Source organism: Chenopodium quinoa, unplaced genomic scaffold, assembly GCF_001683475.1.
Source record: "Chenopodium quinoa cultivar QQ74 unplaced genomic scaffold, ASM168347v1, whole genome shotgun sequence".
In the NCBI taxonomy this organism is placed as follows: Eukaryota; Viridiplantae; Streptophyta; class Magnoliopsida; order Caryophyllales; family Amaranthaceae; genus Chenopodium; species Chenopodium quinoa.
Genome location: NW_018743783.1, coordinates 2,735,409 through 2,807,497, shown reverse-complemented (window position 1 = coordinate 2,807,497; position 72,089 = coordinate 2,735,409). Strand labels below are relative to the sequence as shown.

At 38.2% G+C, this 72,089-nt stretch overlaps 2 protein-coding genes, 1 long non-coding RNA gene and 1 pseudogene across 3 annotated transcripts; 1 reads left to right on the top strand and 3 right to left on the bottom strand.

Moving 5' to 3' along the window:
- Positions 1–38,440: 38,440 nt before the first annotated feature.
- Positions 38,441–38,750, bottom strand: LOC110684780. Its single transcript, XR_002503818.1, has 2 exons — positions 38,675–38,750; positions 38,441–38,555 (listed from the first exon to the last, which is right to left on the bottom strand). It is a non-coding gene; the product is annotated as an uncharacterized LOC110684780 (long non-coding RNA).
- Positions 38,751–43,286: 4,536 nt separating this feature from the next.
- Positions 43,287–45,474, top strand: LOC110684750 (annotated as a pseudogene).
- A 1,545-nt stretch (positions 45,475–47,019) lies between these two features.
- On the bottom strand, positions 47,020–55,127 carry LOC110684843. Its single transcript, XM_021861273.1, has 3 exons — positions 54,982–55,127; positions 48,227–48,539; positions 47,020–47,964 (listed from the first exon to the last, which is right to left on the bottom strand). Exons 2-3 carry the CDS (start codon positions 48,266–48,268, stop codon positions 47,470–47,472), a joined length of 537 nt encoding a protein of 178 aa, XP_021716965.1. The 5' UTR covers positions 48,269–48,539; positions 54,982–55,127; the 3' UTR covers positions 47,020–47,469.
- Positions 55,128–55,723: 596 nt separating this feature from the next.
- Positions 55,724–64,915, bottom strand: LOC110684842 (protein NETWORKED 1A-like). The gene is made up of 4 exons (XM_021861272.1): positions 64,651–64,915; positions 63,892–64,158; positions 58,400–62,601; positions 55,724–57,159 (listed from the first exon to the last, which is right to left on the bottom strand). The coding sequence occupies exons 2-4, from the start codon at positions 63,992–63,994 to the stop codon at positions 56,056–56,058; spliced, it is 5,409 nt and encodes a 1,802-aa protein (XP_021716964.1). The 5' UTR covers positions 63,995–64,158; positions 64,651–64,915; the 3' UTR covers positions 55,724–56,055.
- Between the last annotated feature and the right edge of the window lie 7,174 nt (positions 64,916–72,089).

Genomic DNA, 72,089 nt, shown 5'->3' with positions numbered 1-72,089 from the left:
TTCTTTGACAGTGCGGGGTGACTTCATGTCAATTACCGCTAGTACCTTTTCCGGATTGGCCTCTATCCCCCTTTGATCAATAAAAAAATCCGAGAAACTTTCCAGACTTAACACCAAGACATATTTCTTGGGATTAAGCATGACCTTGTGCCATCTGAGGGTGATGAATGTTTCTTGGAGGTCAGCAAGGTGATCCGTCTATTGCTTGGATTTGACTATCATGTCATCAATGTACGCCTCTACATTCCTCCCAATTTGATTAATGAAGACTGTATTAATCATTCGTTGGAAAGTAGCAGGCGCATTTCTTCAAGCCAAACGGCATAACAGTGTAGCAGAATAACCCTTGATCAGTGACGAATGTTGTCTTTTCCTGATCTTTTTTCCACAAAGGTATCTGATGAAAGTCTGAGTAGGTGTCCATGAAGCTCTTCAAGGCATGGCCGGCTGTAGAGTCGACCAGACTGTCAATCTTTGGAAGTGGATACCTATCCTTCGGACATGCTTTGTTCAAGTCTGTGTAGTTAACACACTGCGCCAGGTACCATTCAGCTTTTACCAAGAACAGCATTTGCTACCTAATCCGGGTAGTAACTTTACCGAATGAACCCAGCATCCAGCAGCTTCTTTACCTTGGCGGCTGCCGCTTGAGATCTCTCCTCGCCGTTTTTTCTTTTCTTTTGTCTTACAGGCTTCTTTTTTGGATCCACGACAAGTTTGTGGACAGCAAGATCCGGGCTGATGCCAGGCATCTCTTCCACTTCAAAGGCAAAAATATCTCTGAATTCTTTCAGCAGTTGGTGCAAGTTTGCACCCAACTTTGCAAATGCAACCGTCCCCACCTTAATAGTTCGCTCCAGACGTGTATCGTCTAGAGCGATGTCAATATGTTCACTAGCCGGCTGGGGACGGAGATCATCTGACCGTTCCCCGATCAATGATTGCTATTGCTTCACTTTTTTTTACGGCCACCAATTGGTCCGCCTTCCTCTTTTTGCCGGCTGCTTTTGGAGTAGGCGTGGCATCCTTGAATTCATCAAGGTCAATGGGGTCTTCACCTTGGCCGGATGCGGCCACCGTAGGCTTGACGTCTGAGAGATAACACTCCTGTGCCGTCTTTTGATCTCCATTTATTGAACCCATCGATCTGTCATCCCTCTCAAATTTCAACAGCATGAGGGACGGGATGATGACAGCCTTGGATTCATTGAGGTTTGGACGACCCAAAAGCAGATTGTAGGCGATCAACTCCTCTACAACCAAGAATTTGACAACCATATGGCGTCCTTCCCCCTTCTCTTCTAGCCGGATGGGTAGGTTAATCCTCCCGACCGGATGCACTACTCCTCCCCCAAAACCAACTAAGGGGTGAGTGATTTTTGTGCATGCTGCTAGGCTTGTACTTGAGCTTTTCCAGGAACTTGTAGCTGATAAGGTCAGACGAGCTCCCGGTGTCAATAAGGATCCGGCCCACTCGTTGATTGGCGACCTTACATTCAATGATTATGGGTCATCATGTGGCCATCTGACCTTGCCCCTGTCCTTCTCAGAGATGATGACCCTCATCAACTGAGTTGACATCCAGCCGCCTGATATAGTCCTTGGTGCCCCGGATGGTTGGACCCCCTCTAGAAAAATCGCCTACTATAGTATAGATCTGTTTTTCATCAGTGTCTGAACTAATAGCAAGTTGGTCTGCCTTTTTGGACAGCTGTCCACTATTGGTTTTAAGGGTCACCTTGGACTTCATAATATAGGACTTCAGCACTCTTTGTCAGCCAGACGGTCCAACAACCGTTTGAGGCTATAACAGTCATTGGTGTCATGGTCTATGTCCTTATGGAAATGACAGTATTTGTTTTTGTTCCGACTTTTAACGGAACCTTTCATTGCAGCCGATTTCTCTATTGTCACCCGGTCTCTAGTCTCCATGAGGATGGAGTAGCAGTCCTTGTTAAACTCGTACTTGGGGACGTACGGATTTAACTCTTTTTTCTTCTTCTAAGATGGATGATCAGAGTTATCCGCCACCAAGACTTCTTTTCTTTTCTTGCCCTCTTCTTTTTTAGCCGGCTGAGCAGTCCGACTCTCTTTTTGTCGGACTTTTTAGGGTCTGATGGCTTCTTAATGGCACAAAGCTCGGTCGCCTGTATATAGGCTTCTGCCTCCATCAGAGCCTCTTAGAGGGTAACAGCCCTCTTCCTGATGAGGTCGAACTTAAAGGTCGACCCGTCCTTCAGACCTTTGAAGAATTCTGTGTAGGCCACTTTGTCAGACAGCCCTTGAATCTGAATTCTCATCAGATTAAACCGCCTGACGTAGGACCTTAGCCCTTCTCTATCTCCCTGTTGTATTGCTCCCAAGTCGAGACTTGTTTTCTTGGCAAGGATGTTCATAGAGAAGTTGGAAGCAAACAAATACGCAAGCGTCTTGAAGCTATTGATGCAACCGGTTAGCAGGTTGCCAAACCATCGTTGCGCTATGCCCTTCAATGTTGCCGGAAAGCATCGGCACCAAGTGGCGTCATCCAACCCCTGTAAATACATGAGGTTGGTGTACGCCATTAGGTGGTCTTCTGGGTTGGTGGTACCATCATAGGTACCTACCAACACATTCTTAACCTTGGCCGGCTGTGCCGCCTCAGTTATCTCTTTAGGGAACGCAGAAGGTTGTTCCCCAAGTTTTAGCAGACGAAGCTGCCAGTCCATTGGCTGGACATTTTGTGCTGCCTGACCCCCAAAAAGGGCCGGCTGCATGTATGGTTGTTGAGGCGCATACGGAGCCACATGGATAATCTGAGGGCCGGTACGGGCAGACATGCCGCCTGATTGACCCTCTCGGTTAGAATGTGAATACCCCATTAAGGTATTCAGAAAGCTGTCTGAGTAAGTCGACGTTGAAGCCAATTCAGACAACTGCTGACTTCTCTTCTACTGGATTAACATCCGGGCATCCGAGTAAGTCTTTTTTAATCCATCCGGCTGAATTTGCCAGATGGCCTTCCTTTTTCCTGCTTCAGGGAATCGAAATTTTGAAAGATCCACCATGGGCCAGTCCACCCTCTTTGGTTTAGGGTGAAGAGTAGGCACGCGGTCTTTAACCGGCTTCTTCCCTGAGGGAGAAGGCTTCTTGGCCGACTGACCCCTGTTGAAGCCAATCGTTTTCTTGTTTATCAGGTCCTTGATTTCCCCTTTGAAACTCGTCATGAATTTCATGAGTTCGTCTCTAGTAATGGGGGCAGCACCCTCCTCCGCCTTGGATTGTCCATCCGGCTTGCCGGTTGGGTTGCTTGGACCAGCTTTGTCATCACCCCGTTCCCTTCTTTCCTTGGGACGGGTGCGCCTTGTTCTGAGTGACCCGTCTGGGGCCATATAGGTGTCGACCTCAAAGTCGTCACCGTTATCTTGGTCCGTGTGGACCTCATTCGACCGTTTCTCATTAATAGGCGGTACAGACTCATGGGAAGCAATTTTGGAAGTACTCTCTCCACAAACGGCGCCAAATATTTTGGGGTTTTCGGAGTCCCTCGGGATAGTTACAATTCCAAGAATGGATGTCGAACGTCTGTATCTGCAAAACAACGGAGACTCCAGTTGGTGGAGTTTCGCCTCCGACGATCAAGTTAGTATGTGTACAGACGGAGTTAAGGTTGCGGAAAAGTAAAGAGTCTTCTCGGATTCCAAGAGAGAATATCTGCAATTAATATTGCTCTTGTTGGTGAATATTTTTAAATGAATGCATTTAATGGGAGTATCTCCCTATTTATAGGTTTTGGAAATCAGCCCCTAGTTTCTAGGTTATGGACCCTAACGATTGGTGGGTTGATTCATGGATTGGGCCAGGAAGGCCATTTTCTTCTTTATGACTTGGGATGCCACGTGTCAGCAGAGGATTGGTTCATTTCAAACCTCTCTTAGGGTAACACGTGTCACCATCTAATTGAGCCACGTGGGCCTGGATATTTTTACCCAAAACACCTAGGATCTTACTACTAACAATATTTTGATGATGTTCTTGTGATGATGTTTGTTGTATTAATCATATGTTGCTTGATTTATTGTTATTGCTTGATCGCGCCCTTTCTTACAGGTTTAAAGGGAATTTGTACTTGAAATAACGCCTAATAAGATAATTAATAATTTGATTTACGCTAATATGACTTTAATTCAAGTGATCACCAATAATAGATTTGATTGTGCATTAATAATCAACCAACGTAGTTAAACAGGTTTAGGATTAACTTGATGTATGTAAGTTGATCAGAAAGTGCGCATGAATACCAATAAAAATCAAGTAGAGGCCTATTTAGGGCGGGTGTGGCTTCACTTAGGTCAAATTCGTACCATCATCCCCGAACATCCATTCATGGTTCCGGACCACTATGGAGTTAGCGATCTTCGTTATAATGAATGAGGTGTAACCTTCACACCCGTGAACGGTTTATAAGTTCCTAAAACTTGTTGGCGACTCTTTTTCTCTAGCTTCTTTTTCTTGGAACGTCGCGATGTCCAAAAGCATAAAACACAGTAGGGCGAGAGTTGAAAAATTCCCTACAGTGATTGTCTTGTCGGTTGGGAGAAGAGAGGATATAGAACTTATTTCTCCAGTTAGCCCACTTGGAGCTCTTGTCAAGCGTTATCAGGTAATCCTGATGAGTCGTCAAGGTGTACCACGCTTTCAAGTCGCCTAGGGCGCAGCTCAGATAAAGCATCTTGGCAAAAGCCTCCCAGTCAGGTTTTATGTCCTGCATTGCAGGCAGCAACGTACCCTAGGATGTTCACCCAAGAGTTGGAGATTAGTTGTCATACACCCAGGTTGTACCCCCTCGGAATGGCCTTCACGGCATCATGGATAGGAAAACATAAGCCGACGTTTATCACCGCCTCATAGCAGCCAAAATACCCATCAGCATTCAGCTGCTTGTCATCCTAGACAACAGTGCCATCCTCAAGTGGCACGGGATGTCATACCCCTTGCCTAGGGGATGTTTCAGTCAGTAAGCGAACAAATTTTCTTCCATTGTTGCTCTACTCTTAGCAGACACATAGATCTTATACGGGTTCGTCTATGCTGGATAGGAGGTCATCTCATCCTCCTCTTCACTCTCGGCAACCGCCTGAGGCGAGCTGCTGGCCTCAGACGAGCCAGATCATGAACAGGATTCGTCTAAGATCGAGTCACCCGGTGTGCTCGGTTGACTCGAAGGATGGTCAATGTGGACCAATCAGGTTGTGACACGTGTCACCTCAAGAGTTATCTCAATGGGACCAATCAGGGGCTGACATGTGGAACCTCTTATCATTAGGGAAATGGCGGCCTTCAAGGGTCGAAATCCCGAGGCGTTGTAACAACAGCGCATTCCAATTACCTAGGTTAAATAACCTAAGATAAGAGCACGCACTCCCATACCCTATAAATAGGGACATATATTGCCTTGGGAAAGGGATCTACAATCTTTACTTTCACATTACACTATTCACTCTCCACAGTGAAATTTCCCAGATCTCGGGATCCGAGAAGATTTTCTTAATTTACTTGCCGCATTTATTACACTCCAACCGGTACTCCAAACAAACGGAGCTCCCATTTATTGCAGGTATGTACAGGCGTACGAGGATCCAGTCTTGGTGACGTAACTCTCCCGCAAAACACATCAAAAGACCCCGAAATAAGACCCATAATTTCAAATACATATTACAGTTTGGACTTTTTTAGGATTAAAATAATAAGAATAGTGCAAGCTAAGGTGATATTAATTTATTAATATTTGGCAATGGCGGACACTCAAGTCAGAGGTTGTTTGACCACTGATCAGGCCCTGCAAGATTTTGTTGTGATCATACAAAGCCTAATAGCTAACTTTTTGTTCTTCACCTGTGATTGTTGCAGGCAGTGGCTACTCTGGATGTATACATTACTCTTAACTAAGACTTTTCTATATATTTTCGTTTTCAATTTATGGTGGACTTTAAATGAAATAAGAATTGTATTCTTTAACAAGGACATGACATTTTCATTAAAAAAAAGTTGCAAAATGTTATTAATAATAGACTATTGTCTAAAAGCGAATTTTAGTTATTTGGCTTCGGATAAAGTATAACAAGATTGCTATTGGAGCACTTGCATCATCAACTCCGATGTTCTACTATGGTAACAATTCTCCAGTTGACGGGTTTTGCTCGATTGCTAGCAAAACTTTTGATATAATTAAATATGTCATTTACCAATTAAAAAAAATTCAAAATTTCACATTATTTATTAGAGATCATGAATAAGGTTAACGTAATATTCACATTAAATTACCCAATTGTCTTTGAATAATTTTGAACAACTATTTTAGTAATTTTTAGGTTAGTTGTAAATATCATTATTACTTGTGAACCATGAATAATATTTAAAACTTGTACTAAAAGTTGAAATTGATTAAGCTAATGTATGAATGTATAATATTTCGAAACATCAATTTTTACTCTTTGTCTAAATTGTATATACATAAAAATGTGATTACTCAAACCTTTGCAATTCTCTCTTTTTTTTAATTCTTTTTTAGATTTGTGAAATCATCCGATGAGGTGAAAAAATTGCTAGCTTAGATGTACAGATGTACTATTTTCTAGTCATTAACGTTGAACCCGATAGTTTCAACCTCAAGATAGCTTGTGATCAAATAGTTCAGTGGAAAGATTATGAAATTATTTTAGGGATTCTCTTTGGCATTTGAAACAGTTTTGTTCACAAAACATTGATTTAATAGTGTTTTGTTAGAAGTGGTTTAATACCCCGTATTTTTATACGTATTTTAATTTAAATCATTATTTTATGAAGCATTTAAATAATTTAAAATGAATTATTTATGGTATTTTATTAATTTAAAAATAATTATTTTAATTAAAAGTCCATTTTTATTTATTTAATTATTTTGAAAATGTTTTATTTTATTATTTAGAAACCTTGGGGCATTCTATTTTATAAAAGGAAATTTAAAGTCAATGGTATTTAAAGAAAGCCAAAGGACTAGTTTGAACAGGAGAAGGGATCATTAAGGGTAGAAAGGGAATTTAAGCTTAGGAGGGTCTCAGAGAGGGGGGTATAAATACCCATCTTATGAGCAAAGTTAGATCTTGCCCAAGGTGGAGAATACCCAAAGGTAAACTCTTTCTCTCCTCTTATTTTCTCTCTCCTTTAATTTTCCCCCTCCCCTTTTTTCTTACACACATCACCACACACACACCCCACCACCATCACCGGCCGACCGCCACCAGCACAGGCCGGCGGCAGCTGCAGCCGCGGGGAGGTGGCGCCGACAAGTCTCCCCTCCCCCTTGTTGTGCATGTGTTTTCAAAAAAAAAAAAAAAAAACTCTTCTTTTGTTTTAAAATTATTCTAGCCTTGATCCAATTATTATTTTAGGGTTGTGTGATGATTTTATGATGTTTGATTATAATTATTATGTATATAATTTTCAGATTTGGTTTTTGAATTAAAAAGCCCCAAATTGAAAACCCTATGTTTCTAAATTACTGTATATTAATGAAAATTGTTTGTAGGTGATTGAAACTATTAAATTAGATGTTTCTAAATATAATTACAGCAATTTACTTGTTTTTATAAATCTGGAATTTTTATATAAAGGTTATAATTATGTTTCTTGAAGGGATTTTTAATTACCTAATTGGGAATAGAAGTAAGGGTGTTAAATTAATTTTCAGCTTGTGTTATAGGGTTTATGAGTGATTTAAAGAGTGTATATATTGCTGAAAATTTACATTGAATAGGTATTAATATCTCTTTGTAATTTTGGGTTGTAGGAGAGTTCCAAGTGAGTGATTTTGTGTAGTCATGGCGATTTTGAGATCATATTTAAGGTACGTTTGCGTACTCGGTAATTGTTTAAGTGTATAGGAGCATACTAGACTTTGAATAATTAATTCCACAGTAGTATCATGTTAGGTGTGAATTGGAATTGGTGATTGGATTAATATTGGTGATTGATTTATGATGTATGAATTATTTATGATGGATTAATTATTGGAATTAATTATATTGGCATGTTGAATATGAACTACACTTTTATTATTGGCATGATTGAGCGCATGTATTAAACCAAATGTTTAATTTGGTTTGGAATATAAAAAGGAAATTTTATTGTAGTTCATATAATTTTTATTGATGCTTTAAGCATGAAGATTGAACTACCAAGTGTCTTAGTACACAGGAACGAAATATTGTGTGGTGCCTATGTGCACTTAAGGTGTTCTAAACACCGAGGGATAGGATTTGCGATGCTCTATGCACTTAAGGTGTTATTTAGCACCGATGTAGTTTAAACAGGATTCAACATTAAATTATGTGGTCACTAATTATTCAAGAATTAAACTGGTATGTTTGATTGCTTGAATGATTTTTTATGATTGATTGTGTTATGGTTTAAGAGTCGTCATTAAGTTTAAAAATATGTAAACAACGTAAAGTAAAAGAGATTACGCACCAAAACTCTTGGAACGTATATACCATGAGTATGAACATATGGGGGGAATTATGGGGTTTTATAGTTAACCATGACTTCTACTGGGAGTACAGGACACTAAATTTTCCTTTTATTTATTTTATGCGCAGGACCTCCAGTTACTTCATGTGGCATTTGCCTACCTGGTTAGCTCCCAATGTAGTTTACCTCAATTTATTTGGGGCAGGGATTTGGTGGGAAACCCGTTCGATGCGTAATCAAATTAAATAAGCAATTTATTTATCCATTTCTTTGTTGGGTGTGTTGTGTGCTTGAAAACAGGTGCAGCAAGGTAAGTTGTGTGTTGATAAGATTAAGCATGTTAGTGTATACAGTTTACGCTTATGTACTCAACATTGCTGATTGTGTGTTGTACGTTTGTTTGACGTTGTCTTTATCTTGGCCCTACAACGAGCCATTTCTAATGGCGAGGAGTGGGGACAAAGTAAAGAGGAGATTTTTAGGTGTGGAAGCATATTCGTGATGAGCATGAGTGAAGAGCAAATCATATTTAGTTTTCATAAGAATATGATGTGGTTTATTGCTTTAATTATTATATATTTTGCTTGTGAGACTAACGCAAAGGTTTTCAAATGTTTAATCTCATTTTTATTAAGGGCCTACAAAGGTTCCAAGTTGTAGGTTAACTTTGTTTGACTCTGTTCGACTTTATTTTGATTTGGTTTGACTTTTTAAGTTGACTTGTTTTGAACGGTTTTAAAATTAGTCTTCCGCTTTGTGTTTTTGATAATTGTCTTAGCCGTTTTCACAGTGGCGATAATGTCTTAGAATTTCCTATTTTCGTATTTTGAAAGAGCAAAACAAGTATTTTAAAGCAAAGAAATTTTTAGGGTGTTACATGTGGAGTCTCTATATGGACATGACAGGTAAAATATCTTTATAAACTTGCACATTTTCAATATTAAATTAAATGTGAATTTCTAATTTATTTCTATAATTTTTTGTCAGCAATACACTTAATTGATATTACCTGTTGGTTGTGCAAATCAAACAATGTTTCTACCTTAACCCCTCCTTCAAACCCAATCCAACGAATCATGTTGATTGAGGTTTGGAAAAATGTCACGTCCACAAACACCCATATCCTTTTATGGGGTCGTGTGAGTAACAATTACAAATTTGACTTTTTATTAATAATGAGATATTTAATTACACTTTTATTTTAATTATATAATATTTTTTTTTCTTAAAATAACTAAAATAACATTGAATCACTCAAGAGATTTGGAAAAATCTAATCCTTTTTAATGGGCTAAGAGACCCATTTTCCAGTGGAGGGTAAGTACATCAATAAATGTTGTACTTATTTTTCAGTTAGAGGGTGAAATTCATTGCACTTATTTTCTTGGTTATTTTATTTTTAAGATTTGTAATTGGTTAGATTACTTATATAAATGCTTTAATTAATGCAAGATATTAAAGGATTTGTCTAATACCCTTCTTGCGGTTACAACCACCCAAGGTATGTGCCTTTTTTGTACGGTTTTATTTTACACAACACTATAATTAAGATTTTTTATTAATATAGTCTATTTGATTTCGAATGATGATAGGTCCTGTTTAGGGTAAAATTACCATAGCCACGTGGCCCAATGGGCTGGCGACAATTGGCACCTCGCCATTGGTCAACAGGGCTCCAATCCTCTGTTGACACGTGTCCCTGGTACCCTCCATGGGGAACTTGTCTGCCCTACTATAAATAGTGGGGCAAACCCCATTAATGGGGTACTCATAAATACAAACACATTTACCGAGCAATATTAATTGCGGAATTCTCCCAATCAGCGAGAAGTATTTTACCTATTCCGTACTCTTTCCCTCTTGTACGTATACTAACTTGATCGTCGGAGGCGAATCTCCTACCAACCGGAGTCTTCGTGATCTTGCAGGTACAGGCATCCGGCAGCTCAATCTTGGAATTGTAAATCTCCCGCAGGACACATCAAAAAACCCCGAAACATTTGGCGCCGTCTGTGGGGAGGGTACTTCTAAGATGACTTTTGATACTGTACCAACGAATCTGGACAAACGGCCCCTGGCCAAACCGGAGGTCCAGACGGACCACGAAAGTGGTGATGATTATGAAATCAACACCTATGTGGCCCAGACGGGTCCTTTAGGACAAAACACACCCGTTCCAAAGAAGTGAAGGAACGAGAGAGCCAAGCCGCTCCCAACAACACAACCGTTACGCCGGTTAGGGAAGCCCAGGCAGCAGCAGGATCTGCTCCCGTCACGAGAAACGAACTCATGACTTTCATGAATAGTTTCAAAGGCGAAATAAAGAACCTCATCCGGTCAGCTACCCCCCAAAAGGGTCAGCCGGCCAAGAAGCCTTCTTCATCTGGGAAGAAGGCTGTGAAAGATCGCGTGCCCACTCCCCATCCTAAACCCAAGGCGGGGGAGGGGTCCCAGATCGACTTAAATAGGCTTCATTTTCCTCAAATAGAGCCCAGAAAAGCCATCCGGCACTGAAGGTTCAATGGGCACTCAAGAGGGGGGGGGGTGAATTGAGTGTTAAGTAATCGTTAGCGATTTTTTGCTTCTTTTCGGATTATGTGTAAGGAACCAGTTGTGCTGGTTCCCTTATGCAGCGGAATAAAACAAAGCAATAAAGAACACAACAAATTTAACGAGGTTCAGCCAACTCAGGCCTACGTCCTCCTATCCTAAGTCCTTTATTAATCTACTCCGAAAAACAAAGACAAAGAACACTCTACTGTTTCCCTACTCCGGGAACCAGTCTACCCCACACTCTACTCCGAGTGTGCTCTCGACTTACACTCGTAAGCCCAATGTGTTTGAACTCACAAACACTCACCCAGCCTTTAACCCCTTTGTTAAAGACTCAATACAAGAATCAAGAACTCTCCTTTGATCTCACTTCTACGAAGCTAATTAAGAGAAAATGTTTTTGTACTAGAATGCTCTTGTATATGACTTGATGAATGGGATTAGTGCTTAAGTATATGCTCTCAAATAATTGCTCTTTTTAATTTCTGGAGAGGCACACGAAATATGTGAAATAAGATGAGTTTATATAAGCTTAGATTCCTAAAACCTAGTTTCCTTAAATCACACAATCTTAGAGAATAAGATATATTGTAATTTTAGGAAAGTATTTATCTTATTTGATTTAATCACAAAGATAGAATCAATTAAGATAAATACTCCTAGTTTTTAGGTAACCAAGAATATTTCATCTTATTTCCAGCTGCACAAAATATTTTCAAAATAATCTTTTCGAAAAAATCTTTTTGTAAAATCTTTTTTCCAAAACGGCAGCTCGAATATTTCGTACAGTGAACCTGGTTCCCCGACCTGGTTCCCTGAATTGAAACATGTTATGAAACCTGTTCCAACTTTGTACCAGATTTCATATCATACTTCAATATACTTTTAAGCACTTATATAACCCAAACATGCAAGCATACTACGGAGCATATTACATGAAAACCTAGATAACATATTAAAGCATAAATCGTCTTTTCTTCATGTAATCTTCAAGACTTGAATCTTCCTTGAATACTTCTATTATGAGCAAACAATCTTTCTTCGAAATATCTTCGAAAGGCTTCTATGCTCCAAGTCTTGGAATCAACTCAACTACTGCACATGTAACATGGTTAATGCACAATAAAGAGTATGTGACTGCTTTTCCGCATAGCAGTCAAGGAAACGGTTCATACTGGTTCCCCACCAGTACATAGCACATTTATCATCTAACTGTTTCCTGTATATAGATAAGTTAGTTCAATAGATAACTCATATAATCAATAACTTATCTAGGAAAACAGTGTTCTATTTTAGTTGGTTCCCCCAACTGTATTGAACACTTTCAAAGACCTGTTTCCCTTAGCTGTTTGTCATCATTCAAAACTATCAATCAAAACCTAAGGGACTCAACAAATTCCCCCTTTTTGATGATGACAAACTCTTGAAGTTCTTGAACCTGTGGACATGCTCAAAAAGAAAACCGTCAAAAACTTCAAGGACTCAAAACTCTTTGGAACAAGTCAGTTAGGCTAACTGGTCCCCTAAACAGAAAATAGAAAATACGAAATAAAAAGACTCAAACTGACTCAATCTAAACTAGCTAAACCTCAAACTGACTCAATCTAAACTAGCTAAACCTTAGGCTTCAACTTCAAACTACTTCCCCTTTTGGCATCATTAAAAAGTATCCACAAGTAAAAGCAATGTGCACAAGTTAATGTGCTTATCCATACAATGGCATCAACCACCATTCAAGCATTATGCTGCAAAAAGAGATTAGTCAAACAGTTCATACCATAACAGAGTTAGTAGTTCATACAAGCCAACAAAGTTCAACCAAAGAAGCCCAAATCCATCCAAAAAGAAAGTTCATGGAATGGAGAGAAGTAGACAGACCAACAAAATCAGTTATTGTAGAATAAACATGAAGGTGAGGAAACAAGAACAGAAACAGCATCACTCCTCATCATCATTCTCGTTCCCTTCCTCCTCCTCGAACTTTGCAACATCTTCTGTATTATCATCTGATTCCTCTTCATCCTTGTCACCATGCTCTGCTTAAACCAAAATCATTATATTACTAAGCATATTCTTGTGATTCCCCAATCTGTTTCAAAACCACTTCCTGACCTGCTGGTTCCTCTATTTATTTTTTTTTTTTTTTTTTTTTTTTTTTTTTTTATAAATCACGAGAGATCCGCACTTATTCATAAAGTTCTCCTTGTTGCATAACGAGTACAAGACTAGCATCACATCAATCAAGCAAAGACCTCCACCCTTTTGTGGTGTGAAAGGTTCTTGCTGGTACCCTTTTTCTCTTGGTTTCCGGAAGAGAATTAATGGACTGTTCCTCCTACACCTTCTCAGTGAACTTCTTTAATGAAGATTGAGTTACTCTACTTCGTACCATGGTCTTAACAATGAGTGACTCCTCATTGTAACCAACAATCTCTATTTCATCCTCTTCACTCTGACTTTTCCGAATTTCCTCCAACTTCGGGCTTAAGGACATTTGAGCTTCCTTCTGATGTTCCCCCTGAGACTGAGCTGGTTCCTTGAGTGAACAGTAACCGAATGAACAATGATGAATTTAAAGCATACGAGAGAGAGAAAGAGAATTTCGAGTGATGATGATTGATGATCTGCACAAAGGGTTAGTGTATATTTTTAACAATGAAGCACAAAGAGAGAAGAAGGAAAGAAAAGAGTTAGTTGAGCCAATAAAAAGCAACTGTAAAGGATATATTTTTTTTTTTATTTTTTTTTAAATTGAAATCAAAAATTTGGTAATTATCTTTTACCATAATTATCTCAACCAACTATAAATAAGGCATATGATATGTTTTCCTTTTATATGGGATTAAATAACTGAAATAAGATAAATTCCTTCCAAAAGGAAATATCTTATAGTAATCTTCCGAAAATAAAAGATATTATCGGATGACATATCAGAGCTGGTCTGCTGTTTCCCTTTGCTGGTACCTGTATAGAACCATGTCACGCTGTTTCTGGCAATTCAGCCTGATTTCACCTGTTTCTTACAACAATGATTCTCAATCCTTTTGAGATTTTGAACCATCTACACAACACTTGAAAGATATCAACATAAGTATGTACACACACTATACAAGAGAATACCATTCTAACCAATCATTGAAGGAAGTAATTGAAGCCAATACCTAAAATCTAACTAGACCTAAAAGGACTCTTAACCTACAAAAAGACTCTCTACACAAAGGCTTTGTGAAGATATCAGCAATTTGATCTTCACTTTTACAAAACAACATCTCCACCAATCCTTTTTCCACATTGTCTCTTAAAAAATGGTGTCTTATTTCAATGTGTTTTGTCTTGGAGTGTTGCACAGGATTCTTTGAAATATTGATTGCACTAGTGTTATCACAAAAAATAGGAACACTTTTATAAATAACACCAAAATCTTTCAGCTGGTTCCTTATCCACAGTAGCTGGGAACAGCATGAAGCTGCAGCTATATATTCAGACTCTGCTGTGGATAGGGCCACTGAATTTTGCTTTTTAGAACCCCATGAAATTAGACAAGAGCCAAGAAAGTGTGCCATACCTGATGTGCTCTTTCTATCAACTAAGAAACCAGCATAATCTGCATCTGTGTATCCAATAAGATCAATGGTACTGCCTTTGGGGTACCACAATCCCAGATTTGTTGTTCCTACAAGATACCTAAGTATCCTTCTAACAGCCTTCAAGTGAGATTCCTTTGGATTGCTTTGAAACCTAGCACACAAACCAACAGAAAACACAATGTCAGGTCTACTAGCTGTTAGGTAAAGTAGAGAACCTATCATTCCTCTATAAAGAGAAGCTTCAACATCTTTTCCCTTAAGATCAGCATCTAATTTTGTAGATGGGGGAACAAGTGTATCATAAGCTTTGCTGTTCTCCATGCCGAATTTTTTCAGCAACTCTTTTAAGTACTTTTGTTGATGGATCATTATTCCATCATCCATTTGCTTAATCTGCAGCCCTAGGAAGAATCCTAGTTCTCCCATCATGCTCATTTCAAATTCACTCTGCATAAGATTAGCAAATTCATCACATAAAACCTGATTAGTAGCACCAAATAAAATATCATCAACATAAATTTGTACTACAATCAAGTGTTTCCCCCTGGTTCTTATGAACAAGGTCTTGTCTACTGTTCCCCTCTTGTAATCATTTGTCATCAAGAAATTGGACAATCTTTCATACCAAGCCCTCGGAGCTTGTTTCAACCCATATAGTGCTTTGTCCAACTTGTACACATGTTGGGGGAACAGTGCATCTTCAAAACCAGGTGGCTGCTCCACATATACTTCTTCCTTTAAATATCCATTGAGGAAGGCAGTCTTTACATCCATCTGAAACAGCTTAAAATTCATGTGAGCAGCATAAGCAATTAAAATCCTAATAGCCTCTAGCCTAGCTACTGGTGCAAACGTCTCATCATAGTCAATTCCTTCTTGTTGATTGTACCCTTGCACCACTATCCTTGCTTTATTTCTGACTATAGTACCAAGGTCATCTAACTTGTTTCTAAAGACCCATCTAGTGCCAATGACTGATCTTTCCTTGGGACGGGGAACCAGGTGCCAAACCTGGTTCCTCTGAAACTGATTTAACTCATCTTGCATAGCTAGTACCCAATCAGGATCAGTCAATGCCATTTTATAGTCAGTAGGCTCTACATTAGACAGGAAAGAATAGAAAGCACAAAAGTTTTGAAAAACATTTGTTCTCGTTTGAATCCCCTTATTTATATCACTAATTATTTGATCAGTGGGATGAGAAGATTGATATCTATAACTTTTAAAATTAAGACTGTTTTGTGCTTTCTCATTAAGTTGGGAACCAGCATGTTCATGGATCTCTCCTTCTTCTGAGGAGCCAGGAGGATTCACATTCATGTTGTTTCCTCTATCATTACTTACCTTAGGTTCAGGGGTGGTACCTTCTTCTGTTCCCCCTGAACTCATTACCTGTCTATTATTTGAGGAACCATCAGGACTTGGTTCCCCTTCAGAGTCCTCATTATCTTCATTTTCTTCTCTAGGCACTTCATCATTATCATCTGGTGGAGTATTTGGTAGGCCTAGATCTGCTTGCACTTCATCCGTGGGACCAGTATACTGGTTCCCCGTGAAATCCATCAATCCAATCACTTCATCAGGTTGTACCTGCGCAATCTCAGAAGACATGTTAAATTCATCAAAAATGACATGGACACTCTCCTCAACACAAAGAGTCCTTTTATTGAAGACTCTATATGCTTTGCTGTGAGAAGAGTATCCAAGAAAGATTCCCTCATCACTTCTAGGATCAAACTTATCAAGTTTATTCTTCCCATTATTATGCACATAACATTTACATCCAAAGACACGAAAGTATGTGATGTTGGGCTTTCGACCTTTAAGAAGTTCATAGGGAGTCTTATTTAACTTTGGTCTAATGAGACCTCTATTCAAAAATATAGCAAGCAGTGTCAACAGCTTCTCCCCAAAAACTCTTTGGGAGACCACTCTCAATGAGCATCGTCCTCGCCATCTCCTCAAGAGTTCTATTCTTCCTTTCTACAACACCATTTTGTTGAGGTGTTCTAGGGGCTGAGAAGTTGTGATTAACTCCATGTTCCCTACAATAATCAATAAAGTTAGCATTATCAAATTCAGTACCATGGTCTGATCTTACCGAGACCAGCTTGTGGGTGAGCTGGTTCTCCACTTGTTTCACCAATGTTACCCATTCTTCAAACGTTTCATCCTTTGTGTGTAACATCATTACCCAAGTGTACCTAGAATAATCATCAACCATAACACAGACATATCTATGACCTCTTCGACTTTGTACTCTCATGGGACCACACAAGTCAATATGTACAAGTTCGAAGGGTCTGCTGGTACTCATAATAGTTTTAGGCTTAAAAGAAATTTTGACCTGTTTCCCCCTTACACATTCAGAACAAACTTTATCAGCTTCATACTTAATGTTAGGAAGGCCTACAACTAAGTCACGTATTTTAAGTTTGTTTAGAAGTGTTAGGCTAGCATGTCCAAACCTCTTATGCCAAATCCATTGATTATTGTCAGAAACAGCTCTCAAACAGATGGACTTGTCTTGAGGGATTTTATCTAAGAAGGTGATGTAAACATCATGCTTCCTGGTTCCCTCACATACAAGTTCTCCTGTTTGTGAGTTAACTATGTGACATAGGTTGGCTTGAAACTCAACTCTATTACCTTTGTCACATAATTGAGAAATACTCAAGAGATTATGTTGCAAGCCTTCAACATAATAAACATCATCTATTGCGTTAGAAAGTGTCTTACCAACCTTACCTAAACCAGTGATGGTTCCCTTGCTGTTATCCCCAAAGGTGACACTTCCTCCATCAAAGGCCACTAGTGAAAGGAATTGATCTTTATCCCCGGACATGTGTCTTGAGCAACCACTGTCCAAATACCAATAGGTGTCTCCCTTCACTCTAGCCTGCAAGAGCAAATCAAACATTAGATTTAGGAACCCAAACATACTTGGGTCCCTTTTCAACAATATTAACAACTTGTTGATCCTTTCTTCTCCAAACACACTTTGCACCCTTGCTGTTCTTATTAGCACTAATTTTCTTAGCTGGACATTCATGTATCTTATGTCCATTTTTACCACAATGAAAACACACATGCATCTCTTTAGTCATGACATACTTGCCTCGTTGATATTCTTTGATCCAGGTGGTTTCTCTGGGAGACCAGTTAGTCCTGGTTCTCTGTCTAGTATAACCGAGACAAACTTTTCCTCTGTTTCCTCTTGATGATGTCAGGTAATTTAAGGATTTTTGAGCATTCAATAATTTGTCCACATGTCTATGACTATCATTAAGTTCTTTTTCTCTGGTTTCAAGTGTCTTAGTCAACAATTCGTTTTTCTCTTTAAGAAAATCAAAGTTACTTTTTAAAGCTTCGAATTGTAGATTAAGCTTTGAAACCATACGGTCAATAGACATGTCAACAACCACTGGTTGCTTGTCCTTTTTCAGTTGATTGATTTCCGCATGCAAATCACAAGTATTACTTTCATACTTATCAATCATATTACTGACATCTACACTGGTACCTGTAGGGGAAACAGTGAACTGTGCAGCTTTAAGTGAAGCAATTTCCTTGTGAGAATTTTCCAGGTTGTAAGCCAATGTTTGAAAGGCCTTCAACAAGGAAGTTCTAGTACATGAATTTGCTTTACTTATAGCTACTGAAAAATCAAGAGTATCACTAGTGGTTGATAAGTCTCTAGGGAACCAGGAGGTCAGATCCTCTTCACCATCAATTGGTTCAAACGATCTTTCCTTTTCTAGTTCCACTTTACACTTGTCCAATTCAACCTCTAGTTCTGCTACTTGATTTTTTAGTTCATAACAGACTCCTTCTAGATGATCACAGCTAGCAATAGCAATATTACATTCACCACTTTTTTCTTTTAATTCTCTTTTGCAAATTATGTATGTTTCACTTAATTTATAGCATTCATCTAGTAAGGAATCAATACAAGCAAGCATATTTTCTCTATCATATTCATGCATATCTTCTCTAATTTGCTCTAAGCTTACCTTGCGTTCATGTAGTACATCCTTCTTTGCCATAAAGCATTTGTTGAATGTACTGGTTCCCCCTCTGGTTCCTGGACCAGTGTTGTTTTCCTTGATGTTTGTAAAGGCAGTTAGGCAAACATCTGAGTTGGGTGATCCTTCTTCTTCATCTGACCCTGAGTCAGAGTCTCCCCACATGGAAGCTATCATGGCATTCTTGTATGCTTGTTTATCTCCGGATTTAGACTGTTTGTCATTCCACTTAGGACAATCTCGAATAAGATGTCCTTTTTCTCCACACTTGAAACATCCTGTAGAAGAAGAATTAGAGTTAGATTTTTTATAGTTTTTAAAATGCTTACCTTTGAAATTCTTTCTTTGATCTCGAAGAGATCTCTCAAATCTTTTTGCAATCATGCTAATTTCATCTTCATCATCTTCTACTGTTCCCTTAAGCGCCATGCCTCTTGCTGGTTCCTTCTCAGACTTAGAGTCAATCAGCATCTCATGAGTCATAAGGGAACCAATCAGCTGTTCCAGAGACAAGGTAGACAGATCCTTTGCTTCGTATACTGCTGTTACCTTGGCTGTCCATGCATCTGTTAAACTACGCAATAATTTTCTCACAAGATCCTCGTCAGATAAATTTTTACCAAGAGATCTAAGATCATTTACAATAGTCATAAACCTACGAAAGCAATCATTGATTTTTTCATTTTTATTCATGGCAAACAATTCATATTTAGACATGATTAAATCAATTTTAGACCGTTTTACCTCACTGGTTCCCTCAAACGCAAGTTCAAGGGTGTCCCATATCTCCTTAGCACTACTGCAGCCAGATATACGATTTGTTTCGGTCTCACCTATTGCTTGTTGTAGTATTGACATTGCCTTAGCATTCTTCTCCAGCAACTTGTAATCAGCAGTGACCAATTCGCTATCTTTCTTGGGAACCTGGTTCCCCTCAACATCTGTCTTGAGAATGATATTAGGACCATTTTTAACTACGAGCCAGCATTCATAATCAATACCCATGATAACATTCTGGATCCTGTTCTTCCACCAAGCATAATTATTTCCATTAAACTTGGGTGACTTGTTGTCATAACCGATTGCACTTAATTCTTGAGTACTCATTCTTAACTCCTCTAGATGTTACTCTTTCGAGAAGCTTAGGCTCTGATACCAATTGAAGGTTCAATGGGCACTCAAGAGGGGGGGGGTGAATTGAGTGTTAAGTAATCGTTAGCGATTTTTTGCTTCTTTTCGGATTATGTGTAAGGAACCAGTTGTGCTGGTTCCCTTATGCAGCGGAATAAAACAAAGCAATAAAGAACACAACAAATTTAACGAGGTTCAGCCAACTCAGGCCTACGTCCTCCTATCCTAAGTCCTTTATTAATCTACTCCGAAAAACAAAGACAAAGAACACTCTACTGTTTCCCTACTCCGGGAACCAGTCTACCCCACACTCTACTCCGAGTGTGCTCTCGACTTACACTCGTAAGCCCAATGTGTTTGAACTCACAAACACTCACCCAGCCTTTAACCCCTTTGTTAAAGACTCAATACAAGAATCAAGAACTCTCCTTTGATCTCACTTCTACGAAGCTAATTAAGAGAAAATGTTTTTGTACTAGAATGCTCTTGTATATGACTTGATGAATGGGATTAGTGCTTAAGTATATGCTCTCAAATAATTGCTCTTTTTAATTTCTGGAGAGGCACACGAAATATGTGAAATAAGATGAGTTTATATAAGCTTAGATTCCTAAAACCTAGTTTCCTTAAATCACACAATCTTAGAGAATAAGATATATTGTAATTTTAGGAAAGTATTTATCTTATTTGATTTAATCACAAAGATAGAATCAATTAAGATAAATACTCCTAGTTTTTAGGTAACCAAGAATATTTCATCTTATTTCCAGCTGCACAAAATATTTTCAAAATAATCTTTTCGAAAAAATCTTTTTGTAAAATCTTTTTCCAAAACGGCAGCTCGAATATTTCGTACAGTGAACCTGGTTCCCCGACCTGGTTCCCTGAATTGAAACATGTTATGAAACCTGTTCCAACTTTGTACCAGATTTCATATCATACTTCAATATACTTTTAAGCACTTATATAACCCAAACATGCAAGCATACTACGGAGCATATTACATGAAAACCTAGATAACATATTAAAGCATAAATCGTCTTTTCTTCATGTAATCTTCAAGACTTGAATCTTCCTTGAATACTTCTATTATGAGCAAACAATCTTTCTTCGAAATATCTTCGAAAGGCTTCTATGCTCCAAGTCTTGGAATCAACTCAACTACTGCACATGTAACATGGTTAATGCACAATAAAGAGTATGTGACTGCTTTTCCGCATAGCAGTCAAGGAAACGGTTCATACTGGTTCCCCACCAGTACATAGCACATTTATCATCTAACTGTTTCCTGTATATAGATAAGTTAGTTCAATAGATAACTCATATAATCAATAACTTATCTAGGAAAACAGTGTTCTATTTTAGTTGGTTCCCCCAACTGTATTGAACACTTTCAAAGACCTGTTTCCCTTAGCTGTTTGTCATCATTCAAAACTATCAATCAAAACCTAAGGGACTCAACAGGCACGTACAGCCGGATGGATCCAAGAAATCCTTCTCTGATGCCTGGACGTTTCTCCAGGAGAAGAGAAATCGATTACTGTCTGCGTCGGCTTCAACGTCGACCTTTCTCGACAGCCTCCGTAGTGTCTCTGTCAGGCGCTTAAAGACAGACCAAGCGGGCCAGTCTCGCGAACCTTTTGCGCGATCTGGCCCCAAAATGATCCAGCCGGGATAATATGGTCCTCCATATGTACCGGGTGGATCCCCCTTTTCCGCACCAGGCCTCTTCGGGGGTCATGTACAGCAGCCGTTCCAACCCACGGATGGCAGCTGCGCCTACTCAATTTGGGAGAACAGCCAACGGCGTTCTCGCCAGAGATAACCCAGGCGGCACAGCCGCCTAAGGTCAAGAATGTGTTGGTAGGTGCTTATGATGGCACCTCCAACCCGGAAGACCACCTAATGGCATATTCCAACCTCATGTATCTGCAGGGGTTGGACGATGCCGCCTGGTGTCGATGCTTCCCGGTTACCCTGAAGGGCATTGCCCAACGGTGGTTCGGTAATCTACCAGCCGGATGCATAAACAACTTTAGAACTTTGGCGTATTTATTCAAGTCAAACTTCTCAATGAACATCCCTGCCAAAAAGACCAGCCTTAATCTTGGGGCAGTACATCAGGGTGAGAAGGAAGGACTCCGGTCCTATGTTAGGCAGTTCAATCTGATGAGAATTCAGATTCAAGGGTTGTCTGACGAAGTTGCTTACACAGACTTCTTCAAGGGTCTGAAGGACGGGTCGACCTTCAAGTTCGACCTCGTCCGGAAAAGGGTAGCCACCCTCCAAGAGGCATTAATGGAAGTAGAAGCCTATATACAGGCGACGGAGCTTTGTGCTGTTAAGCAGCCGTCAGATTTAAGAAAATATGACAAGAAAGATAACCGACCACAGCAGCCGGCAAAAAAGGAAGACAAGAGAAAAGGAGTCTGGGCGGCAGATCGATCTGGACAGCCGGCCCAGAACGCAAGAAGAAAATCTGAACCGTACGTCCCAAAGTATGAGTTCACGAAACACTGCACCTCTATCCACATGGAAATCAAGGACCGGTTGTCCCTCCAGAAACCGGCCGCCATGAAAAGTCCCGCCAGTAGTCGGGATAAGAGCAAGTACTGTCAATACCACGAGGATGTTGGCCATGACACTAATGGTTGCTATAGCCTCAGGCGGCTGTTAGACCGTCTGGCTGACGAGGGAGCTCTAAAGTTTTACCTACCAAAACCCAAGGGCAACCCCAAAACAAACAAGGGGCATACGGCAAGAACCGGCCCTGCTAACTCTGAAACGGATGAAGAGACTGTCTTCACCATAGCAGGCGGTTTTGTCGGTGGAGGCCCAACCATCCGGGGAACGAAAGATAACATCAGGAAGCTGGTCAACTCAGTGGATGAGGGCCAGGTGTCGAAAGACACCTTTCCTGAGGTCCTTATTTCTGAAAAGGACCTGGGCAAGGTCAGACGGCCTCACGATGACCCCATCGTCATCGAATGCAAGGTTACCAACCAAAAGGTTGGCCGGATCTTAATAGATACCGGGAGCTCGTCTGACCTGATCAGCTATCAGTGCTTGACAAAGCTCAAGTACAAGCCCACCAGCGTGCAGCAGGCGCCTCACCCCTTAGTTGGTTTTGGGGGAGGAGTGGTGCATCCGGTAGGGAGCATTGACCTTCCTATCCGGTTGGGTGAGAAGGGGAAAGGACGCCATATGGTTGTCAAGTTCTTAGTTGTGGAGGAACTAACCGCCTATAACATGATATTTGGCCGTCAAACCCTCAATGAATCTAAGGCTGTCATCATCCCGTCTCTCATGTTAGTCAAATTCGAGAAGGATGATGGCACAGTCGGTTCCTTAAACGGGGACCAGAAGACGGCTAAGGAGTGCTATCTTTCTGACGTCAAGCCAACTATGGGTACAGCCGGTCAAGGTGAGCCCATAGATGTGGATAACTGCGATCCAGCAGTCCCGGCTCCAGGGGCAGCCGGTAAGAAAAGAAAGGTGGACTAACTGGCAACCTTAAAAAATAAAAGCAATAGCAATCACTTGCCGAAAAAGGTCGGATGACTTTCGACCCCAACCGGCAGGGGAAAGCGTTGATGTCGTCCTAGACGACAACCGGCTTGACATAACCGTCAAGGTTGGGACGGTTGCTTTTGAAGCGTTGGGGGCAGATTTGCTCCAATTGCTATAGGAATTCAAAGACATTTTTGCCTTTGAAGTGGAAGAGATGCCAGGCGTAAGCCCGGATCTAGCTGTCCACAAGCTCGCCGTGGATCCTAAAAAGAAGCCGGTTAGGCTGAAGAAGAGAAATCATGGCGAGGAGAGATCTCAGGCGGCAGCCGCTGAGGTCAAGAAACTATTAGATGTTGGGTTCATTCGGCAATGATACTACCCGGATTGGGTAGCAAACGTCGTCCTTGTTAAAAAGCCAAACAGAACCTGGCGGATGTGTGTAGTCTACACAGATCTGAAAAGAGCATGCCCGAAGGACAGTTACCCGCTTCCACAGATCGACAGCCTGATCGATTCTACAGCCGGTCATGCTTTGATGAGCTTCATGGACGCCTACTCAAGCTTCCATCAGATACCCCTCTGGAAAAAAGATCAAGAAAACACGGCATTCGTCACTGATCATGGGTTATTTTGTTACACTGTGATGCCGTTTGGGTTGAAGAATGCGCCTGCTACATTTCAGCGAATGATAAACACAATTTTCCTCCATCAGATAGGCAGGAATGTAGAGGCGTATATCGATGACATGATAGTCAAACCCAAGCTACAAACGGATCACCTGACTGACCTCCGAGAAACGTTCACCACACTCAGGCGGCACAAGGTCATGCTTAACCCTAAGAAGTGTGTCTTTGGTGTTGAGTCTGGGAAGTTCCTCGGATTTCTGATTGATCAAAGGGGAATTGAGGCTAATCCGAAAAAGGTACAGGCGGTAATCGACATGCAGTCACCCCGCACTGTACGAGAAGTCCAAAAACTCACCGGTTGTCTGGCGGCATTGGGGAGGTTCCTCAGCCGGTCTGGCGACAAATTCCTTTATTTCTTCCAAGCAATTAGGAAGAGGTCAAGGTTTGAATGGGGAGAAGAGGCTGAGGCGGCATTTCAGAAGCTCAAGCAGCATCTGCACTCCTTACCAAGACTAGTGTGTCCTCTGCCCCAGGAGGCTCTCTATATGTATCTAACCGTCTCAGATCACTCTCTAAGCGCTGTTCTCCTTTCTGAGAGAGATGGCAATCAGCTCCCGGTGTATTTCATCAGTCATGTCCTTAGAAATGCTGAGCTCCGGTACCCTATGATTGAAAAATTTAGGTTGGCCCTCTACAAAGCAGTCAAGCGGTTGAAGCCCTATTTCCTGGCTCATCCGGTAACTGTATACACTGATCAGCCACTCAAGCGCCCAATGACTACCATAGAGTCATCCGGTAGAATGATCAAATGGGTTGTTGAAATGCAAAGCCTGGAAATAACTTTCGTACCCAGACGGGCAGTGAAAGGTCAGGCGTTTGCTGACTTCATTGTTGAGATGACTAGGCCGGTGCAACCGGAAAATCTTGATCAGATCTGGAATTTATTTGTAGACGGTAGTTCTACAGCAACCGGTTGTGGTGCAGGCGTTATTTGCCAGTCCCCGGAAGGGGATAAGTTTTAATACACACTACGGTTCCAGTTCCAGGCTTCAAATAACGAAGCAGAATACGAAGCCTTGCTAGCTGGCATGCGTATGTGTAAGGCAGCCGGGGCAAGGAAAGTTGACGCCTGCTCAGATTCTCAACTGATTGTTAGCCAATATCACGGTGACTACGAGGCCACCCATCCGGCTATAATCAAATATTTGCAGGCGGTCAGGGAAGAGGCTGCGTCACTTGATGAATTTCACTTGAGTCAAGTGCCGCGGTCTGAAAATAATCAGGCGGATGCACTCTCCAAATTGGCATCATCCGCCTCCTGTGATGCGCCGAGGACAGTCTTTTGGGAAGTCATGGATAAAAGAAGCATAGAGCATGATCCCATTGGAATTTTGGACCGAAGCGCCACCTAGATGGATCCCATCCGGGCGTATCTCACAGACGGCTCTTTGCCGGATGTCCCTTCAGAAGTAGCTACGCTCAAGAAGCGAGCTCTGAGTTTTGTTATGCACCAAGGGGAACTTCTCCGGAAGGGACACTTACAGCCGTTTCTGAAGTGTGTAACCCCAGAAAGGGGAAAAGAAGTCCTGGAAGATCTACATGCGGGCTTTTGTGCCTCGCATATAGGTGGCAGAGCCCTTGCTAAAAGAACCAGGCGGCAAGGATATTTTTGGCCTACCCTTGAGGCGGATGCCATGGACCTGGTAAAGAGGTGTGATAAATGCCAACGGTTCGGCCGGCTGATTCATCGTCCGGCAACGGATCTCACAGCTATACACAGTCCGGTCCCGTTTGCAAAATGGGGGATGGACATCTTAGGACCCTACATGCCTGCTTCAGGCGGTCGATGCTACATCCTGGTAACCGTAGACTACTTCACCAAATGGGTTGAAGCAGAGGCGGTCAAAGGCATAAAGACCAAGGATGTGATTTCCTTCATTTGGAGAAACATCATCACCCGGTTTGGGGTCCCCATGTCAATGGTCTTCGACAATGGTCCACAATTTGAGACGCCTGTGCTTAAGAGCTGGTTGGGGGATCAGGGCATCGCCCATTGCTTTGCGTCTGTAGGCAGGCCCCAGGCAAACGGACAAGTTGAGGCCTTCAATCAAATCATCTCAGACGGTGTTAAGAAGAAAGTTGAAAGAGCCGGTGGTCTATGGGCTGATGAGCTGCCTCATGTTCTTTGGGCCATCAGAACAACTAAGAAGGGGGTAACCGGTGAAACCCCGTTTCTTATGACATACGGCTCGGAAGCTGTTCTCCCTATTGAACACTATGAGCCAACTCTCCGTGTCATGTTATATGATAAGGAGGCCAATTGGGAGGTCATGCGTCTGGCCTTGGATGCTCTCCCAGAGCGAAGGGGCAACGCCGCCTTACGACAAGAGGTCTACCGCTGAGAATGACTAGAGCCTACAAGAGGCGGGTACACAAGCGGCCCTTGAAAGTAGGGGACTTTGTACTCCGCAAAATGGAAGCAACCGGTAGGGCGAATGAGCAGGGCAAGCTAACTCCAAATTGGGAGGGCCCCTACCGGATCTTTGAAGAAGTTAGAAATGGCACATACCGCCTGGAGACCCCAGACGGCAAGAAGCTGCCTAGATCTTGGAATGTAGACAACTTTAAAAAGTACTACTTCTAAGAGCTGTTAATTTCTTGTAATTACCGTATGATTAATGAGAACAGTTTGGTTCATTACGTTTCTTTATACTTCTGCCATGTCTTGTGCTTAACACAAGCGGCTTTCACCATTTAACTTCTCATATGCCAGGTCTTGGCTTAACACAAGCGGCTTTTATCATTAAATGTTCATGCGCCACGTCTTGGGCATTACCCAAGCGGCACATCCGGTGACGCCCATACCGGCGAATTCACTGAAGAGAGCATCTCCCTTATGGGTGGTAAATTGTTCTAGTGGTCAAAACTCAGGCGGATTTAATATCTACAAACTAATCCGATTATTTCCGACTGAATGATCCATAGCATCAAAGAATAGCTGGCTAGCACCCCCAAAAGTACAGCCGGCTTTTCCTTTGACAAGCAGTACCTATAGAAGCTAGCCTCAAAAGAGGCAGCCGGTACTCCCAGTACATCTAAACTGCCGCCTGGCTCTTCTGAAGAGACAGACGCAGGGAAAACATAATGCTAACTAAATCCTAGTGTTTAGCATCTAAGTAACAAACACAACCGGCAACCTAGCAGAACAAAACCTGCGCGGTATTTAAAGACGCGATCCCAGCCGGGTTGCGTTCGTAAATTTCATCGGTCCCTACCTGGGGGCATACGGATAGCCGCCTGGCTTAGCTCAGCTCTACCAGACAACTATCCGGGGGGCAATATACCCAGCTACTCTCCGTCTCTATTACACACGGCAATAATACTTGGAAAATTTTCTAAGCGCAAATTTAAAGTGCAAGCACGGAGAAATCATTCAAATAAAACCGGTACAGCCGGTAAGAAAATCATTCAAATAAAACCGGCACAGCCGGTAAGAAAATGTTATCAATATTCAAAATAAAAAACAATAGCAGAGTAAGCCGACTCGTCCGGGGCTATTACAAGGTAATGCACGGCACGCAGGCCGGGAGGTCGTTGCTATTCTATCTGCACGGTCACTCGGTCAACCTGAGCCTGATTCCCTTCCTGATGAGATGGGTCGGTGGTGGGAACGGAGCCGGGATCAACTTCATCCTTGACTGCCTCCTCGTGGCCAGCCGCTTCCTCCTGCATCCGCTTGAACTCCGCCTCAACCCACTGTTCATAGGGTTCAGGCCCCGGCTTGGCCTCCTCCTCAGCTAGAATGGCAAGATTCTCCATGTTCTCGGATGGATAATGGAGAACGCCCTCTTCATCATGTTCTCGCAGTCTTGCTCATTCTCCTCAATGAGCCGACTCTGTTCGGCTTCTAGGGTGGCCTGGAAGTTGCCCTGTGCAACAACCGCCTCTTTGACCAGGCGGTCATTTTCTTTTTGCAGGCGGGAGCTGGTCTTCTCCGCCTGATCTAGCCGCTTGAGGGGCTCCTCATGGTTTTTGAGCTCCTGCTCGGCGTTGTCCAGCGCCACCTTGAGGTTGTCCGCTTTGGTCTTGGACTCAGTGAGGGCTTTTTGGAGGGTCTTGACCTGGTCCGCCTGTCACATGATTATAGATTTAGTTTCTAAGTCATGCACAATCATTGAATATTCAGCAACGTTATGTGCGTCATCCGCAGAACGTTTGGCTCTTCTTACCTCCTCTTGTTTGCGGATGTAGGCCTTTTTTAGCCCCTCCACGCGCAGCAGTGCCTGCAACAATACAACCGGCGTCAGTGGAAAAACCGGATGTACATACTACAAATAAAATGCCGGGTGGGCACTCGTAAATTTACATCAGCCAGCTCGACCATTACACGGTCGGCATTGAAGGTGTTGATTCCAGGAATCACCTCCTTCTCGTCCCGGGAGACGGCTTTCAGCATGGCCCGGGCATACTGAGCTGCATCCGGCCAGCGGGGAGAATTATCTGCACCAGAAACAGACGGTGAGAAAGCTGCATATGCTCCGCCTACATATTGCCGGCTGATTGGAGAATATCCCGGCTGAGACTGAGAATAAGACTTAACCTGCATGGGCAGGTCAAGCAGCGTGAGGCTGAAGGGATTTGTACCTTGTTGTTGGAAGCCTCTCTGGCCTCTGGCAGAAGATGGACCGGTGGTGGTCCTTATTGGTGTGACCTCTTTCGAGGCCGTTTCAGCATTAGACCCGCCTGGGGTCTTTATTGTTTTACCGCCGGTAGTAGCCCGGGCGGTTGAAGTAGTTTTCTGCACCTTAAGTGCAGGCTCCTCTACAGTCGGCCTTGGCCGAATCTGTTTTTGTAGGGAGCGAGGATTTTTGCTCCCATCCTAAAACGAAGTCACAAACGGTCAGGTGAAGAAATAACCAAAACAGAAGCACAACAAACAAGTCAAGAGAGGGTCAGGCGGTCTAACCTTCTTAACCGCCTGAGCGACAAGTTTTTTCTCCAGATTCTCCTTCCAGATGTCTGAAGCCTTTCTAGCAGGCGTCTTTGTTGTGGGCAACATGTTCTTTGCTTCTTCTGCAAAACACAAATCAAATACGTCCGGTCAAGGTCAATACAAAAGCAAGCAAGCATTGCAATCAAAAATAGACATCCAGCATTAATCACGCCGGGTGTGGTATAACCTACGTCTTTCAAACATGTTGCTGAGCCCGCAGGCGGACAAAAAGGCCTCGTCCCTTAAAAACTCATGTTTGGGCACCCAGTTCCTGGGCACCCTTATTACCTCCCCGGTTGAGAGGGTGGAAGGGACAAGTTCGAAAAATTGGGAATCCAGGATTGTCTCCCTGTCCCTGTCCGGTATTAGGGCAACCAGCATTTCTGCCCCAAGAATATTCACCCAGGAGTTTGGGGTGAGTTGCCAGATTCCCAGGACATACCCTCTTAGTATGGCCTTTATTGTGTCGTGAAGGGGGAAGCGGAGCCCCGCCAAGAATGCCGCTTCATAGCAACCAAACCGGCCGTCTGCGTTGCGCTGGTCGTCCTCCCAAGCAATTGTCCCCTTTGCAGGCGGGACCACCATTCTGTATCCTGTGCCTAGAGGCCGTTTGAGGACGAAGTCGGCCAGATTATCCTGCATCATGGCCCTGTCCTTTGTGGAGACGGTGATCATCAAAGGATCACCTTTGGCTTGCCAAGAGGGTCTCTCCTCCTCCTCGCTATCAACGGATGGTGTTAGATAGCTAGAGCTGCTCTCTGCAGGACCGAGAGCAGAGCCGAAGGTAGAGGAGGAGGCCTCCTGAGAGGATTTTCTTTGTTCTACGGAGGCGGCTTCCTCACCGCCTCCCTGGTCAAGACCTAGGATTCCGTCGCTAGGTGTGCTGGGAGTACCTCCGGGAGATCCCACGGCTGTCTCGTTAGGGGTCGTCTCATCAAGCGGCAACTCGTCAGAGCCACCGCCTCTGTAGTTGGGGTCCATAGTTGTCTTCTTGATTCTGGCCATTGTGTCCTGCACAGACACGGAGACGGTCGGATTGGGGGATAAACAAGGAAAATCCCAGGGGCTACAACCGGTGTTTCCAATTCTAGACTTAGCCGTACTAATAGACCGGCTGGTCTCATTATTATGTTCAGGATGGGGGTATAAAGGGTCCATCTAACTATGGGGCAAATAAGCGAGAAAGAAAACAAAAAATTCAAGCAAAAATACATGGAATAGCTTGAAAGAATAGAGGCGGTACCTAAAAAAGAGAAGGAGAAAACCGCCTGATCGTGGAGATTTTTGTGGGGATGCTTGCAAAGACACAGACGTCTCTTGAGCCGGCTATGTTGTTTGAAGTGCAGATCCAAATTTCGTTTGATTATCAAACCCCTCAGACGGTTGAAGACCGGATGATCACTCGATGTTTATCTCACAAGAACTCTCAAATGCGGGCTGCTCTCGAAAATCTGGAAATTCTCAAAGTTTGTAAATGAGGATTCGAGGAGCAGACTTGCCTATTTATAGGCCCCTCCTCAGAAGGCGAAGAGTCCCGACTCTTCACCTTCTGCTTCTCCCGCCTTTTCACTTGAAAAGCCAGAATCCAAGAGATTCAAAAAAAAAAAAAAAAAAAAAAAAAAAAAAAAAAAAAAACTATCTTCACAGGTGCCACGTGGCACAGCCATGTCAGCACCTGTGAGGGGCAAATGTTTAGGGTAAAATTACCCTAGCCACGTGGCCCAATGGACTGGCGACACATGGCACCTCGCCATTAGTCAACAGGGCTCCAATCCCCTGTTGACACGTGTCCCTGGTACCCACCATGGGGAACTTGTCTGCCCTACTATAAATAGTGGGGCAAACCCCATTAATGGGGTATTCATAAATACAAACACTACCGAGCAATATTAATTGCGGAATTCTCCCAATCAGCGAGAAGTATTTTTACCTATTCTGTACTTTTTCCCTCCTGTACGTATACTAACTTGATCGTCGGAGGTGAAGCTCCTACCAACCAGAGTCTTCGTGATCTTGCAGGTACAGGCATCCGGCAGCTCAATCTTCGAATTGTAACTCTCCCGCAGGACACATCAAAAAACCCCGAAATAGGTCCAAAGTCTAACTTTCATTTCAAACAACCTTTGATGTACTTAGCTTCAAATTTTCCATTAACATACGTCTATTTTTATTTATATTTTTCTAGTTTCAAATGCCCTTGACATGATAGGTTTGGCAAAAGTGAACAACCTAAAATGGTTAAGAAGGCAAAGAATTATGACGATTTTTAGGCGTTGGATCAATCAGTATACAATCATCAAAACCAGGGTCCAACCCTAAGTGTTCGTGCATTGCACTACCCTTTTTTATTTTCTTTTTTTTTTTTTTGGTGACACACTACCTATTAAAGCCCAGAATTTGAGAGAAACTACCTAGTAAAAAAATATTGTAATTAAATACCTATTAAAGTGTAAAATGTTGTAATTAACTACCTTCCACCGAATTCTCAGCCCTGACTTTTTTTTCTCCAGCGTTGACCACTATCAACCACCATTACCAATCACCAATTCACGCCCCTGCTCCATCACATACACCAAGCAGCACCCACAACACAAACCGCAGCCCCAGCCATCTTCCTTATCTCGCCCACAACAGGATAACAGAAGCAATTCTTGCCACCACTCACCACCAGCAATCAACTCCAGTTCGCATCATAGCCACAACTCCCACTCATCCACCAGCGCACCTCCATTGCAGCATCCCCATCTCTACCTCTCGCCACCAAACGCCACTACTCACCACCCGCACCACCACTCTCAACACCGACCACCCCAACGGCCACAAAACCACCATTGCCGCCTAACAATAGGCCAAAAATCAGAGCAAAGCAAGAAGCCCAGTGTCGAATTCAGCCCTTATAACCCCCAAAATCCCTAATTGTACTACGTATCTCCAATCTTTGAGGCATATTCTCCTTTTCTAGATTCTAATTTAGGTACATTTTCTTTAATTTATGTTTTTGTAATGGTTTTCGATTGTAAACCTTTTTTCAATTGATAATTTGTATCCCAAAAAATGATGATTGAAAGTCCAAACTGACCAAATCGGGTTCTTTGATGCTAAAGTTTTAATGCCCTATGCAATTCGCCATTATTGTTCATCATAGCTTCTGCAATTTTTGTCAAATTAGTGTGGTTGAGGGAGTGGTAATGAGGAGAGAGAGGAGATGAACAGTGGTTTTGTCGAAGGAGTTCTTGTGGGGAAATTTGGGGGAAAAATAGGGAAATTGAGTTATTAAAGGTCACGTGACATGATCAATCCAAAAAAAAAAAAAAAAAAAAAAGGTCAAATCCGATATTCCAATGGGAGGTAGTCAATTGCAACATTTTATAGTTTAAAAGGTACTTAATTACAACATTTTTTTATTAGGTAGGTTTTCGCAAAATTTGGAGTTTAAAAGGTAGTTTTTCAAAAAAAAAAATCATTATTATTATTATTATTATTATTATTATTATTATTATTATTATTATTATAACAAAAACCTACAAAGTCAATCGATTTACAAGAAATTGGTGGGGAACCGAGATACAATATGGGCTCTCACCCCTTTAGCTACAGCGAACTCGATCCTGTTGAATAATGTGAGCAGCTGCACGAGCACCAATATCCAGAGTCCTAGCAAACGCCTGAACGCGCTACAGCAACGCAACAGCATCATTCTCTAATTCCCCCAATGAAGAAAAGGAGAAAGGAAGAAAACCATAGCCAATAGCCCTGCAACGCGCCTCATACTTGTCTCGCTTCCGCTGAGCCGCAGCCGACACAACACGACCAGGAACGAAGTTAGATAACCCAGATTGTGTCAAAGGAGAAGACCCCGTCAAGTCAACACATACATCAAGACCTCTATCCCAGAAATAAAGCAACACATACATTAAGGTCTCTATCCCAAGAATTTTAGATTGTGTCATTAACTACTAGAAAACAGTCAATCAACGACGGAAAAAATCCGTCGAAAAACCCTGAAATTCCATCGGAAATGCCCATTTCCGACGGAATTCCGTCGAAAAGCATTGTCAGAAGACCTAATCCGTCGCAAGGTTCCGACGGAAATTTCCGTCGGAGTGGGATATTTTCCGACGGAAATTTCCGTCGGTGGTGGAGATGTTCCGACGGAATTTTCCTTCGGAGACGGGATATTCCGACGGAAAATTCCGTCGAAAAAATAAACAAAAAAAAAATAAAAAAAATAAAAAAAACAGCCCCCACCCCACCTGCCCAGACCACCCCCACCCACACCCACACCCAGCGCCACCAGACTACCCCCCTACCCACCCACACCACCACCAGCCCACCCCACCCATTGCCCCCCTGACTACCCCCCTACCCACCCACACCAACACTGCCCCCCTACCCACCACACCTTAACCCCACCCGTAACCCACCACACCGTAACCCACCAAAACCTCTAACCCAAACCCTAACCCACCACGCCTAACCACAGTTACCCACCACACCTTTTCCCAAACCCTAACCCACCACACCTTAACCCCACCATAACCCACCAACCCGAACCCACCACACCACCCACCAAAAAAACCCTTAACCCGTGAAAAAAAAAATTAAACAAAATTCATAACATAAATTAAAAAACAGAAATTAAAAATTAAATAAATAGATCTAAAATCAACACAATTCGAAATTTAACAAAAATATACATTGAAATTTAACAGTTCAAAATTTAGCAAAAATTTAACTTAAATATACAATTATTTCAAAAACTAAAAGTTATACATTGAAAATTTGAACAAAATAAAACTAGATCTAATTCTAACCAAAATTAAATGTAGATCTTTCTTCGGTGTTGGTGTTGTCGGAGGTTGTTGCGGTGGTGGTGTTCTTGCGCAGCCTTGATGTAGCCGGTGGTTCTTGCGGTGGTGTTCTTCTTGGCGGTTATTGCGGACGGTGGTTGTTGTAGTGGTGGTGGTGTTGCAAAGAGGAGTGATAAGGAGATCGAGAAGAAAGAGAAAGGGGGAAAAAGAGGGATGAGAAGAGAAGAAGGAGGGATGAGAAGAGAAGAAGAATAACAGTCAGGTAGAGGAGAGGGAAAGAAAGAGAAATAAGAGAGGAGAGAGGAGAGAGAAGAAGAAGAGGGGTGTGGAGAGAGAATAGGAAAGAAAGAGAATTGGGGGGGGGGGAGGGGGTCAGATTTCCGTGTTTTTAGATTTAGGTTTTTTTTTTAATAAAATTCCGTCGGAATAGGGTAAATTCCGTTAGAAATTTCCGACGGATTTAAAATCCGTCGAAATTTCCTTCGGAATTAAAACCCGTAGGAAATTAATATGTTCCGAGGGATTTATTTTCCCTCGGAATTTACAGCTTCCGGCGGAATTTTCCATCGGTAGATATTTTCCGAGGGAATATTCCGTCGGAAGACATAAATTCCGAGGGAAAAAAATCCGTCGGAATATTTCCGAGGGATTTTCCGTCGCAACTTATTTTTTCCAACGGATTTTTCTGACAGACCCAAATTCCGTCGGAATTTTCAAATTCTCCAACGGAATTTAAGTTCGTCGGAAAACGACCTATTTCTAGTAGTATATTATTATTCACCTAAGTTAGATTAAGTTTACATGTATATTATATTGTTTAAATAATTTAATGATAATAAGAAATAAAAAAATACAAGATATAATTACAAATAAATTGTTTTTATAAAAATAATATATGACTTTACATATTTTTAAATAGTAAAAATGAAAATTATATACCAAGAGTGTTGCATTACTGAAATTAATCTAATTGAATAAAATTAAATCTTTACAATGAAATTGCATGATTATATGTCCTTTTAATGACTGAATAATAGAGATATATGTATACACTACGACAATGAAGAAATAATAGATGTACACAAAAATATTTACAAAATAATACATATATTCTATCAAAAACTATAATCTAATATATACTACCTTCGTTTTTATTTAGTTGACACCTTTCTTTTTTCACGCTTGCCAACGCACTATTTTAACGATTAATATCTCTATTTCTTTACATTGTAAAATTATAAAAAGTGAATATTAATAAAATATACATTGAGATGATTCAAACAAGATCCCACTTGACTATATTTTATCGTAGCTATATATCACAAAAACTAGTCAAAGTGTAATTTATGAATAGTGTAAAAGTCAAATGGTATCAACTAAAAATAAACGGAGGTAGTATTATATATTATATATAAAAGTGGAGTTTTTTTTCCAAGATTTTAGATAGCCACATAGGATTTTGATTTTTAAACAATTCTTAGAGCGTAATGTACAATTAGTATTTTTAGAGTGTTACGTGTAGGATTATGCCACGTAGGATTATTATTTTAAAGCGCCACGTAGGGTTAAAATTAAAGGTTTAAATTAATTATAAAATAAAATATTATCTTTTATATTGGAAATTTTATCAAAATATGAGAAAAGAAACAATTTTTTTAATTTCGTATATATAAAAAAAAATACTATTAAACTTAAAAAGTCAAATTCACGTTCAATGAATATTAAAATAATTTGGATTAGATAAAAAAATAATGAAATTTGGAAAATGATTATAATAAAATATTTTATAAAAACAATCCTAATAAAAAAAATATGAAATCACGTTGAATTAAAAAAATATATCAGTTGTTCAAATAAAAAAATATCAGCTTTGGATTAGATACTAATAATAAATAAAAAATCTTTGAAACTAAAAATATATCTTTTCTCTTTTTCTAGCAAAAAAAAATATTCATCATTAATTATTTATTCGGCTAAAAGATTAAGTACGTTAATAAAATTTATCATATCTAATAATAAAATTTATCACCACTTTAAATTTAGTATTTTTTCAATCCTATATAAACTCATCTAATGTCCCACACAAATAAACGTAAAAATTTTGCAAGTAAAGAAGCATATTTTAGAATTTGAACACCATGAAATTCTTGAATGCGGTGAACGGTGATCATAATTAAAAAGTCAGTCTTAAGAGTTAATTTTGCAAGGATGTTAATTTTATAAGGGGGCGGATTTAATCATGCCATTTATCAAGTGGCATGATCAGCGATTGATTTACAAAGGATGATGGAAGCCTAGAAGATCATATGTTTCACCGTGTACACAATTTGAAAAACAGTTGGTCAAACAAATACATATAGCTTTACATTTTATTTTCTGTATATTTTTCTTCAAGAATTGGTTTGTTTTGTTGTTTAAACAAAAATTTTACAAAAAATACCATGTTTATATGTGTGTGAACCTTAATTATATAAGATTAAAAAAATAGGTAATATTATGTATTAAAATTTTTGTTATTACAATTGAATATTAATGTTAATTTTTTAACTATTGATAGAGACCGTGCATCGCACGGGCATAAATCTAGTACACAAATAAAAATAACTAGATGAAGCCCGTGCAATGCACGATTTGTTTGTATTTTTTAAAATAAATAATTTATGTAATTATCTAATAAAACTTGTTATTTTATTCATTGGAAATCATTTAATTTTTTTATTGTAAAATAAATTGTGAACTTCCTCTTATTCGTTATATATTCAGATAATATTCCTAATGTCAAAAGATAATATTTTATATTTAATCAATTTAAACTCTAAAATTCCATTTGTTAATTTTGCTTATGTGGCACACTAGGCGACAATAAGAATTCCCCACCGGTTCAAACCCCCCATTTCGCACCGGTTTTGAACCGGGCTGGATTTGGGGGGTGCTAAAACCCCATAGATTTCGCACCGGTTCAAAACCGGTGGGAAAAATGACTTTTCGCACCGATTCTTGGGGAAAACCGGTGCCAAAAACCGAACTTTTCGCACCGGTTTTTACTTAGAACCAGTGCCAAAAGTCTCCAAAAATATCTAAAAAAAACTTTTAGCATCGGTTCTTTTCCAAAATCGGTGCCAAAAGTGCCCCAAAAAAATAAAAAATAATTTTTTTTTTATTTTTTTTTTGTATTTTTTCACTTAAATTGTACCAAATACTTATATATAATAATAATATACATAATACACATATATTTTCTTCAATAACTTGTAATATTACAGTTTAAAAAACTAAAAAAAAAATGGACATATAAACACTAACGTATATATAAAAAAAATGGACATATAAACACTAACATATATATTTTCTTCAAAAACAGCATACTGTCTGAGTTCCACCAGGAGTTGTCCTGGTCTTGTGCTGGTGGTTGCTCTGTTGGCTACTGTGTTGTTATGTGTTCAGGCTGACAGGCTGCTCTGCTGTTTGTTGTGCGGTTGTTTCTGTTCTGCTGCACTGTTGTGCCTCTATCCTGTTCAGGCTGGCTGGACATCTGTTTGCTTCTATGGCTGTGTCTCTGTTATGTTCAGGCTGGCTGGGTGACTGGTTTGAGTTCTTAAGCTGCTGTGTTTCTGTTCTACTCTGGTCAGACTGTGCTGGGTGTTTGCTGCTCTGCTGTAGTGCTGTGTTGCTTGCTGGTTTGGCTGCTCTGGGTCAGGCTGCTGTTTTTGCTGGGTTCTGCTGTGGTGCTGTGCTGGTGGCGCTCTGCTATTTCTAAAGATCACTTATGGGAAAAAAATTCAATGCCAGAAAGAATAATCCATCATATGCAAGGCACCAACAGACTAGAATAAAAATTTACTACGTAGTCAGCAAAGATCACTCAAGAGCATTTGTAACATTAGTGGTTCTCACTTCTAAGACTCTGGCCATTATGTGCATTACAAAGTTGATTACCTTATAACAGGATACGTAATGCGAAGTACTTCCTCCTATCTTTTTCTAATGGCCTAAGTTGACATATATGGTCAGCACAAGTCAAGAATAGATCATAAAGATTACCTTGTCCTGAATCCTGAAGACATCTCTTAATTGATAAAAATAAAGACTTTGATAAAATCCAATGTCTGTTTGTCAAGCATACATCAGAAAAGATAGATATATGCGAACAACCATGAATTATATTGCAAATCGCCTCTTACCAAACTGATGATTGTTTTCAAGTATCACTCATCCCATCTCAAAATAATATTCAGTCATCAAAGATCAAACCTTGCTAACTTTGATCATTATTATTTATCACACTACCTATAAATACAACATATAAACCATAAAACGATTTTCTTTTGGATTAATTTATTGAGATGAATCCAATTCTAACTGTATCATTGTTCATTGTTGGGAGAAGAGGTCCAAATTCATATTTCCAATTAAACAGTAGTAATAATGGGAGAATAGGTTCAATTTCATAGTTCAATTATCAACCAAATTTGTTTCAATTATCAAATATGGCTCATAATTTCTTCTCTAGCAACATAATCGCTCCTTAGTATCAGAAACTTAGACTACATAGACCATTTTACACAGACAGAATCCTACACAAATGGTTTCCTCTATCCTACAGCACATTATTTTAATTACGCAAAGCTCAATGCATATATGTTGATATTATAACATTTTCTCTCTCTCAAGAATCTCAACTCTAAAACATTTTAAATACAATATTATGAATTCACACCTTGTTGGCCCACATCAGTCCGCAAGCATTGCACAAGGTTCTTGGACCAGCTGGTCCGCGTCGCATTGCTGGTGTATCATTTTCACTAATACCACAATGCTGACACTTGTTTGAACTGGAAATTATAGAGAAAATTAGAAAGGGAATAAGCAGAAATTCGGAGATAAATTAATTACTATCCTTCAGCACATTGTGCATATAGGAGGAGCGGGGATTAAATTAACAAGGACTCACACAGTTTCTGGTCCCAGGCTTCTACCAACCACTAAGTTCTTTTTAGCTTCCAAATTGAGAGATGCCGAACCTTCTCTCAAAATGCAAATTGGCCATTCTTGCGGTGCATCCTAGAAATAGAAAATAGAAATAAAGCACACTGGTGTCAAGAAGCAATCCCTTGAGTTGGCAAAAGTAATCACCTCAGCTTTTACAGTCTCTGTCTGCCTTGTTGGTTCAAGTAAAGAATGTGTTTACATGTACTTTGTGATGTGTGGTGTTATATATGAGTGAAGATAGCTACAGACCTCACGGGTTGGACTCGGGCACACGTACTAAAAATTTGCTGCAATTCAAATTCTTGGATCATAGAGCCAACAGAACAAGCTGATACATCTTTATAAGTGTGAACATTTGGTGTGACAACTAATGAGTTCACAAGTTCTACGTCATATCTATGACCTCCTTAGCATAGATAATAATAGAACTCTCGACAAACCAACAGTGAATACAGCAGCATAGCCATAACAATTTGGTAAACTGACTAAGAAATATCAAACTGAAAAAAAAAAACTTAGAGAAAAATCTTAACTTTGAGCAACCTCCTTTCGTATAGTATACCTGATTTTGTTATCAAAACACCTCTCTTTTCTTTTCTCCCGAAACCTAACCAAGGTTATTATATAATGGATTTCCTCGCAGGACTTCCAGTGGCCTACAAATTTATTACAAAATCAGCTCAAAACATATATATAGGAAACAGGTTATTATATCATTCTCACAAGCTTCACCAGAATCACCTATTGTATGTATTTTTTTTTTATTTATTGTTTTTAAAAGTATTACCCTATTGTCTTGTCCAAAAGCAACCTCAGTTGTTGGAACTCCAGCATGAGTCTCACGTTCTCCAAGGAGCAAGAGCACTGCTTGGACCTGTAGTTTGAAACTCCAATAAGAAATGCTTCTGTCTCACACAAGCTACTATCAAAAGTATTTTATAATCAGCATACGATATACAAGGAACATCAGTAAGAATGAGAAATCAATAACACTTAGCATACATTTAAATTTATAACAACCAATAACATTGATACACAAATTCAATAGCAAACAGAACATTGAAATCTAAGAAACACTACTCAGCTCTGCACATCACTTATCACATTACACACGCATGCAAAACGAAGATGAATGGTTATGGCAAAGGAATCCCTCAACAAAAACCAATTATCAATCCATAGAGAGTAACCTCAAATGTAAAGCAAATCGTTTTTACCACCTATACTCCCTGATCTTTGTAATGCTAGGCAAGAGAGACTTACAAAAAATTCTAACTGATATAATAACCTTAGATATTCAATCGTCGAACAATTTACAAAAAGACTACATATTTGAGCACTTCCTTATTTAATTTGAGCAAAAAAAAACAACACATATTTCCACATTCTCATGATCATAGACAACATTTCAAATAATGAAACTAACAAAACGAATTGAAGTTGTGCAATGGTTTAACACAATTGGGTGGTGAAAAGAGAAGAATATCTTGACGACAGGAATTTCATAAACATGTTAGACAACGACTCACACAAACCAATCATCTTCTAGAGAGCAGAAAACCAAACCAAACCAAAACAATATCAAACAGTATACAAAAACTAATAGAACTCAAGACTTCAAGGGCGACAAGAATGCAAAACTGATGCAGAGCATTTGTTCTACTGAAAGTGACATTGGTGGCAATGGTGTTTGTCTTTGGAGTTAACGGTGAGGGGGTGCACAGCATATATAACTCAATGAACAACTCAGTGCACATCATAATTATCAACAAAGTTGAAAGACATAACAACTCGAGCATAACTCAATGCACAGCAAGTAACACAAACCGGAAAGGCAAGCTCACCAGACACCAGGTCCACTGTTCGAGGCCGTGCCGCCGTGACAAGAAGGTCGTTGTGGTGGAGGTGTAGCCGTGCGCGCTTCAATGACAAACCCTATATTACCATAACCCTATAATTACTAAATTGAAAAGAAAATCAACGATAAATCCTAGATTGCGAATGAATTCGAGGGATTAAGTAGACCACGAGAAAAATCTTACCTCGAAGCTGCTTCAATGGAGGTGAGAAAGCTCAGAATCGGCTTCAATGGAGAATATAGAGCACGCGTGAGTTCAATGGAGGCCAGAGATATGGAGAGAGAAGGATGTGCTGCTTCAGTGGAGTGAGAAAGCTCGTAAACCACTTCAATGGAGAGAGAGCGAGCTGCTTCAATGGAGTGGAGTTCGGGAAGAGAAGGAGATGCGAAAACGAGAGAGAAAGAGAAGAGCAGAACGAAGAGGGAAAGCAGGGGGGAAAAAAGAAAGAAGAAGAAAGAAAGCCATAAACCGGTTTTTTTTTAAAACATTTCGTACCAGTTTGGTTAGAACCGGTGCGAAATCTCTTTCTTCCGTTTTTTTTTCGTTTGTAATTCGCACCGGTTCAAACCGGTGCGAAAAAGATGATTTCGCACCGAATTAATAGGAACCGGTGCGAAAAGTCATTTCCCCAATCCCGCCCATTTCTTTTGCCACCGGTTTTCAAGAACCGGTGCGAAATGTGCGGTGCCTAATTCATTTTTTCTACTAGTGGCACTTGAATTATTTAATTCTAAAAGAAATTACAAATCTCTTTTTTAATTGGCTATAACTAAAATTTACAATCTTACCTGGCGCGTTAAAAAATTATATCCTACGTGGCGCTCTGAAATCTCATGAATATATATATATATATATATACTGCTCTTACAATCTTTAAATTTTTTCCCTTTAGTATTGTAATAATTTTTTTTTTTGATATATGATCTCTATAATATTATTAATTTTGTTTTAATTTCTTTTCCATAAATTGAGGAATTGAAACAAAGATTTTTTTTTTCACTTAAAGTTTAAGTTTTTTTAATTATTAAATTTTTAGTTAATAAATCCTGATAATACTGTGATTAAATTTTTATTAGAAATGTATAATTTTTATTTTTAATGCAATTTTGTTGATGACACTTGAATTAATTAAAAGTAAAATAAAATTTAAAATTCCGTTTACATTATATTTATCGGATATTTGGATAAAATCTCTAATATCAAAAGATAATTTTTTTTGCCTTTTTAACTATTAAAATCCTCAATCACTATTCGTGGTTTTTTAATTACATGGAAATTGAATTCAAATTCATAAATCTCATTCGTTAATTTTTCTTAAGTGGCGAATCAATTTTTTTATTCTAAATAGAATATATATCTAATTATTTATTGGTCAAAATAATATCTTTGCTTATGTGGCGCGCCGAATATTTTTGAAAAATGTCTACTTTATATATATATATATATATATATATATGTATGTATATATATATATATGTATATATATATATATATGTATATATATATATATATATGTATATATATATATATATGTATGTATATATTCATATATATATATATATTCATATATATATATATATGTATATTTATATATATATATGTATATTTATATATATATGTATATATATGTATATGTATATTTATATATATGTATATGTATGTATATGTATATTTATATGTATGTATATGTATATGTATATATATGTATATGTATATATATATATGTGTGTATATATATATATATTAGATTCTAAGGCTATGAAATCAGGGTTTTTACTAAAGAAATTAAAGGGTTTTGGCTAAAGAAGAGGCTAAATGGCTTGGAAAATGCAACTGAACCAAATTAGACGGTGCATGATGTACGTTTCATCATCAGGCTTGATTTTTGGGAAACACGTTTTGGTGTCTACAATAATAGTTTCAAGAAATCAATCTTTCATACGACTATATTTAATATTGCGTAGTTAAAGACAATGTTTACATGTTAAATTGAGCAAAATTACAAATGGTGCCAAAAAAAAAGAATGTGGAGTAATACATAGTGCACTCTCGGATGCATATACTATTCATGTTGCATCCGGTCAAAATATATAACAAGTAACAACATATGTTCTGATCTTTAATTTTGGACTATATGTTGTTATAATTCATATTATTTTTAATACAACTCATGTTCTTTTCACGTTTGAATAATATAAAAATGAACATATATGTATCTTGGATTTGAACTATATTTATTTAGATATAATTTTGATACGAACTTAAAAATTAAATGCATATTTTTTGTTGCTTTTGGGATTCATATTCATTCGTTTTAACTCATATGTTTTTTAAGGATTCGTAATCTTTTGTTTTACTCTTTATCTTCTTTTAATTTAGCTTTTATCTTCATTGGGTGCACAGATCAATAATTTGTAATATAGAGTAAATATAATTTGTTTTTTATTCATAGCAAATATTATATTTACAAGAAAAGTTGACAATGAATAACTCACCTATTAAAAATAAATTACAGCTGTTTTACTTGTATAAAATAAACCTAAGATATAGGTATAACATATTATATCATATGCATAATTATTTTGCTTTATTCTGTTACGTGCGAGCTTTCGTTGCACTTCACATTTCAAGTCAAACTTGTTACACAAACTCCCTCTATATATATCTGCAGAAACATAGAAATTCTTCATCCCAAACATTAATATCATTATAATTATGAATTATTACTTTAAACCAACATTAATTATAGCCCTTTGGGCTACTAGTTTTGTCATACTTTCCCTCCCAACTCCCTCACTACAACAACAATCTTCCTCATTTGAACAATCTTCATCAAATCGAACAAGTTCATTTTCATCATTTGATCAAAATGGCTCATCATTTGAACGATGGTCGTCGAATCAAAGTAGTTCTTCATCATTCAATCAAACTACAACGTTTCAACGATCATCAGGAGGTGTTAGGCTTCAAAATGCACTCACTGCTCTGCAAGCATGGAAGAAAACTTTCATCTCTGACCCTTTCGGGTTTACCTCGAACTGGGTAGGCAGCAATGTGTGCAGCTACCAAGGGGTGTTCTGTGCACCAGCGCCAGACAATGCCAATGTCATCACTGTTGCAGGGATTGATCTTAACCACGCCACCATCTCGGGTTCATTACCTGATAAACTCGACCTTTTACCTGACCTTGCGCTCCTTCACCTCAGTTCAAACAAATTTTCCGGTAATATCCCTTCCTTCTTTTCGCGGTGCAAGCTTCTCTTTGAGCTTGACTTAAGTAACAACTTGTTCCGTGGCCCTTTTCCTTCTGTTTTCCTGAATCTTCCATCTCTCAAATTCCTCGATATTCGATATAATCAGTTCGAGGGTGTAATCCCTCCTCAACTCTTTAACTTAAAACTCGATGCACTTTTCTTAAACAACAACAAATTCTCCTCACCCCTTCCTAGCACCATCAGAAACTCCCCTGCTTCCGTGCTCGTTGTGGCTAACAACAACCTTAAAGGGTGTTTCCCATCAGAAATTGCCAAAATGGGAGGAACCCTCGAAGAGGTTATTCTCATGAACATAGGGCTAAAAGGTTGTTTACCTACAAGTATTGGGGGGTTGAACAAAGCTACCGTTTTCGACGTAAGCTTTAACGATCTAACCGGCACATTGCCTGAGAGTATGGGAAGGATGCAGAGCTTAGAGCAGCTTAATGTTGCAAATAATAAATTTTATGGGGAAATTCCAACCAGCATTTGTAATTTGCCTAAGTTGGAAAACTTCACTTATGCTAATAATTACATTACTAAAGAGCCGATTCAGTGCTTAATGATTATGGATAAAAATGATGAAAATAATTGTCATTTTTGGTTGTCAAGACTTGTCACAAAAATCTTCTACAGAGTGTAAGGCCTTCCTATCCCACCCTCCAAGTTGCAACTGTGTAGGAAGTCCACCACCGCGGCCACCACCTCGACAACGACCATCACCACCTCCTACAAGATACAATGCTCCACAAGTGCCGGTGCCTCCACGGCGAGCACCCCCACCTCCGTCAAAAAATTATGCTCCATATGTGCCCGTACCTCCGCGCCGACCACCACCGCCACCACCTGCGCCTAAATATGCTCCACCACATGTGTGATCACTAAATTTGTGCATGTGCAATTACTACTGGTCCTGCTACCTAGCCTAAGCATGGTTGAGGCGAAAATTTCGGTTTTAAATTTTTTATTATCATTTGTTTGCAAATTTGTATTGTTTTGCTATGGAGGAGAAGTGTGTTGAATTAAATTGACCTTGACCAAAATAGAATATTAGTGAGTATATGTAATAAAATGAAAGTCAATGTGCCAATAATAATGTTATTTATTAGCAATACTACTTTGGGCCATGTAGTTGTATTATTTTCACGTGTTGTTAAATTTAATAAATTTGACTATATAACCTTAAAAGTTAGTTTATAGGACACCCATTTGGATCATCTGAGGAATATTTCATTTCTTGTTTATTTAATTTTTGAGAATCTAAGTTTCAGATCTTTTCATTTATATATAATTGGAACTCCTTATCATATTTAATTCGAGGCATGCATTAAATATATATGGATGTCCAACAAGATTATTTATATGTTAACAATGTTGTTATTCTATGATTGGATTTTAGATGTTATTAATGAAAGTATGATAAGTGCCTTAGTATATGTTTTTATGAGAGCATTTTGATAAAACTATCACCTTCGTTTCAGATTACTTGCAACAAACATGTTGCGCACTGACTCCTAGGCAAAAGATCTTAAGTGTAGTTTTTGAAAAATAAAGGCATATACTTAAATATTAATCCAATCCAAAAAAAAATTAACAAAAATTAAAATAATTAACCCACCACCACCAACAGCACTGAAACCACCCACCACCACCACCACCAGCACCGAAACCACTCACGACCACCACCACCAGCACCGAAACCACCCACAACCCAGCCATAAAACACAGAACCAACCACCACCAAGCCGCACAAAACACCGAACCAACCACCACCAGACGCACAAAACATCGACCAAACCCACGAACCAACCAACCCACGAAAACCCACATATCTGGAAAACCCTTGAACCCACTAACCCAGCGAACCTGCGAACCCACCAAGCCAACGAACCCACTAACCCAACGAACCCACCGATCCCGCGAGCCCACCAAGCCAGCGAACCCACCTAGCCAGTGCACCCACTAACCCAACGAACCCACCAATCTCGCGAACCCACGAAACCCTCAGATTTGGAAAAACCTTGAGAATGGGGTTGGAGGAGCAGAGAGAAAAACAATGGGTATGAGGAAGAAGATGAAGAAATTTGGTGATGAAGGTAGAGAGAAAAATAATGGAATGAGGAAGAAGATGAAGGATGATGAAGGTGGTTGAATGGTTTCAAAAAAAAATGAAGGTGGTTGAATGATGAAGGTGGCTGGGATGATGATGAATTTAGATGGAAGGGGATTGATTATGGTGGAAATAGTTAAGTTAATCAATGTTAGGGTTTAAGTTAATAAGATAAAATCAGTTTTTTTAATTAGGGTGTTTAAAAAAAAGTAAGGGTAATTTTGTAAAATCACACAAAACAACTTACTTGAAAAAGGAAAGAAATCACTTTGTTGCGAGTAATGTGAAGCGGGCATTTTTGGCAAATGTTGCGAGTAATATTAGGGCTAGCAATCCCTAACCCGACCCGAACCCAACCCGAAATTACTGAGAGAAACCTGAACTCGAACCGACCCGAATCCGAACAACCCGAAGTCGACCCGATTTGACCTAAAATTCATATTTCGTAATAATATTCAATTTTACATTATTTTTTATAGTTTCTAAGCAAAATCCGAAATCGACCCGAAATCTGACCTGAACCCGACTTGTTGACCTGAATTGCCACCCCTAAGTAATATAAAGCGGAGGTAGTATATAGAATGTGTCTTGCTATTTGATCCAAATTATGTTTATTTTGCTTCTACAAAATACATACATATCAAAGATAACTAGGAATTTATCTTAGGAAAAATTGCCAAAAATAATACAACCTTTGGCCCATTCTTTTTTAATAATACAACCTTTTGATTATTTTGTAATTATACAACCTTTAGAAGGTGTTCATATTAAGGCTCCGTTTGTTTTGATGGGTTCTAATGGAAAATGAATTTCAATGAAATCCATTTTCTGGAGGAAAACTCAAATTTGGTTTAGTTTTCCTTTGTTTGTTTGTAAGGAAATTCATTTTCCAAGAATCCCATTTTCCTTTGTTTGTTTAGAAATTCATTTTCCATGAATCCCATTTTTCTTTGTTTGTTTGGAAATTCAGTTTCCTTTTAAAACAATTTTCCTTTTGTTACTTAATATTGTTTGTGAACCTAATTGTTTTTAAATTAAGCCGTAAATTAAGCCAAGCCCGGCCCTCGACTGTAACTCAAGAAGAGAACATGAAAAACACCCTTGTAAATGATTTAAAAGCTAAAATTCTATAGTTCTTCATATTTGATCTACAAATGTTAACTACTTCAAACTAATAATAAAAAACTTCTGCTAATACCCAAGAATACAAATACCCAAGCCAAACAAACAACAAAAAAAGAAACAAAAGAAAAACGGCTGTAGAAAGGACAAGGGCAGACCAAGCAGCATATAGCAGCCAACAACAAACCAAGGAGCAGGAGAAGCAGCTTCCAGCAACCTGAAGCAGCAGCATAAACACCAGGCATCAACCAGGCAGCAGCATAGCAGTTATAGCAGAACAACAACAGGAAGCTGGAAACAAAAGGCAAAGCAGAATGCACCAAAACCAAGCAGCAGATTGCAACCAGAGCAGTAACCTTGAAGATAGCAAGAGCAAACTACCAGATATTGGAATAAAAGCAGCAAGCAGACTTTAATGTTTATGGTCTTTGACAAACTTTCCGATCCAAAGTTTGCGTAGTGGCAAGCTTTTTGTCAAAAATGCTTTTGCAAGCATTTCGCGCTCCACCAAGTGATCAAAAGCCGCAACACGCACCCCTTCTTCAATGTCCTCCATCTTCATAATTTCGTCATAAAGCTTCTCCACATCAAGTTGATTGTTTGAAATTTTTTTTAGAGCACTAACCACTTCTTGAAGTTGTGCTGAAATGTGTTCCATTTCCGATCCTTCGTCAATTCGAGACCTCTTTTGATGTGGCCTTGAGCCCGACGAGGTACCACTCTCATCCTTGGAAGGCACACTATCATTAGTCATACTTGGTTGTCCACTTTCCGTTGAAGCATCAACATCGATGTCGGCAAATGTCTTGGAGAAGTTCCCCCGTTCTAAATCTTTACCCACTACTATAGCCATCTCTTCATACATATCAATTTTTCGATTCAAAAACTTTTCATATTTTGGATATTCCTGCAAAAATCAGATTATAGGGCCAAAAAGTTAGTTTGTACAGAGGCTGATATCATATTAACATCCTACATTGGCTACTTGATAGAGCTTTAATATTGGTCAGTATGCAAATGAACAATATTGGTCAGTGCATTATCATATTAACACAGATCCAGAAGCATAATTGCAGCTAAGCAAAACAAGAAAAGAGAGAGAAAATGGGGAGTGACAGTTATTTAAGGGTGAATAACAACATGTTTCCAGGTGTATAAAACAGCACTACCTTAACATAAGTAGCATATGATGTGGGAGATGCTGTCACCATCTTCAAATTATCGTTCCATCCAAACCCGGAGTTGTTTCAGACTGTTGATATAGCCACCAATGCATTCCTCACAGTTTTCATATGATTCTCCACAATGTTCCGAGGTGCAATTGGTTTGAAACTTCTCAGAGATAATCTTTGCAGCAGCCACAAAAGACCTTGTTCGAAAAGTATTATTAGGCCGGTTTCCCTTTTTAACTTCTTCGGCTAAAAAGTCGAGTAATTCCTTTGACATGTCCTTAAAGTTGGCCTTTTTCTCTTCTTTTATAACCTGGAACAATCACTTTAGCATTAGAATCTGGAAAAAAAACAGCATAATAATATATAAGAAATATAAAATTGATGCAGAACACTAAATAAAAAAGTTGAAATAGGTAATAACTCTAGTAAGGTATCACATATAAAAAAGTTGATAGAAAATACATAATCACTGGAAATATTGTCTTTAAATAAACAAAATGTTATAGAATTAAAATACATAATTTATGAACTAATTATCTTAAAAATGCATATGCTAAGCCCATCAAATACAAGTCTTCTTGTATACAGTCCACATCGCCATTGCAATGGCCTTTCTCTTTCTTTCGATTTGTTGATTTTCTTCCCGCTCTTTCCTTCGAGTACGTGCTTCCCCCATGTGTTGTAAATCTTGTGATGCCATCTCTACTTCAACTTTTAATTGGGTCATTTGGGTCAACACCTCTAAGGTAGTTATGTAACCCGCAACATGCTAGAACTACATCTACTTGGGTTTCATACGGCCAAAATGACTCAGCATCTAAGACACGAAATCGCTTCTTTAATACTCCAAATGCTCTCTCCACAACCATTCTTAGTGAGGAGTGTCGAAGATTAAATAATTCACGTTCATTCTCAGGTGGATTGGTTGTATACTCTTTCAAGTGGTAGCGAATACGCCTATATGGAGGCATGAATCCCTTTACGGTCACAATACCCTGCATCAGCAAGTAAAGGTGGGCACGGGCCGGGCTGGCCTGCGGGCGGCCCGACACGGCACGATTATCGGCGGGGCACGGCATGGCCCGAGGTGGTGGCCCGGCACAGCACGGTGGCACGCCGGCGGGCCGTGGGCCGTGCCAAGGATAAGGGTCCTGCTTTTCCAGCACGGCACGGCACGAGCCCAATGCCAAGCCCGCGTGCCAACGGCTATAAAACGGCTATAATGTCGTTGCCCACTTGCCCCCCTTTGTTTCTAACGGCCATTTTTGTTTCTAACGGCCATTAACGGCTAGTTTTTCCCAAATTCCCTATAAATACCAAATTTCATTCACTTCCCAAATCACAAATTCACAATCTCTTCTCTTAATCTCTTATATTCTCTAATAATCCTTAATCTCTTATATTCTCTAATAATTCTCTTAAATTCTCTAATTATTATTTCTTAATATCGAAAAAAATTAAAAGTTCGTAATCGTAATTAGTGGAAAGCGTTGAAGCACGGTTGTAAGATCTAAACTAATCTTTAATTATTTATTATTGTTGTTATTGTTATTATTATAATTATTGTTATTAATTATTATTGTTGTTATTGTTATTGTTATAATTATTGTTATAAATTATTATTATTGTTACTATTATTGTTAAAATTGTTGTTATTAATTATTATTATTATTGTTAATTAGTTATTATTAAAGTTATTATTGTTAATTATGGCATCGAACAACCCATCATCTAGGGGGAAAGCCCGACTTGTCCGTGGTAGTAGTTCTAGGGAATCACCTAATCCAACGAGCCCCCAAATTCCGAGTCCGTCCATTCCAACCAATGACCCCGGTAACGTCCCCCTAGGCTTTGACCAATTTAGGCAAGATGGTACTTCCGGTTTTCAACCCTATAACATGAACAATATGCCCGGATTTCCACCACCAAACCAATTTCCACAATTCGGTCAATTCCCACCTGATTTCTTTGACCCACAAAATTTTTATTCTAGCCAAGGTTGCCAACAAGATACCCTAAATGTTTCCGGTTCTACTACTAACCAACAAATCCCCGAATCTACAAGCACCCAATTCTCAAACACACATGAGGAATGGTTAATCGAAAGTGAGATGGTACATATCAAAAGCCGCAAAAGTGAGGTATGGCGTTAATTATTTCCTCCTAAATAAAAACCAAACAAGAGCAAAATGTAGAACATGTGGTCAATCATACTCGGCACAATCCAAGTCTGGGACGGGACACTTAAGTAGACACATGAGAAGTTATGCAAAACCAGCTAGTGATCCAACCCAGCCAAAAATTTCCCAATTCCATACACACGGCTTTACCTACAACTATGAGAGGGATAGGGATGAACTAGGGAAAATGATAGTACACGCCGAACAACCTTTTCTTTTCTCCGAAAGTGACCTATTTAAAACTTACATTAACAAAGCATTACAACCCCAACATAAAATTAAGAACCTTTAGGAAAATCGTTCGTTTCGCCGCCATGAAAAACTTCCTAGAGTACAAATGTGGTTACAAGACGAATTGAGTAAACTTAATTGTAGAGTGTCTTTGACTGCCGATTCTTAGAATAGTGGTTATAAATATCAATATTTATGTGTGACTTGCCATTGGGTAGATGATCAATGGTTGTTACAAAAACGAATAATCCATTTCAAAATGCTGAAATACCCCCACACCGGTATTAACATTGCTCACCATTTAATGAAAGCAATAAATGAATACAACCTTCGAGAAAAAATCATGTCTATGACATTTGACAATGCAACCTCAATGACATATACTGTTAATTATGTCAAACAAAACTTGACCGATGTAATATTAGATGGTGATGCACTTCATACTAGATGTGTTTGCCATGTTCTTAACTTGTGTGTACAGGATGGAATTAGAGCAATTGGTCCATACTACACCAAAATTAGAGATGCTATTATGTCTATTAATAGCTCAAACATGAGATACCAAGAATGGAAGAGTTTTCTAAGACAACAAAAGATAAGAGCAATTTAAAAATCAAAACCGATTGCCCAACTAGGTGGAATTCCATCTATGACATGTTAACCAAGGCAATTGAGTACAAGAATCCGTTGACAATTTTTTACAACCAAAAATTTCCAAACAATGTTATATATGAGGATAATTGGGATAAATGTGAACAATATATGCAATTTTTACAGTTATTATATAACATGACGTATTGTTTTTCTTCTGTTTATAATCCTTGTGCTCAAAACTCTCTTTCAAATGCATGTTTACTCGCCCAACTTTTCGCTGATCATCGCAACCAAAGTGATTATGATCATATCTTCCAGCAATGGAAACAAAGTGGCGTAAATATTATACTGAAATTCCTTTGATTTATATTTTTGCTTCCATATTAGATCCTAGGCAAAAGTATGAAAATACATTTATGTTAGTTGACATTTATTTTCAATGCATGCTTCTTGACGATGATGTAGATACCTATAAGACTAATGTGAAGGATCAATTTTTTTCTTTGTATAGAGTCTATGAAACCAATTATGGCACCGTTCCTCGCTCAGGTCCTTCCCAACCATCCAAAAACGTAAGTAATAAGGCCAAACATTTATTTTCACAAGCTACTAACTTGTTTCAAGGTTTTCAGGTGATTCATCAATAAGGAGAACGCAAAGCGATGTCTCGAAGTTGCAAATGTACCTGAGTTACGACTTCACCAAGGGCATGGACGACGATGAGATAAATAGCCTCGACCTTCTTGCATGGTGGAAACAACAAAGCATGAAGCATCCAACTTTGGCGGCAATGGCACGAGACATTCTTGGTATCCAAGTCTCCTCCGTTGCCTCCGAATGAGCTTTCAGCGCATCCGAGAGGGTTTTAGACGATAGAAGAACAAGTGTAAAACCCGAAACACTTGAAATGTGCGTGTGTTTCAAAGATTGGTTGGATGCGGAAAATCGCTCACAAGGCCGTTCTTACGACGACAACGATAACGTTGAAGGAACCTCCGCTTCCAACCGTTCGGGTTCGGCTAGTTCCCAATCTATGCAACTAGCCGATGACCTTGAAGCCGAAGCCGAAGACGACCAAGAAGAAGAAGAAGAAGAATAGACAATTTTTGTATATTGTACGATTTTATCATTATCAATATTATCATTTTACGATTTTTATCATTATCCAATTTATGTTTAATATCCTTGTACGATTTTTATCATTATTATCATTGTACAATTTTTTCAAGTAATAATAATATGAAGTATGCATTATTCACATCCAAAGTCCAATTTACCTTTTTTTCCCCGTAAGTTATAATTTATAAATTAATATAACAAAAAAAATTATAATAATTAATAATACAAAAATAAATATAATAAATTATAAACATTAAACTATAAAGTAATAGTATAAACTAAATATTAAATATAAATATTAAATATAAAAAATAATAAAACATAAATATTAAACTTAACTTATTTTAGAAAAATAATAATATAAGATTATAAGTTATCAACTATTAATAAATAATAAAAATAAAAAAAAATAAAAAAAAAAAGAGGAAAGGAAAGGCAGCCCAGCAGCGACTCGCTAGGCCAGCCCACCAGACCAGCAGCAGGCCAGGCACGAGCCCGCTTGGCACGTGGGCCATGCCGTGGGCTGGCCTGCGAATTTGGGTGGCACGGCACGGCACGCCTCCTCCAGCACGGTGGCAAGGCCCGCCGGAGACCGTGGCCCGCTAGGCACGGCCCGGCACGATGCACACCTTTATTAGCAAGGTAATACTTTCCTACAATTTAAAGAGATTTGTCATAGTTACTAACTTATAACCAATGCATAAAAGAAACCAGAAAAAATAATAATATTAAAGTACCTTTAGGAACCTTAAATCCCCTTTTGAGTGCATCTTGCAAGACCTTTGAGTCATGAGGAGAACCCTCCCAACCAGCAAGCACATACGTAAATTTCATATCAAAATCAACAGCAGCTAGCACATTTTGGGTTGTCCCACCCTTTCTACCACGAAATCGATCTTGCATTTCAATGGGTATAGAAGCACGTATATGTGTCCCAGCTATAGCTCCTATGAAATCCTCAAACCAAGGAAAAAACCTAGGGTTGTTTTGAATTTCCAAAGGAAGTGGAGAGGCTTGTGGTTTGACAAATTCTAAGTACAATTTAAGGATGGCTTTAAGAACAACATGGAAGTAATGATGTATGGACCAAATTGATCTGAAAAATCTTCCCCCCGCTGCCCTAAATCTTACATTATGCCCTAAAATGTATAAAAAAATCATTACTTGTTCTTTAACACCTATTCGAGTATTTTCTTTCAAAAGTCCTCTTTCAACTAGAATATTACACAAATTGAAAAATGCTCGAGGCCTTATACGGATCTGACCCAAACAATGAGTATCACCACAATACAAAACAATATTAACAATCTCCGACTTCAGACTATCTCTATTAATGTAGGGTTGCCTAATTATTCTTAGCTTTCTTGTTTTAGACCTACATTTGTTAAGAAAAGCAAGAGAACATGCAATAACAGCAGCCACGGCCAATAACAATGCCTTTAGTATCATTAGTCAACTATATCACTTCCATCAAACAAAAAGGTTAAGCATACTTATATGTATATTAATTCGATAGTGCTTTTTAGGCAATGTTATACCTTAGATGATTTTTGGGTAGACAATCCACGCTCCGGTTCCATAACTAATACTAATCCGGGAAAAGAAATTATGGTGATTGATGGTAATTAGATTATCATTTCCAAGTATTGAGCATGAATACTATATCAAACCACCACCCCATCATTATGCATACAACAATATTTATACCATATACTAAGTATATTTTATAACACAGACATCAAAACCACAAACTAGGTGACAACAAACATGGTTAACTGGCTTACAAGTCCATGGTCAACTTGATCATCGTACCTGTACTGATCTATGCTACACAATACATATATCTACTTCATACTAAGTTGAGAGCAGCACCTAAAGTTTTTTAAATTGTGTTTTGAGATGGTTATACACAAGTGACATATACAAAAAGCTGATTATTGTTTAATTAATTTAGACACTGTATTAATCAAGTACATAGATGGACCTTGTAAAAAGAATTTGACCCATCTAAATGCAGAAGCTGAAAACTTGAAAAATATATTTTCTGGTGGTTCATCCCCCATAAAATATCAGTCATTTGGTGGGAAAAACTCGTCTAGGCTTTGCATATTCTTGAGGTCTTGGTAAAAACTAATTATGATTAAAACACACTACATTGTACAAGTAACTCAAATATGTAGACGCAGAACATAGATAGTAGATTAACAATATCTTTCAGCAGACTCTTCAAGGCATACACTACACCTTCTACACCAATTCCTGCACAAAACCAACCCAGAAACACAAACCCTAAATACCCATCACCTAAAAACACCGAGCCACTCCCTCGCACACCGTCACCAAAACCCGCAATCGCAAATCTCCACAATCGCAACCATTTCGATTTTGATTTAACAAACCCTAAATATCTTATACAATGTATCAAATTAATTCTACTGCTAAATTAACCCTAAAATTTCAATAGCACAAACTAATCCTACTTCAAAATTAAACCAGGTTAAAATAAACAAATCATAAATTGTATCCAAATTAATCACAAACCTAACCAAGAATTTCGAGAGCAGAGATGTTGAATCAAATAAAGAAGCAAACAATCAAATAAAGGAAACGGAATAAATTGGAAATTACCTTGTGAGAGCAGATCTTCACGCCGATGAAGATGAGATAGAGAGCACGCAGAAAAGATGAGGGGGGGAAGCAGTGAAAAGTTGAAGACGATGGAAATTACGGAATACCTCGATTTCTTAGGGAAAATATTTGGGCCTCAATGGAAAAGTATTTTCTAGCCTTATTTTCCATTTTATGGGCCGGTCCAAAACAAACAGTAGAAAATAAGAAAACTATATTCAGGGAAAGGCTTTTCCCTTGAAACAAACACAGCCTAAACAAGATAAAATCGAATTTTTGGTGGGTTTTAAGGTGGGAGAATGGGAGGGGATATTCCCCCCTTCCCCATCCCCACCACCAAAATCTCATCCCCTCCCCTTTCTTAACCTCAAAATCCACAAAAAATTCGATTTTGTCTTGTTTAAAATTAACACCCCCTAAAGGTTATATTATTACAAAATAACCCAAAGGTTTTATTATTAAAAAAGAACCAGCCAAAAGTTGTATTATTTTTGGCAATTTTTCCTTTATCTTAACATAATGCATGACAAAGTAAATGCATTACTCCATTACAACTCCATAGTACAGGCCCAATCCTACACCCTTACAGTCTAACGGTTATACTACCTCTAATAACTTTTAGTTGAAACAAAGGAATTTTTTATAACTCACAAATGATACCCTTTGTTGTAACTAAAAATTAACAGAGGTAGTACTTCGTATAATTTTTACAAAGAGGTAACTAAGTCCGTCTAATACAGGCTTTTGCAGCACAACACACATAAATTAGGCTGTTCATTATCCCCTTTATTCATATACTGAGCAATGATATTAGTACGTAAAATCAGGGGTAGAAACACAATAGTCATACATTAGGGGACTTTCAATTGCTACAACACTCAATCATAAACTAGGAATTAAAAGTTGTTCAGAATCTATTACAATTAGATCAGAATGTTTCCTGACTCTAATCCTAAAAATTGCAGGGTATCCCAACAAAAAAGGACTGATCCTGCAACGTAGAGTGAGCACCGACTCTAGGAGCTCGAGTAAAATGCTCAATCAGCTCAACAAGATATATTTCACAAGACTGCCTCAGTTTTTCGTAGCTGTAGGTCTCATGCAGCCACAGAAACGGGGTTTCTTCTGTTTTTTATTCTTGCGCACGCGACTGTAAAAAAACTCCCTCAACACAACTGCTGCACTGCTTCTGGAGCCATTCTCTTTGCCTTTGCTCTTCTTTTCATCTTTCAGCCTCTGCAGCACGTACTGCATTCTCTGCATCTCTACCTCCAATTTCCCAATATTTTCTGCCTCCTTCCGTACTTGCTCTGAGACTCTCTTTTGCCAGGTACTCTCGGCCTCATCTGATATTCTCTCACCCCTCACCTCTGTAGTGACTGAGCACTCCTCGATGCACCTAATCAACTCAGCATTGACATCCATTAAGTGGACGACAGAATTCTCCACGTCCTGTAATTGCCCCCTGAAAGTGTCGTAATCAGCATCTTCACCTTTCTTCCTTCTCTTCTTTGGCTCCATTGTTTTCTTTAATTCTTGGACCGAAACCTGTAAGCCTGTCAACTTCTGGGCATCAGAAGAAAGTCTCTCCAAAACCTTTTTCTTCGTTCCTTTTCTAGTCAACTGAGCACCTCTATTTGACAATTCTAGCCTATCAACTCCTAATTCTTTCTCAAATTGCGATTCCGGAGTTGGATTCAAACTAGATTGGTTCACAATTTCATCTTCTATGGTATCAGTTCCTTGTTCGAGCACTTCACTGATCACTTGATCATGGCAGCTGTCTTCTTCTGCAGCTTCCCATAGCCCAAGCATCTGATCATCAGATCCAGCACTGCCTCTCTTACTGATGCTCTGGAATGAACGGCCTGATGCTTGGTCAAGGGGTATATCCTTCATCTCTTCCCCACTTTTGATTTCACAAGCTTCCGATATGGAAACCCGGCTACTGCGCCGATGCTCCTCCTGGTAGTGAGAGTTAATTCTTGATTTCAGTTCTTTAATCTCTTTAAGTGCAGCTTCAAGTCTGACATTGTTATTTGATTGTTCCTGCATGGCAACCATTTCCTTTTCTTTTTGCAATATGTCTTCTATCACCTTAATTCTGTCCTGCAGTTTCCGCAGCTCAAAATAGCCACTTGAAGATGTCGAACTTTCCTCTGTCTGGTCCAAAATTCCCTGTATACAGGAATTTAAATTAAAGCAATTTCGACATGCAAATTTTAATGTACCACAGTACACGGAATTACTTGATTACAACTAATGTATGAATATCATTCATTGTACACTCATGACTCATTGTCCTGAATGACAACCAGATTACTGCACATCCCAAACGAATAGGCCACCCACTTCAAGTGATTTAATGTGCTACTACCATTTTCTAATGTTTCTAACATTAACTGTTTGCACAAGAATTAAGGCAATGGACAGCGTGTAAAAAATTGGGTAGTGTTTAAAAAAATAATAATAATAATAATAAATAAATAAATAAACTCGGAGAATGAAAAAGGTGAGTGAGTGAAAAGGTGTAGATATTGTGAGGTAAGAGGGGTAATGTAGTAAAAGAGATTTGTCAAAATGTAATAAAGCAGATATGTTAAGAACATCATGAAACGGACAGAAATGAAACATATTTAAAAAAAACAACAAAACTGATGTAATAGATTTTATTTGTCTTTTCTATTGACTTCACTCTATTACCTATCAATTGTTCCATAAATAAACTAGACAGGTTACATAGACAAAAATAATTTGTAGTGTCAAATAATAAATTTCATGAAAGTTTGATAGTTTGTAAACAAAATATCACAGGAATTGTATGAAAAAGAGTGTCCAAAAATGAGATGATAAATATAGATGTTTATAAGTCAAAGGCCAAAGATTTTGGTCAAAAAAGAATAATAGCAGAATTGAAAATTATAATAGTTTTTGAACAAAAGAGGCCTATTTGTAGTTAGCTTGTGTCTAATGTCAGTACAATCAATGTTAGAATATTCGGCAGATATTACATCAGTATCAATGTACTTGTCCATCAATCCAGCAATTTGCAACATGCATTCTATTCCTAGACAGCTAACATAAACAATTAAATTAAAACAACCTAGACAGCTAACATAAACAATTAAATTAAAACGAAAATAAAATAAAAAACCAAAAAAATTAATAAATTGCAATGTGATAAATCTTAATCTTATAACCTCACCACAATACCAGTTACCTATTTGATAAACCTTAATTTTATTTATATTACTTTACGAAAAAACGCCAATCATAAGCTACAAGAGAGCCCATTAAGCAGTTAAGCAACAAAACTTGATTAAAGAATGTTATAACAAATTGGGATTATTAGGACCATATGCCATTGTTAATATAAGTAAAAAAAAATAAGAAATATTGGAGGGAGTAAGATCATTACTTGTGTTTCTGCAGTGGAAGTAGTATGTAGCTTAGACTGCATGAGTGGATTTTTCTCAAGCAATGCAACGCTATCCTTAAGAGAGGCTATAAGTGGTAGGCATGTAGTAAGCTGGGATCTGAGAACCTCAGCTTCATTTTCCAGTGAGGTAACTCTTCGTTTCATAGTCTCAACCTCCAAACTTCTTTGATTACTTACATCTTCAAGGCACACACATAAGCTGCTCAGATCATGAACCTTGTTCTCAAACAGAACTTCGCGTACAGAAGAAATCTGGAGATCAAAATAGAAGGAATCTGCCTCAGCCTCCCAGAGTTCAAATTCATTACTTCTTTCATGAAGCTCTGAGGCCAAGATCACTTCTCTTATCTTATATTCTTCTATCTCTTCATGTAGCTTGCCTACTTCAGACTCTAAGTTTCCATTAGCATCACGAAGAGAAACAATTTCCTTCTCCTGATATTTGTTGTCTTCGGAGAGTTCAACCATCTGTTGCTGTAAAACTGTCCTTGTAACTTCTAAATTTTCATAATCCTTTTCAAGATACAGAACAGTACAACACAATTCTGCATTTACATCCTCTGCTGCTTTAAGCTTTAACTCAGCTTCTGAAAGGTCTCTATCTTTTTGGTTTAGCAACTCCCTCTCATCAGAAATTTCACGTCTCAACTGATTGTTACGAGCACTGAGTTCATGTTGCATATCCTCCAACTCCTTCATTGATGCTTTCAGGGCCACATTCTCCATTTCCTTAACCAACAGATTTTCCTCCAATTTTATGGATTCACTTTCAAGATCTTTGAATGCCTTGCCCAAGGAATTCATCTCTTCAAAAACTTCCTCCAACTCCCAAGATTTCTCAATACCATAGCTCTTCAAGATCATAGACTGATAATTGAAAGCTAGGGCCTCAACAATGATGTTACTACTTTCCTCTTCTAAGATGTTCTTTTCCATCTTAATGTGCGATAACTCCTCCTGCAAACACCTGTTTTCGTCGAAAACAAACAGATTTTCCTCCTCGAGTGAAACATATGCACCTTGTAGTTGTGTTTGCTTCACATGTAGGTCCTCCACTTTAGCGTTCAAGGCTTCTTCCCGTTTCTCTCTCTCATCTAGTTCCATACTCAGCTGCTTGCTTCTCTCCAGAAGCTGATGTTTCTCATATTCAACCATCACAAGTTTATGAGCCAATGTTTGAGACTCCTGCTCAAGGACGATCTTCCTGAATGAAAGTTCTGCACATTCAATATGAAGTTGCCCAAGTATTGTTGTCAGAATGGATTTCTCAAACAATATTTTCTGATTCTCATCCTTGCTTTCTGACAAGGAGTGTTTGATATTTCTAATACTGGCAAGTATACATGGAACGAAATTTTGCTCCGCTTCAGTTTCACTGCAATATTTTATCTCAAGAGCTTTCAGAACTTGATTAATTCCTGTCCTCAGCGCTCCGATTTTGTCCAACAAGAACTCAGCTTCCACTTCTTGAATCATGTTCTCACTCTCTAGTTCTGTAATCAGCTTCTCAGAACATTTATTAGCTTCAATATGTCTCTGGCACTCAATCAGAAGCGAATAGTTTTTGTCTTCCATATCTTGAATAAATTTCTGCAAGATGAAAATCTCAACCTGAGCATTGACAGCTTTCTCTAGCTCCTCCTCAAATTCCTTCTTCCTATACTTGTTTTCTTCTTGCAAATCATGGATGCGGCCCTCCAGTCCTGATAACCTTGATTCACTTGTCAGCACAAGACTTGCACGTTCTTGCTTTTCAAAATCTAGTGAAATCCTTAATTCATCTACTTGACTAAGCGTAGATTTTTTCTCCTTTTCGAGATCCATATACTTGTCTTCTAAGTTTGTGAATCTTATTTCCAGCTTCTCCAGCTTCTGCTCCACGATCTCCAGCCGAGAAACCAGGCCACTTCTCTCATCCAGAAGATTAGATCTTTCACTAGAGAGTAGCTGGCAAAAATCCTCCAACCCCTTTGATTTAGCTCGTAAACCTTCCAGTTCAGCATTTGCACCTGAGAGGGAATTATGCAACAAGGTGTTTTTCTCCAAGAGATTCTGCATAGTTGCAGTAATTGATTGCAACTGGGAAAGAAGGGCAGCTTTCTCCACAACCATGGATGACTTATCTTCAGTAAGGTCATGGCAAGATTCCTGCAGAGCCTGCGCCTTCTCCTTGGATCTTTGCAGCTCGGCATTTACCTCCAACAATAAGGTTTCCAAATCTGCATTTTTTTTAAGAAGTTCTTCCATGTCTTGCAACTTTTTGACAAGAGCTTCTCTATCATTCATATCCTTCATAGACACCTCCTTAAGCCTCGAATTCTCATCTTGCAAGTCCTTGACTGATGATGCAAAGCATTCTGGATCTAGACCAACAGACTCCACTTGTAACATGAGAGTTTCATATCTCTTGTACAAGCCCTCGATTTCTTCTTTTAAATTGTGAACCTGAAACTGAAGAGCATCACTTTGATCGGCTTGATGTTTAACCTCGGCTTCAAGTTTCTCCTTGACTTCCTTTAGTCTCAACATCTCATCTTGGAGACTGTTTTGTGAGATAGCAGAGGAAGAATTCAAATCATTCAGGGTTTGGTTTTCATCCTTCAGCCGCCTAACCTCTTCTTTGAGATCCTGTTTGCATATCTCCAGGTCATTCATCATCTGGAGCCCATTCCTGAGTTCCGATGTGAGAGCATTCTGCTCCTCTTGGGACTGAGCATGTAGATCCTGAAGACTAAGTAGAGTAGCTTCTACTTGAATAAATCGAGAGTGTTCCTCTTGTAAGTTGGTCTTCAATTTTTCCAATTCAGTCTCCTTTTCTGAAAGTATCTGGTCTGCTGCGGCTATTTTCATCACTAACTTTTGTGCTTCTGACTGTAGAGTTTCATTCATTTTGTCCAACAGATCACACTTATCCTCAGCACCCCTCAGTTTAGCAGTATTCAGCAAGATCTGGGAATTAAGCCGAATATTATCTGCCTGAGCTTCAGTCAGCTCGAGCTGCAGTTTAGAAATTGTCTCCAAGCTCCGTTTGTAACGAAGAGCGACTTCATCTTTCTCTCCAATTACTCTGTCAACTTCCCCCTTCAAGGACTTTACTTCACTCTCTGCCTTTTCTGACTGCACACTGAGTAGTTTCAAGCTCTCCAACGCTTCAGCAAGTCTTTTCTCTAGAGCAGCTATCTTTTCTAGACACTCTTTGTACTGAATCTCAGCAGCTTCATTCTCAGCTTGTAGTGTTGCAACCTCTTGCTTTAAATTTTGACATTCATGTTCTGCGTCAGCAGCCCGCTCAGTCAACCCCTTTGAATCGTCCCAAGCTTGAGAAAGTGAACTTTCAACAGCAGCTAAATTTTCTGAAGCTTGTCTGTATTGCAGAAGACTTGAATCTCGTTCAGCTTCCATTTTTGTAAGGGCTTCTCTCAATGCTTGAATTTCGACCTTAGCTTCAGACACTACCCCATCAATATCTCCAGAACTTTTTTGGGCATGATTAAGATCTTTCTCCAAACTAGATATGTTATCCAGAATCTGCTGGTATTGGAGGAAAATAGAATCTCTTTCAGCTTCAAGCTCAGCAAGGGTCCGCCTCAAGCTTTCCAGTTCACTTTCAGCTTTACTTGCTCGCTCAGATTCATTAAGAACCTGGCTCTTCAACTTCTGATTCTCCTTAGTTATCTGAGATAAAATGCCACCTGAACTCCTCTCTTTCGTTCCACTTTCATGCCAATTTTGGCCACCTTCAGGCCTACTATCAGCAGTACTTGACTCTTCTGGCCCAACTTCAGTTGAACGGAACATATCATTAAGCTGTTTCAGACCCTTCCTGCTGGTTCCACTGCCTTGTGAACTGGAAGCTGAGTGCCCCTGAAAATTATCGGAATCAAATGTAGACCGAATCGGATTTGTTTCAGATGTCTCCGACTCAGAACTCGAGGCTGCATCATCAGCTAGTGCAAATGGTAATTGGTCAGGAAAAGCTTGTGCCATTGTTCGATGAGCATGGCGGAGCTCTCCAGTGGCATGGTTATATCTTTCAGCCAATGCACGATAAGCTCTGTAGAATTCTTCAACCAGTTTCATAAGCTCAGGTCGTTTTTTATAGTACATCTCAGCCCTCCTAGCAAATGAATCAGCATCCTCTTCTATGAGCTTAATCATTGCTTTTACTTTGGAATCCATGTCTGCCCAAAAAAAGGAACGTGACTTAGACGAATGATTGGTGATAAAAGTAACTACCAAACCTTTATGATCCATCCGTTAATGCAACAAATCAGCATAGAAACAAGAATTTTCATGGATGACACATTTTAGATCAAAATTTAGTAGATATTATGCAAAACTACATGAGAGTTTACAAGATATTGCTTGCTTCATTTTCTACTGGAATATAAGATAGCTGCATACCTCATAATACATACCACATTACTACCTCCGTTAATGAATAATTTTACACTTCTCATTTCGGTGCGTTTCTAAAAGTTCTAAACATTATGCATTCAGCTATTTTTGGCAACTACATTTTACCCTCTTACCCCCTTACCCCACAATATATACACCTTTTAACTTGCTCTCTTAGTTTATCTATCTTTTCCTTATACCAACTTTTTTACACTCTCTCTTACTTTACCACCTTTTTATCTTACACCCACTCACCAAATCAACACTTTCTCTCCTATTATGTTAATGTTTGCATAAAATAGGTTATGTTAAAATCAAATAGAAATGGAGGTAATACGTAGAATTTCCTTTGTTTCAAAATAATGCAATACTTTGACTAGCATGGTTGACAATGCACAACTTTGCCCATGATATCATGAATAAATACAATAAAACTAATTCAGAAACATTTTATTAGATAACAATTGCTTTCATTAAATTACTAAAAACATCGTATGTGGTTGAAGTCGGCATATATTGCAAATTTAAAAGTGCTGCTATTATTTTAAAATGAAGGAAATACTTTTATCAGAAATACAAATATTGATAATAACACAAGCTCATACACTGAAATCAGCTAGATATAATGTAAAAATAGTTACTAGAGCCTCTGGAATGCCAGCTCTACAAAACCAAGAGATTTGCACAACTAAGATAGTAAGATTTCACATTTCACGAATCACGAGTCTTGAAGATTTTGAAACTACCAATAAGGCAGTAAACCACATGATTTTGAATTGAGCTTCAAATACAGTTATCAAATTAAAAATCTCAATGCTTTTTGGACCAAACTTGATAGAAGACATTGCAACCCGATCACAACAAGAGCAGCACATCAAAACAAAAGAAACACAATAACAGACTCGATGAATCAACAAGCATGTCAAAAGTTAATATGACATATTTTACTCTTGATTAACTTCAAGCTAGAAAAATGTAACAATCAAATCATTCAAATGCACAAAAAACACAATGTCAAAAAAAAAAAAAAAAAAAAAAAATCATATTTGAGCATTCTTGAAGAGAATATGTACCTTTTAGATTTTCCTGAAGCCATTTAGAGTTCTTGGGGCTAACATGGCTATCCCACCACCATGAATACAACCGCCTTGACTCTGAATGCAATAAAGTCCCCATGACTGCTGCCAGAAGCAGCCAAGCGGCTGGTTTCGACCTTGCTAGAGGCTGGTCTCCACACCAGTAATGAAAGTTTTCCCAGGCCAGAATACCAGGAAACAATCAACCCTTACACTCCCAAAGCAAATTTCACCACTTCCAAGTTCCAAACCTTACTTTTCAACCTACAATGTGAAAAGTAAACTAATCAACTTGCTATAAATCCAATTCACACAACATGAAATTTCATCCTATGTTACTCGGAATGTTCATTCTATCTCAAGTACCTGTGTCAGATACTCTAACACTCGAACATAGCCAAGTTACTTAGAACCTTCATTTTTTTACCAAATCCATTGAAAATTTTCACAAAATACAAGTTATACACTTGGACACATACCACATGGGTACTCGAGTCCGAGCAACATAGATATTTTCATGTTTTGATTGATTTCAATTTGAATCAACATCAACCCATAAAATTGATATCCAATTAGGATCTTCAAAAATCAACCCATAATAAAATATTGCAAGACTATCACCAACCCATTAATCTAAATCATAACAACAATACATTTATACATACATCATGATTCAACCAGAAAAAAACACCCAAAAGAAAAATGAAATAATGAATGTATATAATAAAGTTGAATGAGCATAAAAATAAAACTTACTAAACATTAAATTAAAACGCAACCAACTGCTAATACTTGTGGATTAGCAGCAAAGAAAGGGTACTAAAACCCAGCTGCATTTCAAAACCATTCATCCCATTTACATGCTTTTTTCTCTCTCTAGTTTCTCTCTCTAAGTCTAGGTTTGTTTCTCTCTCTCTCCAATGAGAGTGAGTTGAAGTTTTAAGTCCAATGATGCACTGGTAAGTGTCAGAGATGGAGGAGAGAGAAAGAGAAGGTAACGTACATTATAACTAAAAAAAGTTAAATTAATTGTCGGCATTTAAAAAAAAAAAAAAAGTTGAAGGGTAGGAGAAATTATTGCACATGTGATTAAGTCGGAAATCGGAATTTACTGAATATATGTGTATAAATATATACCAAGGTTCTTTGGAGCTGCTCTGCTCTGTTGCGTCCTGCTTTATTCTGCTCTGCTTCAATCTGTTTTGTTCTGTTGAGTCTTTTTCTGCTCTGCTCTGCTTAAAAATAATAATTAATATTAAATTATTACAATAATAATTAATATTTAATAATAATAATACTAAAAATAGTAATAATAATAATTGATTTTTTGTAATAAAAATTAACATTTTTAAAGATAATAAATAATATTTAAAGATAATAATTATTAATTTTTAATAATAATAATAATAAATTATTAATATTTAATAATAATAAATAATTAATATTTAATAATAATACCAATTAATATTTAATAATAATAGTTAATGATTATAATAATAATGCGATAATAATAACAGTGATAATAATAATAATAATAATAATAATAATAATAATAGTAATAGTAATAATAGTAGTAGTAGTAGTAGAAGAAGTAGTGGTAGTAGTAAATCAGCTCTGCCCAGAAGCTCAAAAGAACAAGGCCCAAATCGTGTATGTCCTACTGTACCATTTTAAGACAATGGCTAAATGTTTAAAATTAATTAATAAAGTTGTATAGGTAGAGGTCACTATTGGGTCGGTTGACTAGGACCATTCGAGTAATCCAAATTTATTTACCTATCTCGTATCGTCGTATGTGGATTAAATAAGTTTAAATCAGATGAGATTGGTAAAAATAAGTTAATATTAATCAAATAAGCAAAAATGAGATGAATTAAAAGTGTGTTCGACTCATTTTTAACGTCGATACTACTAGATCCAAATTATGAAAAAATCTCTATTAATAATTGTTTTTGTCATTAATGACAATAATAGGTGTTAATATTTTAGGATGAAGTATCTGCGAATAATTAATTTTATCATTGATGACAATAACTAGTGTTCAATGATACCTTTAGATCTCATATTTGTATAGGCATTGTACTAATATAAGATTTAAAAGTAACATTAGTCTTGTTATTATCATTATTTTTTTGGTATTTCACCCGCTTCAACCTTTAGGCTGATTCGGATTCGGGCTCAGTTGTGAGTGGTTAAGTTTCAGTCCTCTCTCAATTGTTATTGTGGGGGATCGAACACGTGATCCTCTTTATTAAGTGCAGCCTCAATCACCACTGCACCAATAGCCAATTAGTTTTGTTATTGTCATTAGTGACAACATAAATAATGGACTTAAGATATTTCTTCAAATTGTTATTGTTGCTTGAATTTCTTGTCCACCAACCAAATTTAAATAGACCTACATTAATCCAACTTTATTTACTACATAATTGTTAAATATATAAACATATTATGTTATTTGAAACATGAAGAAAAAATAAATAAATAAATAAATTGATAATTTTGTAACATATTATCGGTCAACTTAACTAATTTCAAACACATGCAGAGTATAATAACGTGTAAAATGAAACAAAACTAACTTTCTCGGAATACTTTCATATCTAGATCTCGTTCTTCTCGAAACCCTCAAAATATAATATTACATTATACATGACATAGTATTTAATCCGTTTTAATTTAATTGTCACAATTTACTTTGACACAAATTTGAAACATAAGGAAATAGAGCGGAAATGAGTGTGAAAATACTCAATTTTGTTTGAGACAAGTATAAAAATGTGTCAATTATTTTAAAACGGAGCAACTGAAAGAATTATTGTAAATATTCATAATTATCTCATCAATCATAGAATGCCTTGATATATATAACCCTTGCTCCTATGAAAAGAACAGGATAAGTAGTTTTTTTTTTTTTTATGTCTCTTTTGTCCTTTCCATAACAGTACGGTACACCGGTTGATGTGATGATTTAGTGATCTACAAAACATTAGTTAATCATAGAATGCCTAATCTAACCTTGCTTTCTTGAAGATGTTTCTCTTTGGGTTTGGCAAATGCAAATACTTTATATTAAGGCAAAAGCATATTATTTACCATTTCTTGCTCCTTATATAATGGGGTTAGCATATCCATAAAGTAAAAATGAATTCTGGAAATAATCATGGGTTATTGCTTTATACCATTAAATCTGGAATCTTGAATTGACCTAAACCTAAATTTCACCACACTCCATTTGTGTTGCTCCCAAGGTAAGGTTAATTGTATTGGATGCTAATGGACTAAATGGAATAATTACATGGTACGTATATTGTTAAATATGAGTTTGGGTAGCACCCGCAAATCAAGAGAGAGAGTTCACTTCACAAGTTCAAATGAGGTTCCATCCTAAAACCATATGGTGATAGAAGGATTAGCCCTAAGCTTTATCAAGTATTTAACTCTCTCTTCTTTTTTCAATGTGGGACATTTACATGTGTTATTTGATAGGATATACTTCAACACTCCCCTCAAATGTAAGATCCCTTTAACTCAAGAATCACTTGATCCCTAAAAAAAAAAAAAAAAAAAAAAAAAAAAAAAAAAAAAAAAGAATCACTTGATCCAATTCAATTTGGGCCCAGATTACTTGATGTCATTAAAGGTCCCATACCTTGGGCCCGACAATATACTCTAGCCATTAGAGGTCTCATACGTGGGTCTGGCTCTGATACCATGTTAAATACAGGTCTGGACTGCACCCGCAAACCAAGAGAGAGTCCATTTTACAAGTCTAAAGGAGGTTCCATTCCAAAACCATATGCTGATAGGATGAGTAGCCCCTTAGCCTTATAAAGTGTTTAACTCTCTTATTTTCTCAATGTGAGATACTTACATATGTTATTTGATAAGATATACTTCAACATATATCCTTAAGACCTTAATTTTAGTTTGAGACATTAATGCTAATGTGGTAATTGAGAGAAAGGTTTATTAATATGAAATAAAAGTAAATACATGTGTAAGATTTATTTTTGACATAAAAATAGCTAGAAATGACAATGATATAGATAAGATTTGATTTCGAGTCTTAGGTATCACCCCAAAAACTTTAACTAATTAAGTAGTTGACATCTGCACACAAGTTGGCAACAAGAACGGTTTACTAATAACAGCTCTAATATTACAATACACCATTCAGCGAGAATGATGACATGAAAATATTCACCGGCCTTGATTGAAAATATGCACACACACACAAATACATAATAATAGTAAATGTGTACGCATATTTTTTTATCCCTGGAGAAAATGCATATTATTAAATCAAATCTTGTCCAATCCAATTACCCCTTTTAAATATGCTGTGTAAATAAATATTAAATCAAGTTTTAGCTTGCGAGGGAGCTAAACTAAGTACAACTAATAATTATGATTATTTCGGAAATACTAGTGGTAAATCTTGATGGAAAGATTAGCCCTTCGAAAGATAAATATGTATAGTTGAGCAATAATTCGTATTATGGTTGATTGGTTTGTAATTAATTGAATATTGTGTGTTAGTTGATTAGTTGGTTAGTCATTATTGATCCCTCTTAGCTTCTACCAACTAGACTGATGTTTCTAGCAAGAGTTCAAATTTTTCTTTTGTTACTTATTTGCAACACTTTGCAAGTGTTACAAAACTGATAATGAATGAGGTTGCTAAAAAATAACTAGAAGACATTATATGTTGTCAATTTGGTAAATATGAAGTACATGAATTAAAAAATATATATAGTTATATACATACTCCTCAGTTCTTACTTCCTTGGTATTATAATGGGATAACAAGATGTGACAAAATTGGATAGACCCAAAGGTTGAAATCATTTGACCCAAACTCAAAATTACACAAAACTTGATGACTCAAATTTTTACTTGAGTAAAGATGTTGAGTCCTCGAACAAGCCTAAATGTAAGTGAAAGTATTGTCCCACGTTAAAATAGTGTAAAATATAAGAGTGAGTATTGGGATTTATAAAGTAGTGTCCACTTTATAAGACTAAGCTAAGGAGCTATTCCATCCCCTCATTGTCATATGCTCTTAAGGTGGAACCTCCTTGGATGTATAAAGTGGACACTTGTGATAAGTGTTACTCAGGCCCGTTTATCATGGTATCAGAAAATGGGTTGGGTTGAGTTATGAGCTAGGTGTGTTAATCAATTATAACTGTTTGCATATATTTTAATGGATGAAAGGATTCTCATTATTTTGACCCTATCATGTATTTGTAAGATATTATATTATAATGAGATCTTGTTAAATTCATTTCAATGTCTACTTTTAAAATATTAAATTTCTATAAAGGTAATGTTATATGTATCCATTAGGGCTAAGAATAAGCATTTAATATTTTTTTTATTTTGATATTAATTTAGGAATGCATGACAAAATTAGGCACAAATTAGTGTAATTAATGCTATGTTTTCATTTGTTGTTTTTCCCCTTTTTTAGCTTCTTATATGTAGCTCTAAGGGATATGTATAACACGCATTTTCTTTTGTATAAAAGGGTATTGAAAATATTTATGTATTTAAACACATTTTGGAGCCTGATAAAAGTTAAATGAGACAATCTTTAAAGGACGAAAGATATAGCAAACAAAAACAATATTTGATGCTACTCTTCACCAATGACCATAGAGAGTTGCCATATGCTTTAAGCACACTCACCACGGCCACACACCATCGACAATATTTCTGTCTTCCGCTTGATGTCATCATCAAACAACACATACAACCTTGATAAAATATTTGGAAGACAACTCAAGAATCATATATACTATCATGTATTATGATCATATAAATTAGACCCCCCACCAACTCTTAAAGACAACCTTTGTGAATGAAATCTTTAAAAGTTTGTATAGAATAAAGTAGAGTAAAAAGGTGAACACTTTCAAATGGATCTTCAAAAATATGAGCAAAAAAAAGAATGTGTATATATGTTAGTGATGATCGGATCTAAGTTTTGTTTGCAATTTTAAATGTCAAAGTTATTATTAGCCAGCTTTTATAGGACATGACTACATCATTCCAAAAGGTGGAATGATCGTTCAAGGAAGATATGGAATTATGAGGAGTTGTTGGTTTTATTGATTATTTAGGTTTTAATTGTTTCTTTTTGCTATAAAGTCAAGAGATTGTGTGAACATCTTGCCTATCGTTTATCATGTTAGGAAGCTATAAGTGGAAGGGGTAAAAGCATATGGCCCTTATATGACCCCATCCATGTGATGATGTTTCTTATTACTCACACGAGCATAGGCTCTAGAAGTTATTATCCCTTTAGTTGGCGAAAATATATGGAAGTAATGACGTGGAATTTGAAATGTTGTTTCGTAAGAAAAATGAGGAACATTATGTTTTATTGGTTTTGAATTCGGTGCAATGAGTAACACCACCTATGCTAATAACTAGAACAAAATTAATATTTTAGTGGGTGCAGCGGGTGTTATATTTGATGGCATTGTTGACCTTATAAATAAGTATATATACTTGGTGTTATTTTGGATATTAGAGATAGAAATTTATGACACATTGTACCAATTGCAAAAATTGTTGTTACTATAGCTACTATTCATAGGTGGTGCTACTAACCCACCGAAGGGTTAGTAACCCACCAAGTAAAGGTGGGCAACGTGCCGGGTCGAGCCGCCGCGGGCCGTGCATGGCGGGCCATGGTCTTCGACGAGCCATGATGTGCCGTGCCACCATGCCGGAGGAGGCGTGCCGTGCCGTGCCACCAAAAATCGCAGGCCAGCTCATGGCACGGCACGGCCCACGTGTTGAGCAGGCTCGTGCTAGGCTGGTCTGCGTGCTCGCCTGCCGGACTGGGCTGCTGGGCTGCTGCCTTTGCTTCCCTTTTTTTTTTTTTTTTTGAAGTTTTAATAGTTTATAACTTATAAGTTATAATCTTATATTATTATTTTTCTAAAATAAATTAAGTTTAATATTTATGTTTTATTATTTTTTATATTTATATATTTAGTTTATACTATTACTTTATAGTTTAAAGTTTATAATTTATTATATTTATTTTTTTATTATTAATTACTAATTATTATAATTTTTTTTTGTTATAATAATTTACAAATTATAACTTAACGGGAAAAAAGGCAAATTGGATTTTGGATGTGAATAATGCATACTTCATATTATTATTACTTGAAAAAATTGTACAATGATAATAATGATAAAAATCGTACAAGGATATTAAACAAAAATTAGATAATGATAAAAATCGTAAAATGATAATATTGATAATGATAAAAATCGTACAATATACAAAAATTGTTTATTCTTCTTCTTCTTGTTCGCCTTCGTCTTCGTCTTCGCCTTCAAGGTCATCGGCTAGTTGCATTGATTGGGAACTAGCTGAACCCAAACAGTCGGAAGCGGAGGTTCCTTCATTGTTGTCGTTGTCGTTGTAAGAACGGTCTTGTGAGCGATTTTCAGCATCCAACCAATCTTTGAAACACATGCACATTTCAAGTGTTTCGGGTTTTAGACTTGTTCTTCTATCGTCTAAAACCCTCTCGGATGCGCTGAAAGCTCGTTCGGAGGCAACGGAGGAGACTTGGATACCAAGAATGTCTCGTGTCATTGCTGCCAAAGTTGGATGCTTCGTGCTTTGTTGTTTCCACCATGCAAGGAGGTCGAGGCTGTTTATCTCATCGTCGTCTATGCCCTTGGTGAAGTCGTAACTCAGGTACATTTGCAACTCCGAGACATCGCTTTGCGTTCTCCTTATTGATGAATCACCTGAAAACCTTGAAATCAAGTTAGTAGCTTGTGAAAATAAATGTTTGGCCTTCTTACTTACGTTTTTGGATGGTTGGGAAGGGCCTGAGTGACGAACGGTGCCATATTTGGTTTCATAGACTCTATATAAAGCAAAAAACTGATCCTTCACATTACTCGTATAGGTTTTTACATTATTGTCAAAAAGCATGCATTGAAAATAAATGTCAACTAACATAAATGTATTTTCATACTTTTGCCTAGGATCTAATATGGAAGCAAAAATATAAATCAAAGGAATGTCACTATAATATTTACGCCACTTTGTTTCCATTGCTGGAAGATACTGATCATAATCACCTTGGTTGCGATGATCAGCGAAAAGTTGGGCGAGTAAACATGCATTTGAAAGAAAGTTTTGAGCACAAGGA

Bases quoted from the DNA above. Each gene is read 5' to 3' on its own strand.
- LOC110684843 (XM_021861273.1), bottom strand. From the start codon at position 48,268: ATGGTGACAGCATCTCCCACATCATATGCTACTTATGTTAAG. The intron at 47,965-48,226 runs GTAGTGCTGTTT...TGATTTTTGCAG, and splicing joins CATATGCTACTTATGTTAAG to GAATATCCAAAATATGAAAA.
- LOC110684842 (XM_021861272.1), bottom strand. From the start codon at position 63,994: ATGGGGACTTTATTGCATTCAGAGTCAAGGCGGTTGTATTCATGGTGG. The intron at 62,602-63,891 runs GTACATATTCTC...TTTTTTGGGCAG, and splicing joins GCTTCAGGAAAATCTAAAAG to ACATGGATTCCAAAGTAAAA. The intron at 57,160-58,399 runs GTAATGATCTTA...TCCTGTATACAG, and splicing joins CTTCCACTGCAGAAACACAA to GGAATTTTGGACCAGACAGA.